The sequence below is a fragment of the Vicia villosa genome, linkage group LG1 (genome assembly GCF_029867415.1).
Source record: "Vicia villosa cultivar HV-30 ecotype Madison, WI linkage group LG1, Vvil1.0, whole genome shotgun sequence".
Classification (NCBI taxonomy): Eukaryota; Viridiplantae; Streptophyta; class Magnoliopsida; order Fabales; family Fabaceae; genus Vicia; species Vicia villosa.
In genome coordinates, this window is record NC_081180.1 from 85076724 (window position 1) to 85145539 (window position 68816).

The following is a 68816-nucleotide window of genomic DNA, read 5'->3' on the forward strand; positions in this document are numbered from 1 at the left end:
TGATTTGCGGTTGTTAGCACTTGTTTGTGAATCACTTTAAGATTCTTTTGTATCCTCAATTGATTATAGATTTATAGTGGATGTATTTCTTTTGTCTGGACGACTCATAGTTTTTATTTACATATTGAGGGATTTTTCACATTAAAAATATCGGTGTTCTTTTGTGCATTTATTTTGCCGTCTTATATTTATTGTTGATCATCAAAGTTTCTACAAGTGTGGAAAATTTCATATCCGCTGCGTATTGGTCTGATATTGTATCTTAGTTTTCCATCAACTTCCTCCTTTGTTAATCTTCTGTTGTCATAACATATAAAACGACTAGACAAAAATATATTTAAGAACTTAAGAAAAGACTATAAAATGTATCTTAAAGTTCACAAATACTGAATAATTTTTAGAGATTTGATAATAATATCAAGTTATTACAAACCAACATTTTCTAGTTATAAGAAAAGCTTTCAACAAATATATAATAGAACAGTAGTGCTATATGGTACGAAATGTTATTCCCGTAAAAGACACGACGAAACTTTTTCTTTGCAAACTCAATGTTGATGAGCCTTTTAAAATTGTTTAAGAAATGAAGAACAACCATAGAATATGATTTAAATAAAAAAATCTACATAAATTCTATTGCATATGATGCATGTTAGTTCCACATGTTAGTTCCACATGTTCCTCACCATTTCATATATCCTATCATCTTAGCAAGGAAAATCACTATATTATTAAAAGAGTGGGATAATGCACAACAATCGAAAAAAATATCATCAGATGCCAAAAATAAAAGGATTAATTACTATTCGTCTCAATTCGTGCTATAAACCTCTCGTAACATTTAGCATTATTCATAATAGAAATGATACACGAATAGAAGGGGACACAATACTGCAACTTGGTTACAACATGTATATCGGAATACACAATACTTATAATATATAATACTCTAATGCATCTTCATTCAGTGTCCTCTTTCCGCTTCACTATTTAGACAATCAAAAGTCTCTTCAAATTCATCTATTAGTGATTTATTGTACAAATAAGTAGAGTTGTCAATTAAGGGGGTTAGGGCGTAACTTTTAAGGCCCCCAAAATATATGGGCCTAAAATTATAAAAATAGACAATTTTTTTATTCACTCTCTTTGAGTGAGAATCTCTGCTAAAAATTCTATAATATTCTTAACCTCGGAGATGCATCTCCAAAGTTATTATTTTTTTTTCAGAATTTGGAGATACATCTCCGAAAACACCTATTTTTGAATGTTTTCGAAAGTGCATCTCCGAAAATACCTATTTTCACATTATCCATTATTTCGGAGATGCATCTCTGAAATATGCTCTGAGTTTTTCTTTTTATTCAAATCAATGATTAATCTGATATTTTAAATTAATCTTCAAAATAGAATCGAATAAATACGAATAAAATATAAGGGTTAATGAACTTTTTGGTCCCTCTAAATATTGCAAATTTCGTTTTTAGTCCCTCCAAAAATTTTCTTTAAGAAATCGTCCCTTCAAATTTTTTTGTCTAAACTATTGGTCCCTAACGTCAAATTTGCTAGAGATTAGCTACGACTTTAGCCATCGATTAGCTACGAAATTTGACGTTAGGGACCAATAGTTCGGAAGAAAAATTTCGAGGGGACGATTTCTAGAAGGAAAATTTGAGAGGGACTAAAAACGAAATTTGAGATATTTAAAGGGACGAAAAAGTTTATTAACCCAAAATATAACACCTAAATATGAATAAAATAGCAATATTATAAATACGAAAATAGTTGTACGGGTAAGTGCTAAGTGTCAATATAATACAACCCGAATACAAAAATATCAGGAATAAAATATAAATATGCAATTGGTACTCGACCCCGTCCTCGTGTCGATGCTAACTGTGAGGCCCCTCGCGTCGAGCCGATGTGGTATGGGTCTCCCTACCCTGTCTAAGTCGTGCGGGGTTTCCTAACATTATCCTGAAAAAATTGAAACCGGTAAGTAGGAGAAACTATCAAGAAAATAAAAAACAATTCTGCGAACTTCATTTTTGCCGAAAACCCACATCTTGCCCTAAATGCTTCAAAATCAATTTTTTCTATCTAAACACACTCAATGATATATAATAACTTAAACCTACTACATTATGCTAATTTTTAACACCTCTAATATAATTTTCAATCCTAGAGTTGAAGGTTGTTAAACTTACAGATTTGAAGCTTTGTTGATGGTGCCTTTGAAGTAGCCTTTGATTGTTGGAGAGTAAATGGTTGTTGTTTTGAAGTAGCATTTGATTTGTGTGTTGTTGTTTTAAAGTTTTTGTGTTTTAGGGTAAAATGAAAAAGGGGAAGCTATTTTGTTTAAACTGCAAAACGCATGTGTTTTCATAGATGCATCTCCGAAATCAACTTTTCGAAAATGCATCTCCGAAATCACTTTTTTTTTTAAATAAAAAAAATGATTTCGGAGATGCATCTCCAAATTTCCCTTTTTTGCTGACTTCGGATATACACTTCTGAAATATAGGGGAATTTTAGAAATTTCGCGCGAGTTTCTTAGAAGGTTGGGGATTTGATAAAGAAACGGTCTAAAAGCCCCAAAATGAGTAGGTCTCAAAAACTAAGAGCCCTTTGAATTCAAGTAGAGGTTTAAGGCCATCAATTTTTCCACAAAGTTTTTTATTTTATTTTTTAAAGAAAAAATCATTTTATTTTCGAAATAACAATTCTTCTTATTATTTTTGGAAAAAAACTAATTTATTTGATTTTTAAAAAATCGATTTTTTTCGAAAAAAACAACTTTTTTAATTTTGAAAAAAATCAAATTTTTTTAGTTTCATGAAAATGGACTTTTCTTATTTTTGAAAAACTCCACTTTTTTTTTTTTGACAAAAATCGAGATTTTTATTATCGAAAAAGTTAATTTATTTGATTTCGAAAAAATAACTTTTTTATTTTTGATAAAAAATTTCATGAAAAAATGACTTTTCTTATTTTTGAAAAAATCAAATTTTTTTGACAAAAATCAACATTTTTATTTTGGAAAAAAAACCGACTTTTCATTTTTCACGAAAAAAATTGATTTATTTTTTTGAAAAAATTGATTTTCTTTTACTTTTCGATAAAAAATTGACTCTTTTTTGGAAAAGAAACGATTTTTTTAAAAAAAACAAACTTTTCTTTTATTTTAAAAAAAAATGAGTATTTTTTTTTAAAATCGAAGTTTTTTATTTTTTGGATAAAAATATATATTTTTATAAAAAATTTAACCTTTCTTATTTTTGGAAAAGTTGAATTTTTTTAATTTTTGAAGGAAAATGATTTTTTTTTTTAAATTTTCGGTAAATTGATTTTGTGCCCTTTACTTAGGCTCCCTAAAAACCAAAAATATGAAGGGGCTTAAAAATAGATAATTTATTTATGGACTCCGCAATCTTTTTGGACATCCGCGGCAAAAATACCAAAATGCTTCTATATTTCGGAAATATATTTTCGAAATCACTTTATTTTTTTGAACAAAAACAAAAAAAAAGTATTATCGAAGATGCTTTTCTGAAATATCTTTTTTTTTTTGGAGAAAGGGTGTTTCGGAGATGCATATCGGTCTTGGAATGTTTTTGATATGTATATCCGAAAAAATTCAATAATTATTAAAAAAAATTAAAATCATGGTGATTCAATACAATTAATAGTATAATTAATTGTACTAATTAAAATATATTATTAAATATTTATCATTATAATCAAGATATAATAATAATATTAGCCTAATAAATATTTAAATTAACACTTTATTTACTATTTTTTTTATGATACATAAAAAAATTATTTAAAAAATTAATGTAATTTGAAATTTATATTAAAATAAGAATAAAATAGTAAATAATTTTGTTCTTACTTGATTTGTTTTATTTTAAATTTTTATTTAATAATTATTAACATATTTGTTTTTATATAATTATAATTATATTGTATTAGTTATAATTTTAGTAATTGTTAATATGAAATTTATCAAAAAATGATTAAATTTTTATGATTTTTTTTAATTTATAATTGAAATTAGAAAAGAAATATCAACCGTATAATTATCATTATTACTATTCATAACTTATAAATTATATCAATTATATGATATCTGATTTAATCAATATATTAAAATTTTTAATTTTTTGGGATTTTGATCGTATCCGAATTAATCAAAATTCCATTTTTTTTGTGTTTTCGGAGATGCATTTTCGATTTAACCAAAATTCCAATTTTTTCGAAAATGTATCTCCGATAGGTATTTTCAGATTTCCAGCAGAGATTTTCCCCGCTAGGGGGTCCGTAAAGAAATTCTCTAAAAATATTATTTTGTACGGGATTTACAAAAAGAAGACCATATAGAAGGCCTAAATGTTATGGCTTTGTCATTTAGGGTTATTTTTACACCTCTACAAATGAGATATTGTTTCAACGGTGGATAGAACAAGTAACATCCTATTGGTCCCATAGTTGTGGCGATTTTTGCACACCTTCAATGCATATCTCTACATATTTATGGATAAGGTACACAATAAATTTGTTTAGCATTTCGTTAAAGGTTGATCACAAGGATGATAATGCTTATCCACCTTAATATCCATAATTTTATATTGTGGATGAACCTTTGTATCCGTATTTTTTGTTGAGTCAAATCATTCACAATAAAAAAGTGGAATCTTCTTGTTCAAACAAAAATAATCTAGTTGATAGATATGTTTGATTATGCAATAAAAATCATCTTTTCCTCTTTTAGCAAAATCTTTCACATGCACACCACTATTGACTGTTTTTTATTTTAACTTTTCTCTATTCTTCGGTATGAAACTTGTACCTGTTGACAAATTATATGTTCCAAGATATTGCCATTGATAAAGGATATTGAGATAAGGAAATCATGTCTTTGTTGGTAACTTTATTTGTCTTCTCATTTACATATTTCTTCGGTTATATGGAAAACTCTGTATGTAGTTGTCTAGATGAATCTTCTATATTATTTATAGAGTGGCTCTCTAAGAATATGCTTCAATCAACCAAACATTTCATGAGTAAATATTTATCATGATATACTTGAGATGATTTCTTATTCCACCCTATATTTTTCTAGTGCAACACGCGAAATTCCAAAAATACTCTTTATTAGGAAGATCCTAAAGTCCTATATTGGTTGGGGATAGAGCATTGAAAGAGTATATATAGAAGGACACTCCTCACCTAATCAACCGGTTTTGTAAGGATGAGTTTGGTCAAACTCTAATATGGTATCAGAGCTTATCGACCGGACCATGGGCCGTCCACCGTTAATATCCACGCACCTTCTCCCTATTTTACGGTAAAATTTATTCTGGAAATGCACTTCTGGTATAAATCGGAAATATATTTTCGGTTCTTAATCATGCTTCATTTAATGGTTCTCTAACATTATCATTTTCATTGTATGCTTACATGGATATTTGTTGATATTTAGGGATAGTAAGTTGACTCGCTTACTTCATGATTCACTTGGAGGTAGAACCAAGACGTGCGTTATAGCTACAGTATCCCCTGTTGTTCATTGCTTAGAAGAAACTTTGAGCACATTGGATTATGCGCACAGGCAGTGGCGGAGCCAGAAATTTTATGCAGCCTGGGCTAAAAAATTTAACTGCACGTTACATGTGACAATATATAAATAGTCATAAAGTGTCTATCACCAAGCTCTTCCATAATCACCTTGGTAACTTCATGTGCACAACACGTTGCAAACTCCTTTTGAATGTCACTGGGAGTCATTGTGCAATTTTTTGGACCACGATCAAAAGCATCTCTCACTTTTTCATCATTAGATTTTACCCAATCCACAATTTCTCTAAAATTTTCCTTGTTTAGAGAAGTAGAGCTTTCATCATGGCCACGGAAAGCAATGCCTTGTGTTATGAGATATCTAGTACAATCTAAAGAACAAGTTAAACGGATCTTATACAATCCTTCTAATTCCCTAGTTGCTCTAGCAAAGATACTTGTCACACTTTGTCTTTGATTATTATAATCGTCATAGTGCTTCATACATGAGTTGTGCTTACTATCATGACTACCAATATGATCTTTAAAGCCTTTAGATACATGCTTCCAATCTTTAAATCCGTCTTTGTTGAAGACTTCGTAACCAAAGTGTTCGGCCCTCCCGGGCGCCATAAAGAGAAAGCAATAGAAACAATAAATTGCATCCTTCGATTCACTGTATTCAATCCATGTATAATTCCTATACTATACTAAGAAAATAAATAAACAATTTGTAACACACAAATTGACGAGACTGAATAATAAAATAAAATAAATAAATGGTAACAACAAAGTTAAAAGAGAATTCTAAAAAAAATAAATATCAAATATATAATAAGAAAAAAAATTAAACTATTTTAGATTTAAAAAAACATTAAACTATTTTATTATAATATATAATATGTCAAGTAATTTATATTAACATTGCAGTATAGTACCAGGGCGGTTCTATGTCAAGAAATTGGCAATGACTTAACCATATGAAAACGAAATTGAATCTATATTGTAAATTTCAATTGTGGTACAGTACTACAGCGTATAGAACTACAAATAGGTACTACTAGTCTACTACTAACTATATGAATTAACCTATATAATATATATAAATAATTAATTGGGTTGGGCCTACCTAGACTATTAGATATTTATCTGTTTTAATTTTCACACCCTTATTTTTATTAATTTTGCCCTTGATTTCGTTTAAAAATCGACTATTAAATTGGGGGAAATACAAAAAAATTAGGGGTTGAACCCGGGCGCGTGCCCGGGCTCGCTGGGCTATAGAACCGCCCCTGCACACAGGGCTAAAAAACATTAAAAATAAGCTAGAGATTTGTTGTTGATTAAGCAACTTTTAGTACTAAACCCCCCAATATATTTTTTGTTGAAATAAAAATACTCTTTCAGTAATATATTTGATAACTTTTATATACAAATATATTTAATATCAGTTATATACAATTTAGTAAGAACATGTATGACTGAATAACTGTAAAAAAATTGAAATTAGAAACCAGATGGGCTGAGTTTGTTTCTCTAAATGGTTAATTATTGGATGAATTATATTTATTTCTGCTCCAAAATCCCCAAAAGATTAGTTTTTCCAATGAATTACATTCAATTGTGTTGGGACAAAGGGAGTGCTTCAAGAGCCATTATGTTTACAAGAGACTGGTTATTAACAAGCTAGCTGTGAAATCAAGATTCTCAATGAAAGAACTTTGTTTTGATGAAGACAAATCACAAATGACAAGAAGGCAAAGATGATAATCAAGCTAAGACATCATGTTTAAAGACACGATAATTCAAGCATTTGGCAATTTTCAAAAGGTATAATAACAATTTTCACCAAATACTTAAGTCTTAGATGCTCAAAGATCAAACCATAAATTTCATAGCATACTCATTCTAAAATCACAAATCTCTTAAGCAAAAATTGCATTTTCGCTATGTGCAAATCGATTTACACTTACTGTAAATCGATTGCTTGCTGAGTGTTTTCAATATCAGCTTATGTTTTTGGGTGTGCAATCGATTTGCAGTGAAGATTTTTTTGATTTTTTTTACTGCTAGAGGTTGTGCGATCGATTTGCAAAAAGGTGAAATCGATTTCTTACTGAACGTTTTTGAAAAACATTATCTTTTCATAGCACCTACTCACACACCTTTTCATTAATACCTTTCCTTTAATCTTGGCAATGGTTCATGATTAATATACAGAAACTTATGATATTTCAAATGGGTGTTATGAACATCTATATAAACTTCATATTTCAAATTCATTCCTCACCTCTTCCATCAAAAACTCTTAGAAATTTTCAGAAATTCACATTGTCATTCTTCAATCTTATCCAAGATATTTTCTGCACACTTTCTTATTATTCAAACCAGAAAATACTTGAGCAATCTATTACTTTAAGTACTTGTGAATTATTGTTATTGGAATGGAAGATCAATTTAATTGATTCATCACTCAAAGTGATATTTATTCCTACAAACTTTCATCTCTATCATTTGATTAAACTTTTTTGTATAAGTTGTTGACTTGTCATTCAAGATTGTTGGAAACTGTTGGAACATTATGTATATATTCCAATATAGGGAGATGAATTGAAAAAGTTCCTAAGTCAAGTCCCACATTGTGTGGTAGTTGAAAAAACTCCTTAGTCCCACATTGCTTAGATTAGAAATCTTGGCTAGTTTACTTCATTATATAAGGAAGTCATTTGTTTCATTCCAAAACACACCAAAAACTTATTTTGAGTTTTTCCTTCCTCACTCTCATAACTCTGCGTCTTTCGAATTGTCGAAGCGCCAACTTCTCCCCCTTTCTTTCTACTCGTTGAATTTTCCGAGTACTTTCTTGAATTCTCCTTAGAGAATAATGTTAATTTCTCCTTATTTGAGTTGAGAAATTATCAAGTATAATTTTTTCTTGGATTCTCTTTAGAGAATCATTGAAATTTCTCTTGGTTTGAGGAATTACTACCACTGGTCGTTATACCAGATACTAAGATGGTATGTATACCATATTTGAATGGTCCTAGTACCATCTGAAGGTGTATTTCTAGACCGATTATCTACCGTGAAAGTAGTAATCGTATAGTATAGAACTGGGCTGTTTTATCTTGGAGACGTCGTGGTTATTAAGAGCTGCTTTGCATAATTTTGGCAGTACCGTGAAACGTCTTAAAGAAAGCGTACCGATCCGCGACTCGACCCAGTAATTTCTTTGGTTGCAAAATTGTTAAAATCGTGATCCAACAATTTTAAGACGTTTTGAATTGCCATGGCTACTGAAGAAATTATTGGTACTTATGCGGATACTTTCTTTGACAAAACCGTCCATGTTTGAGAGATGTCACTTCAAATGTTGGCAAGAAATGATGATTTTCTTCTTAATGTTGAAAAAGATAGCTAACATTTTGACCGAGGACATTTTGTTGCTCCTTTTGGATCAACCGAACAAACTAACGGTAAGAAATCTGAGGATCAAAAGGAACATGTAATAGTGTTGAAGCTGAATCTGCTGCACAGATTAAAGCGGACAATTTACAGCTTAGGAAAGAAATCACCTTATAGAAAGAATGATTATAACATTCTGAATGGAATCACAAATGATCTGTATGACTATTACAGTAACTATGATACTTCAAAATATGTTTAAGAGGCTCTGAAAAACAAGTATGACATTGAAGAAGCTGGAGAACAGAAGAATGATTTTAACTGCTACGTGAAGTATCCGATGGTAGTTGAAAGGTCCGTAGAAACTCAAAGTCACAAACTTCAAAAGATTGCTCATGAGATCATCACTAAAGGTATGTACTTATATATACAATTCGAATTTCTTTTATTTTTGACAAACTGCCCCTAGTTTGAAAGTTTTTATGAATTATGCTTTGTTAGAAAATAAAATAATTTTTATTTAGAGACTGATTATTCTCATTAAAGAAGAATATCAGAGACATGATTAAATAGAAAAGTCTTGGTTGTTTTAAACAACAAAAATAAATTCGGTGTGGCTCTAAAGCCATATGGCAAATCATTATAGAATTAGCACTGCAATATTGTGAACCGAATTAAGAATGGGAACCTCTTTTATGGCCCCAATTGCTCCAACTAGACAACAACCACCACCTCAAAGAAATGACGTTATTTTCCTTTTGTTTCAACTGTGGAAAACTAAGTCATATGGCTAAGAGATGTAGCATGTAATGCTTGAACTTGGTATAGCCCGTAATGCACGAGTTAACCTGGCTAATGGAAAATTTATTCATATGATCATTGAAATCAACATGGTTGATGGATCTGATGGTTGGTGGATAAACACAGGCGTCTCTCGTCGTGTTTCCTATGATCGTGTTACGTTTAAAACATACACGAATACTAAAGATAAGAAAGTGTTGTTGGAAGATGTCCACACCACTAATGTTGTCGATATTGGAGAAGTGGAACAAGGTCCACCTGTGAAAAGACTTCAATCTTGAAAGATGTCATGTATGGTCCCGAGATTATAAAGAATCATGTTTATGTTTCTTCTTCTTCTAAATAAAGCAAGATTTAGTCAGTTTATTGGGGTAGTTTTGTACACCATCATTAGAAAGAATGATATTTTTGTGAATGAAATTGATAAGTTTTTAAAATTTGTAAAGAATTTGAAAATAATTCAATAAGAATTTGTAGTGATAGGTAATATGTATGATTCTAGTTTATTTAATAATTTTTATAAACATGGAACTGTACATGAAACGACTGCTCCATATTCCCCGGAAATAAATGGTAAAGCAGAAAGAAAGAATAGAACTTTTACTGAACTTGTTGTTGCAATTATGATGAATTCTGGTGCTGCACCTCACTAGTCGGGGGAAATTTTATTGACTGTTTGTTATGTCCTGAATAGAGTTCCCAAGTCAAAGAGTAATATATCTCCTTATGATATATTAAAGAAAAGACAACCAATCTTGTCTTATTTGAGAACTTGGGGATGTCGGGCTTATGCCAGAAATCCAGATCCGAAACGAGTTAAACTCGCTAGTAGAGCATATGAATATGTATTCATTAGATATGCAGTAAACAGTAAGGCATATATGTTTTATGACCTAAATGCAAAAGAGGTCATAGAATCAAATGATGTTGATTTCTATGAATACGAATTTCCCTTAAAATTGAGAAATAGTGGGGGCACTCAATCAAGTCACATTCTTGTGATAAGAAGCACAGAAAGCAACAAAAATGTAGAAATAGAACTTCGAAGAAGTAAAAGAGTAAGAGTCTCTAAAGACTATTGGCCTAATTATGCGACCTATAATGTAGAAGAAGATCCAATAAATCTTCAAGAAGCACTGTCATCTTTGGATGCAGACTTATGGCAAGAAGCTATTAATGATGAGATAGATTCTCTGGAGTCTAACAAGACCTGTCACCTAGTAGACTTGCCTCCTGGATGCAAACCAATCGGTTGTAAATGGATTTTGAAAAAGAAACTAAAACCTGATGTAACTATTGATAAATACAAGGCTCATCTTGTAGCCAAGGATTTTAGACAAAGAGAAAATGTAGATTTCTTTGACACCTACTCTCCAGTCACTAGAATTACATCCATTAGGGTACTTATCTCAATTGCTCCTATTTATAATTTGATAGTACACCAAATGGATGTAAAAACTTTTTTAAATGGTGACTTAGAAGAAGAAATCTATATGGAACAACCGAAAGGTTTTGTGATCCATGGACAAGAAAACAGGGTCTGTAAGTTAGATAAGCCCTTGTATGGATTAAAACAAGCTCCTAAGCAATGACATGAAAAGTTTGATAACTTAATAATATCAAATGGGTACAAAGTGAATGAAAGTGACAAATGCGTTTATTACAAATCTGAGAATCGCATTTGCACTATCATATGTCTATACGTAGACGATCTACTCATATTTGGATCAAACATTCACGCCGTTAATGTTATGAAATCATTGTGGTGCAACAACTTTGATATGAAAGATCTCGAAGAAGCAAGTGTGATTCTTGGTATCATGATCACGAGATCCGAGCAAGGAATTTCTTTGAATCAATCACACTATGTGGAGAGGATCTTAAAGAAATATAAATACTTTGATTGTAAACTTGCATGCACACCTTATGATCCAAGTGTGAAATTGTTTAAGAACACTTGTGAAAGTGTAAGACAAACAAAGTATACGAGCATCATTGGCAGTCTTAAGTATGCCACTGATTGTACTAGACCCGACATTGCATATATCGTAGAATTGATATGCAGATTTACGAGTAGACCGAGTAACAAGCAATGTCAAGCTATTGAGCGAGTCATGAGGTACCTTAAAAGGACCATAGATATCAGCCTACTTTATCAGAGATTTCCTGTTGTACTTGAAGGATACCGTGATGCATATTGGAATACTTTGTTAGGTAATTCCAAAGCTACTAGTGGCTATGTATTCAACATAGTTGGAGGAGCTGTATCTTGGAAATCAAAGAAACAGACTATCCTGGCTCAGTCCATGATGGAGTCTGAAATGATAACATTAGCAAATGCTAGTGAAGAAGTAAGTTGGTTAAGATGCTTGCTAGCTGAGATTCCCTTATGGGAAAAACCTATGCCAGTTGTGTTGATCCACTGCGATAGTACCGCGACTATTGCAAAAATTGAGAATCGTTATTATAATGGTAAAAGACGTCAAATAAGAAGAAAGCACAATGCCTTTAGAGATTGTATCTCTAAAGGAGCTGTAAGAGTGGATCATGTACGCACTGATGAAAACTTAGCAGATCCTTTGACGAAAGGATTAACTAGAGAGAAAGTCCATAATACATCTAAAAAGATGGGACTAATGCCTACACAGAAATGAGTTGCTCATGATGGTAACCCGACCTAAATGACTGGAGATCCCAAGAAATAGGTTCAATGGGTAATAACAAGTTGTGAGTAATATGAGACGATCATGCTAGAGTAAATAAAAGAAGCGTGAATCCTGAAGTAATAAGAGGATGAGATAATAGAAACTCTTAATGAGATCTATAATTTGTATGAGGGAGTACCTAGGCTACAGGAGTACTCTTGATAGACTCACCTATGTGATTGTGGAACTGAGGCCGGTTCCAATGGAATTTCGAGGCAGAATTCCTAGAGCCTTCACTAAACCGGGATACACGTGCAGGGCCATTAAAAGCATAGTCTGTTAAGAATACACCTTAAGAAAAGGTTGTGTACGAGTTTGATGTCTGAGATAGAGTTCAAGACAATTGTGTCACTCTTGTTGAATCGGAATCCTACTTGCTACGCAAAGGTTCAAGTCGTAGACACCTCTGCTTATGCACAATCTTAGAAACATCTGACGTTATTTCTGAAACACTTTTTTAAATTCAAGTGGGGGATTGTTGGAACATTATGTATATATTCCAATATAGGGAGATGAATTGAAAAAGTTCCTAAGTCAAGTCCCACATTGTGTGGTAGTTGAAAAAACTCGTTAGTCCCACATTGCTTAGATTAGAAATCTTGGCTAGTTTACTTCATTATATAAGGAAGTCATTTGTTTCATTCCAAAACACACCAAAAACTTATTTTGAGTTTTTCCTTCCTCACTCTCATAACTCTGCGTCTTTCGAATTGTCGAAGCGCTAACTTCTCCACCTTTCTTTCTACTCGTTGAATTTTTCGAGTACTTTCTTGAATTCTCCTTAGAGAATAATGTTAATTTCTCCTTGTTTAAGTTAAGAAATTATCAAGTATAATTTTTTCTTGGATTCTCTTTAGAGAATTATTGAAATTTCTCTTGGTTTGAGGAATTACTACGACTGGTCGTTATACCAGATACTAAGATGGTATGTATACCATATTTGAATGGTCCTAGTACCATCTGAAGGTGTATTTCTAGACCGATTATCTACCGTGCAAGTAGTAATCGTATAGTATAGAACTGGGTTGTTTTATCCTGGAGGCGTCGTGGTTATTAAGAGCTGCTTTGCATAATTTTGGCAGTACCGTGAAACGTCTTAAAGAAAGCGTACTGATCCGCGACTCGACCCAGTAATTTCTTTGGTGGCAAAATTGTTAAAATCTTGATCCAACAGAAACAAGGGTTGCTTGATTAAATGAAGAAGTCTACGTCAAACAACCCCCGGGCTTTGAAGAATTCAAGAATCCCTCACATGTATTCAAGTTGAAAAAAGCTCCACGTGGCTTAAAGCAAGCACCAAGAGCATGGTATGATCGTCTTAGAAACTTTTTATGTGAAAAACGTTTTGAAAAAGGTAAAGTTGACAAGACTTTGTTTATAAAGAAAATTAAAAATCATACGTTATTAGTTCAAGTCTATGTTGACGACATCATATTCAGTTCAACAAACAAATAATTATGAGAAGAATTCTCATCAATAATGCAAGGAGAATTTGAGATGTCTATGATAGGTAAGATGAATTATTTTCTTGGATTACAACTCAAGCAATTAAAGGACGGCATCTTCATCAACCAATCCAAGTATTGTAAAGAAATGTTGAAAATATTTGACATGGATAATTGTAAAACAATGTCTACACCAATGGGATCCGGAACTTTTATTGATCAAGATGAATCCGGTGTCTCTATTGATATTACAAAATATCGAGGTATAATTGGTTCACTATTATATTTGACGCCAAGCCGTCCTGGCATAATGTTTAGTGTTTTTTGTGTGCCCATTTTTAAGCAAATCCCAAGGAATCTCATCTCAAGGCGGTAAAAAGGATCATGAAGTATCTCAAAGGAACAACTAATGTCGGCTTATGGTATCGAAAAGGTAGTAGTTGCAATTTAATTGGTTATTGTGACGCGGCTTATGCAGGTTGTAAAACTGATAGAAAAATCACGAGTGGTACTTGTCACATCCTTGGAAACGCATTAGTGTCATGGGCTTGCAAGAAACAAGCATGTGTTGCTCTCAGCATGACCGAGCAGAATACATAGCAACCGATAGTTGTTGTGCACAAATACTTTGGCTCAAGAAACAACTACGGGACTACGAACTCGATTTAGGATGCATTCCTCTACGTTGTGACAACACAAGTGCAATCAATATTACGACAAAATCCGGTCATGCATTCAAGAATCAAACACATTGACATACAACGTCATTTTCTTCATGATCATGTACTTCAAAGAGATGTCGAAGTCACATTCGTCGATACTCATAATCAACTCGCGGATATATTCACGAAACCATTGGCACGAGATTCTTTTTTCAAGATTCGGAGAGAATTTGGTATCTTAGACGAACATGATGTATGATAAAATCTATCGACTCGTCATCAAATCAATTTCATTATTTAAGGTGCATGCTATCAACTTTTTCAAATTTAATCTTCACAATTTCATTTTGTGAAGCTTCTATGTATATTACATATGCAAAATTATCTTATTATGCTTATAAAACATGATTGAACAATGTTTGTGTTATATGTTTTTCATGTTTTTCTATGCTACAATCGATTGGCCATATATGCAAATCGATTTTATTCTGAAGCAGTAGGTTCTAACTTAAGTTTTTATGCTTTTTTATTTGATGTAAATCGATTGCACCCTTGATGCAAATCGATTGGTTGCTGATTGTTTTTAATTTTACTCTTTCTGTCTTAATGTAAATCGATTGCACTATTTATGCAAATCGATGGGTTGTTGTTTGTTTATTAAATCCGCGCTTTCTGTTTGAATGCAAATCAATTGCACCTGCTGTGCAAATCGATTGCTGCGAATTGCTTTTATGATACTTTAATGTTGGTCAGATTTTTTATCTTTATTCCACCTACCCTTCCACCTATCTTTGACCATTTTTATTACCCACTCATAACTCTACACTTCCCAATCTTATCTTATTCAAATATCTCTTTTCCAAATCAATTATAATACCATTATTCTTCAAAACCTAACACTAAACCTTATCAAAAATTCATCTTCTCTCTCTCTCTCTCTCTCTCTCTCTCTCTCTCTCAACCAAACCCTAATCCGAAAATCAGTTTCATCCATGGCTTCAAGGCAAAAGAGAAAAGTTTCAGACCAAAGCAAAGGCAAGGGCAAAGCTTCTTCATCATCTTTGGGGAATCCTCTACTCAAATATCTCACTATTGAACAAGAGGAAAGGTTCACCAAGTTCTTTTCAAGAAAGATTGTTCAAACTCCAAAGTATGGTATTCTCTCTTCTTTTCCTCAAGAATGCTTCTCTTTTCAAAATACTTTGGTCTCTTGTGGTTTGGAAACTGTCATATCTTCACCCCCCCTCTTAGGCGCAATTTGTACTTACAATAGCTTCAATTTAACATTTTATTTTATAATAAGATGAGGAAGATGTGCAGTTGTTTTTAATATTATTGTCATATGGTTCATTGTCATGCCTATATCATTGTTTTTCACCTACTTTTATATTCTTTTTGTTTTAGATCAAACAAAAAAAATGATGAAATCAACACTTATCTAAGATCTTTATGGTGAAATTAAACGCCTTAAGAATTATTGTGAATCTTTAGATTTCTTACCACAATACCGTATTAGTGATCAAATTTTTGACTTTACTAGAAGTGTATTTCCAGTATATATCGGAAGTGCATTTCCAGTTTTACGTAAGTGTAATTTAAAAAAGTGTGCCTTGGAAATATATTTCCAGTTTTTCAAGTGTATTTTTAGAAATGCATAGGATATTTCTTTACACTATCGGGTGGAATAAGAAATAGCCTATACATTAAGATAGTGATTGATGTATTATGATGGATACTTATTCAAGATATGGTTTAACCTTATCATAAATTATCAAGACATATACATGTGAAAACTTCCATTCCTTATCTAATAAATAATGTTTTCAAGACTTCCCACTTGGTCGACCACCACTATGTTGGATGGAAAACGTTGGTAGGATGTCATCATTGTTTGAATGAGTTTTTTACTAATATTTGTGGTTGGAAAAAAATCTAATGAGTTGAAATAATGAGAACAAGAGTAAGTTTTCTCACAATGTATATAATTGGTGCATATGGAACCTTCAACTCTAGTCTTATTTGTCACTGCTTTCATGCTGCAAAAAATACCCGAGTGCATCACACACTTGAAATATAACAGAGTCACCACAAAAGTTTTTATTTTAAGGGAAACATTGATAGAATCCTTAAAGAACAAAACATGGTATCCCAACCACTTTAGATTTCGGGAGTCGGTTATGCACCCCTTACATTTGTTGTACTCAATGGGAACCTCCTAATAGTATAGGGTTAAATGTTTTCTTAGGTTTGTTTGCTTGATTTATTTATTTTATTTATTTACAAAGAAAATGGAAAATGAATATTTTTTATTATTGATCTCGTCAGGGTTTCAAAATCACGTGCCTACGTAGCCCCAAGTGAAATGGAGAATTCAGAGTTCCGTCATTCAGCTAAAAATGTTTGTGGGTTGGTTGGTTTTAATTTATGAAATTGATTTCGACGAACGCAGGGGGAGGTTGATTTGATGCACAGGGGCGTGCAAGATAATTTGAGTGTGTTTGAGTTGATTTTAAGGTGTTTTAATTTTAGTGACCGAACGATGCGACGTATACCAATCAATAGTCACTCAAGGAAAGTGTGTATGTACATCCACCCCTTCCAATTATTTGCAAAAATGTTGAATTAGTTTGATTCGTGAAATTTTGATAGTGTGAAACACGAAGTCTTCGCACGTTTGTGGTGGAGGAAAAATAAATAATGGAAGACCCCAATTTTTTCCTTTAAGAAAAAAATGGTAGTGAAATTGAGAAATGTATGAAGGAATAAGTTTACTGAGGACATGAGGGATATGCACCCATCTAGAGGCTAGAATTGTATCGTCAATTTTGTTTTTTGATGAACATTGAAAGATTAACAAAGCAAACTTTCGAAAGTAAAATAATTGAGAGACTTTCTGAGTATTAACAAAATAAGCCCTCAATAGAAAACTGGAAGCTTCTCTGGGTATTAAGAGAGTAAGCTTTATAAAGGAAAACACAAAGAGGTCCCCTGAGTATTAACGGAGCGCACTCAAGAATTGGAAGTTTCCTTGAGGATTAACAGAGAAAACTTCCTACAGACAAGACATTGAGAGGTCTTAGGAGGATTAACAGAGCTTACTCTTGAAAATGAAAGCTTTCTTGAGGATTAATAGGCCGAACTTCCAAAAGATGAAACCTTTGAGAGGTCCTCTGAGGATTAACAGAGCGAAATCTCGAAAGAGATGAAAGTTTTCCCGAGGATTAACAGAGAAAACATCTAATAGAGTGAACTCCTAAAATAGATGGGAGTTTCCCTGAGGATTAACAGGGAAAATTTTCAAAAGGAAAATCTTTGAAAGGCTCTTTAAGGTTTAATAGAGCAACTTGGAATGTTTTTAGACCATGACCCGGGTGAGGGTCGGTGTTGTGATATACCATGTCCCGGGTGAGGGATACATGTTTTTTATAGACCATGTCCCGGGTGAAGAATATGTGTTTTTGATAGACCATGTTCTGGGTGAGGGTTGATGTTATGATAGACCATGTACCGGGTGAGGAATAAGTGTTTTTGATATACCATGTCTTGGGATAGGGATAAGTGTTTTTGATAGACCATATCCCGAGTGAGGGACATGTGATGCTTAGATTAAGGAGCATTGCTCGGGTGAGGGTTGATGCTTAGATTAAGGAGCATGACCCGGGTAAGGGTTGATGCTTAAATCATGACCCCAGTGAGGGATGATACTTAGATCGAAACAAAAGAGACCATGATCGACGCGAGGGTCGATACTTATATCACAATAAAAGAGATTGTCACCGGCACTAGGGCCGATACTTAGGTCGAAACAAAAGAGACCGTGATCAACACGAGGGCCGATACTTAGATCTGGGAGACATATTGATTTGTTATTGATATGAAAGGTCGATACCTACTCATGAGTTAGCATGAATCTTTTATGACGACCATCTACTAGATAAGATACCCTGAAGACTCATTGGGGAGCGAGCTTTGTTGGGGAAAACTTTGGAAAGGGCTTTGTGGGGAAAATACTTACTAGGGGAACCAATATGCATTCCTGCTTGAGGAATTGCAACGGTTTAGATGGGGATTAATTTGAACTTCCATGGGCGGTCAAAAAATCCCGACTTATGCTATGTATGCATGTTTTGGGCAGATGCATGATATGTTCTACGTCTATGCAACTGTTAATGCATGGTATGTTTTGGGTCAATGCATTCATCAATGCATGCTATGTGATATGCGTGAATTGATGTGTGTGATGCATGTAGTGGGCTAATGGATTATTCGATTGCCAAGTGAGAACTGGACTTTGATGGTTTGAAATTCCAATGAAAATTGTTTAACTTAAAAATGCCAAAGATATCAACTTATCATAAAATTGTTTAGCTTCTTCATTGGGAAACTCTTCCTCCAAAATTTCCTCATTCCCGTGAGAGAAACCTCCATGAGGCCTAAAAGCATCATACATCATTTGATTCTTTGTCTTAAATTAGTTGTCATTACGCACATGCTCACTACTATTTTAACCAACCCGTGTATCAACATTGAACTCCACTTCTCCATGTTCAATCCAAATCAAATAGTCTTGTTGAAATACATCTCGATACATGTGAATTCTAAAATTAGTTTATGTACTTATCTTGAAACACTTGTATTTTATGCACAAGCGCCTTATCCCTCCCTCCCACTTACAAATGGGTTATTTCAAAATGCTCTTCACCAAGTCTTTAACCTTAAGAACAAACTCTTCTTTCAATGAGTGCCTACTTGAAAATGCTCTATTGTACATTCAAGTACGGTCCAATGCAACCCCACCTACAGTTGTACAAAGACTCTGGTTGTGAATAGGAATTAGTTTAAATATAATTATTTAGTGTAATTACCAATATAGCCCTGTAACCTTTATATATACGAGAAATAATAATGAGAAAAGTATCAAGCCAAGAATTGTTGACATGGTATCAGTAGGTTTTCGATCAAACCTGTGAGTTTTAGGTTAATCTTGGCTTTATTCAGCGACACCCCACTGGGTTGCTCTTGAAATCGTCTCGGTAGATCTCGTTTCTCGGTAATTGAAATCATCTCGGTTCTCGGTAATCTCTTCCAAGATTGCGATTCTAATCTCGGGTGCTTACAAATCGTGTTTGCTTTGATCGTGTTATCGTATCGGTGTCGGCAAGTATTCTGAATTAGGGTTTTGACTCGGTGTCGGCAAGTATTCTTAATTAGGGTTTTGACTCGGTGTCGGCAAGTATTCTGAATTAGGGTTTTGACTTCGTGTCGGCGAGTATCCTGAATTGGGGTGTTTATTTGGTGTCGGCAAGTATTTTCTTCAGTGTTCCGTTGGTGTTTCTTGTTTCACGTTAACAAAATTGTTCTTCAGTCATCTCTGATATTATGGCTTTCGAAGAAGAGATAGATCATATTTGTGTTCGTTTTACCGGAAAGAATTATCTTGTTTGGGAATTTCAGTTTCGGATGTATGTCAAAGGGAAAGGATTATGGAGTCACTTGGATGATGTCTCTTTGGCACCGTTGGAGACAACTGACTTAGATGCATGGGAAATAGAAGATGCTCAGATTATCACTTGGATTCTCGGTACTATTGATCCTCACATGATTAATAATTTGCGATCTTTTTCCACTGCCCAAGAAATGTGGAACTACTTGAAGCGTATCTATAACCTAGACAACGCGGCCAAACGTTTTCAGTTGGAGCTAGACATTGCCAATTACAAACAAGGCAATCTGTCTGTTCAAGAATATTATTCTGGTTTTTTGAATTTGTGGACAGAACACTCTGCGATTATACATGTTGATGTTCCCAAGAGTTCTCTCGCGGATGTCCAAGAGGTCTACAATACTAGTAGGCGAGATCAATTTCTCATGAAGCTTCGTGCAGAATTTGAGGTTGCCAGAGGTGCTTTGCTGAATAGGAATCCTGTTCCTTCTTTAGATACATGTGTTGGTGAACTTCTCAGAGAGGAACAACGTCTTGCTACTCAAGGATCCATGTCTCACGATGTTGTCATTTCTGAGTCTGCTATGTTTGCATATGCTCCTCAGAGTAGAGGTAAAGGTCGTGATATTCGACATGTCCAATGTTTCTCTTGCAAACAATTTGGACATTTTGCTCAGAGTTGCAGTAAGAAGTTTTGTAACTATTGCAAGCAGTGGGGCCATATTATCTCTGATTGTCCCACTCGTCCTCCACGATCAGCACAACGTTCGGTGCAAGCATTTCCTGCTAGTACAAGCTCTGCAGTTGGTCCTTCCATCACCAATCCATCTAATGGTGGTGCTCTCCAACCTGAAATAATCCAACAGATGGTACTTTCCGCTCTTTCAACATTGGGAATTCAGGGTAAGTCTTCGAATGTTTCCTGCCCGTGGTTTCTTGATTCTGGTGCATCCAATCACATGACAGCCTCTTCTGAATACTTGCACAATTTACATTCTTACCATGGTAATCAGAAAATTCAAATTGCGGATGGTAATGCTCTCTCTATCACGAATGTTGGTGACCTCAACTCTGATTTTCGGGATGTGTTTGTAGCACCTGGACTTGCTTCCAATTTATTATCTGCTGGTCAATTGGTTGATAATAATTGTAATGTAAATTTTTCTCGTGATGGTTGCCTTGTGCAGGAACAGGTGTCGGGGAAGGTGGTTGCGAAGGGGCCTAAAGTGGGAAGACTGTTTCCACTTCAGTTTATTTCTAGTCATTTATCTCTTGTTTGTAATAATGTCTTGAATTCTTATGAGGATTGGCATAGAAAATTGGGTCATCCTAACTCTGCTGTTTTATCTCATTTATTTAAAAATGGTTTATTGGGAAATAAAAATGTTGTTTCTAATGCCTCTCTTTCATGTTCTGTTTGCAAATTAGCTAAAAGTAAAACACTTCCTTTTCCGTCTGGTGCTTATCGGGCTTCCTCTTGTTTTGAAATGATTCATAGTGATGTATGGGGTATGTCTCCTGTAGTTTCTCATGCTCGCTATAAATATTTTGTCACATTTATTGATGATTATAGTCGTTTTACTTGGATATATTTTCTTCGGTCTAAATCTGAAGTGTTTTCTATGTTTAAGAAATTTCTGACATATGTTGAAACTCAATTTCATGAAAATGTTAAAATTTTTCGCTCCGATTCTGGTGGTGAGTACATGTCTCGTGAGTTTCAAGAATTTCTTCAACAAAAAGGCATTTTGTCTCAACGATCTTGTCCCAATACCCCCCAACAAAATGGGATGGCAGAACGTAAGAATCGTCATTTGCTTGATGTGACCCGCACTTTACTTCTTCAAGCTTCTGTACCACCCCAATTTTGGGTGGAGGCTCTTTCCACAGCTGTCTTCTTGATCAATCGTCTTCCTTCTACGGTTATTGATCTCGATTCTCCTTTTTTTCGTCTTTTTAAAATTCAGCCTAATTATAATGATTTACATACTTTTGGATGTGTTTGTTTTGTTCACTTACCTCCATTTGAAAGGCATAAGCTTGGAGCGCAGACTGTTCAATGTGCGTTTATGGGGTATAGTCACTCTCATAAGGGATTTGTGTGTTATGATGTCACTAACCATCGTTTTCGTATTTCTAGGAATGTGACATTTTTTGATAATCAGTTTATGTTTCCATGTGTTTCTCCTGTCATGAATGATATTGTTACTCTTCCTAAGTTTTCTATTATGCCTCAATCTATAGAACGCTATAAACCAGGTCATGTATATGTCAGAAAACACAAACAGCAGGTTCCCACACCCCTTCCCGACGCTGAACCGCCACCTGATCCTGTAACGGTTGAACCACGACGTTCTGGTCGAATATCTCGAGCACCAGATAGATATTCACCAGACAGGTATGATTCCTCACATACTTCTCTGACTGCCACACTCTCTAGCATATCTATTCCTACTTGCTATTCACAGGCTGTTAAAGATGTACGTTGGATAAAAGCAATGAATGAGGAACTTCAAGCTCTTCAAGAGAATTTCACATGGGATATTGTCTCTTGTCCTCCTGATGTTAAACCCATTGGCTGCAAATGGGTGTATTCTGTGAAATTGAATTCTGATGGGTCCCTCAACCGTTTCAAGGCTCGCTTGGTTGCCTTAGGAAACAAGCAGGAATATGGAATTGATTATGATGAGACATTTGCACCGGTTGCCAAAATGACATCTGTTCGTACGGTACTCTCTATAGCTGCTTCTAACGGGTGGGTTCTTCATCAATTAGATGTGAAAAATGCTTTTCTTCATGGTGACCTGGCGGAAGATATTTATATGACTCCTCCTCAAGGTTTATTTCCGTCATCTAAGGGTGTGTGCAAGCTCAAACGCTCCTTATATGGTTTGAAACAAGCGCCTAGAGCATGGTATGAAAAATTTCGCTCCACTCTACTTGGGTTTTCCTTTACTCAGAGTCAGTACGATTCTTCTCTATTTATTCATAGAACATCTACTGGAATTGTCCTACTTCTTCTGTATGTTGATGATATGATAATTACTGGTTCTGATCATGCTTCCATTCAAAGCCTTAAACAGCAGTTACAAGCAGCGTTTCATATGAAAGATCTTGGTAATTTGCATGATTTTCTTGGTCTTGAGGTTCATTCTACATCCAAGGGCATATTCCTCCATCAACACAAGTATGCCACAGATTTAATTTCTATGGCTGGTCTGCAATCGGCTAATCCAGTGGATACTCCTCTTGAGGTTAATGTTAAATATCATCGTGATGATGGTGATCTGTTGCATGATCCCTTATTGTATCGTCAACTCGTGGGTAGCCTTAATTACTTGACTATTACTCGCCCTGACATATCATTTGCTGTTCAACAAGTAAGTCAATTCATGCACTCTCCTCGCCACCTTCACTTGGCAGCAGTTCGTCGTATAATTCGTTACTTGAAGGGAAGCTCTCATCGTGGTTTATTCTTTCCTACTGGAGTTCCTCCTAAATTGAGTGCTTATAGTGATGCCGATTGGGCAGGGTGCCCTGATACTCGACGATCTGTCACTGGTTGGTGCATGTTTCTTGGCTCTTCATTGATCTCATGGAAAAGTAAGAAACAAGCGAGAGTCTCTAAATCTTCTACTGAATCTGAGTATCGTGCCATGTCTGCTGCTTGTTCTGAAATAATTTGGCTTCGTGGTCTTTTGGCTGAACTTGGATTTCCTCAAATAGAGCCAACTTCACTTTATGCTGACAATACAAGTGCCATCCAAATTGTTGCGAATCCTGTTTTTCATGAACGCACCAAACATATTGAAGTTGATTGTCACTCAATCCGTGACGCTTATGATGACAGAATAATATCACTTCCTCATGTCCGTACTCAGTTGCAGATTGCAGATATTCTTACCAAGGCTGTTCCGCGTCCACGTCATCAGTTTCTTGTTAGCAAATTGATGCTCATTGACATACAGCATCAATTTGAGGGGGGATGTGAATAGGAATTAGTTTAAATATAATTATTTAGTGTAATTACCAATATAGCCCTGTAACCTTTATATATACGAGAAATAATAATGAGAAAAGTATCAAGCCAAGAATTGTTGACACTGGTAATCTACTATCTAATCCAATAACATATAGAAGATTAATTAGGAGACTTTTGTACTAGCCACACTCTAGGCCAGAGATATCTTATACTATAAGAAAACTTAGCCAATTATAAGTGCACCAATTGATGAACATATGTTAGCAGGCTTGCATGTTTTGAAGTAACTCAAAAATAGCCTTGGTAATGGGTTGTTCTTCAATTCATCATCAGCATTGACACTTAAAGGATTCTCTCATTCTGATTGGGTAGTGTGTCACGATACTAGAAGATCTACAACTAGTTTGTGCTTCTTCCTTAAAACCTCTTTAATTAGTTGGAAAAGCAAGAATCTGTCTGTGGTTACCTGATCATTATCAGAGGCTGAGTATAAAGCTCTAGCTTAGGCCACATGTGAGGGCTAATGGATCTTATACCTATTGCAAAGACTTTCATATCAAGCATCCTTCTCCTTTTATGATTTATTGGTCAATAAGACAGCTCTTCATATAGCTGCAAATCCAATTTTCCATGAGAGAACTAAACGAATAGAAATGGATTTCCATGTGTTGAGATATAAGGTTCAAGCAGGTGTACTTCATTTGCTTCATGTTGCATCAAAAGATCAAGTGGCTGGCATAATGACCAAGTCACTGCATGTAGATCCATTCAATAACCTTTAAAGCAAACTAGGAATGATGAATATATTATCTAGCTTGAGGGGGGCGTTAAGCATAAAGATTAGAAATATTTGGTACACTTACTTACTTAGCAAGCTAGCTTAACCATTGATATGATCATTAGCTTAGCTTCACAATAGCTAACTTACAATAGGTTTTATAAGTTGTTGAGAGTTGGTTAGTGATGATAACTAACTTTAGATGATATAAGTATGGTGAGTTTGATCATTCTATAGAAGATTTATTGTAACTCTTTTCTCATTATGCAATGAAAGCTATTTTTTTTTCAATATGGTGTTCTTGCTTTAGCTTTCACACTACAAAACAATCTCTCCTAAAACATGTTAATTACACCATAACATTGATCACACCTTTTGTTGTTTATAACAAGCACTGTAAACCCTCTTAATTGAGTTCAATTAACTACAAGCATATCATATCATTGTTACCTAGAAACTAGTTGATATATCAAGATGGTCAGTGTATCTGAAAACTACACAAGTAACCAAGTAACCAACATATCTTTAATGTTTCACAAACAAATTACATAGAAATTAAATGGAAAAAATCACATTTCAAATAACTCTTGAAAACATTGACTACTACGAAGGAGAGGACAATAATCTAGAGCTGCTTTCAAAGAATGATGAAGAATACCTAAATTGAAGATCCACAAAGGAGAATATTGCAACTCACGTGCAACGAAACAAGAGTTGGGATCAAGGGCTGAAATAATAAGAAAAGTTATTCTCAGCACCAAATTCATAATGATCAAGTGAAAATCATAGATTAATCACATGAAAGAACAATAAAAATATTCTTAACACAAAGTATACAATGCAGTAACACTCAATGCATGCTAATTGCATACACATCAAATGCACGTCAGTTGACTAACATGAACAACATTATGAAAAACTGACTTAAATACAAATTGAAGCATCTTCAAATCATATTGAACCAATATCTTGAGATAAGTAATAATAGAACACATTAAAGATGCTTTTGATTTATAACATAAGTGTCACCAAGCTTCCTAGATGAGCGTATAGGACATATTCCTTCAAGATGGAAAGGAATTTTCATGGAGGGACATGATTTCAAGAAATCTAATTGCAACAGGTCATCACTCATTCTTTCTCAAATTTAAAATAAATGCAAATTGATGATATTATATGCTACATTTAAATTTTCTTCAAAAAATTACAGAAAAGTGATCGATAGGTGCAAGATACTATAATACACAAGATACATCAAATACCAACAAGACTCATATTGAAGGAGCAAAAGGTTCACCCAGAGATTAAATTGGACATGGTACTCAAAATTTCCCAAATTGAAATTGAACAAAACTAGGTTATGAGTGGTTTCGAATGAACAAGTAGGAAAATCATAAGCCAGACCAAATTAACAATCTAGGTTCAGATTTGTCACACAGCAAACTTAAACTATGCATAAGAATGAAATATGGTTTGATTCAACTATAAAAATAAAAAATCAAAACCAAGTGATGTAATACAATTAACAAGTTAAAACTCAAAATTGTATTAGCTACATTATCAAATTTTTTTTTAAGCAAGAGATATATTAATATGAGAACCCAAGCTCTCCAAACTTGTTAAAAAAAGCTCGAAAGAAGTTTCGAGAGAAAAAATTACACATCAATTGATACCTATGATTAGTAAAACAAAAGATTTTTGTTGAACCCGTAGAAGTCACAATTGAGATGGTTAATTATTTCGATAAAAGTCCATCTCCAAACCAAAATTTTAGTCTCCCAAACAATATCCGAAATATTCCACGTGTCTCTTCTAAATACAATACCGTTTCTAACCGTCCAAAGAATCCATGAACCACACATCATGGAAAGGACCATGAACTTTATTCGTTTTCAAACTGTGTCAAACTATGTCATGTGTTAATCTATATCTCCTTTCCTGAGATAAATGGTTAAAATTCAAAAGAGGATAACTACATTAATATTAAAAATATTCACACAAAAAAATTCAAGCATTTAAACCTCACAAACAATAAGAAAATAGCTGTGTATATAGACAAAGTATCTCAAATAAATGCTGATAGATGCTACATAGTTTTAGGTTTTGATAAACAAATGGAGTGAAAAAGTGTGCTCTCTTGTTCACTTTGACAAAATACTTCACAAATATTAAGTTTATCAAACATTGGGACACATTAATATCACCCCAACTTAAATCAAATATAGGGTTTTAATAATTTAGTGACAAAAAACGGTCGATCATTTCAATAAAAAACCAAGAGTGCTCACTCTAAACTCTTAATACTTAAAGGTGACTTTAAACTTGCTTGGAAACAACAATTAATTGGAAATGAGCAGCAGCTTCTTGCCTCAACTAAGTCAGTTGAGAGTCCTTGAAAACCTACATTCACAAAAACTATTAGTAAATCATAATATATGATCATGTCTAACAAATTACATTAATAAATCAACATAGACATATACTAACAGGAACTACAAAAAAGTTGCAACAATAATTCAACACATGCATACACAAGCAATACAATTGTTCAGGAGCATCGTAATAATAATAACAAATAAATTGAAAATTTTAGAGCCAACAACAAAAGAAATATGAATTTCTCAATCCATGTGGAAGGCAAAAAGAGAAAGTAGTCAAAGACGGATTGAAGATAATTTTTATACATAGTTACATATAACTAGTTATAATTTTTATTTAAATAAGTTTGTGATAAAAAATAAAATAACGTTAATATATTAATTGCATTTTATATAATTAAAAAAATAACGTTAATATATAATTTAATAAAAAATAATTTAATAATGTTAATATATTAATTGTGTTTTAAATAATTTTGTTATATAAAATTACAAATTTATTAACTATTAGTATTATTTCATATTCAAATAAATTTATAAAATAAATAATTTATGAAATAGCAGTAAACAAATAAATATTTTAAATAATTGCAATAAACAAATAAATAATATATGAAATAATGCATATGTAAAAATATCAATAAGCAAATAAAATATTATAATATAGTTTATTACATATAGAATGCAATATATAATCTATACTTTCAGTTCAAAAACTAAACAACAAAAGTTGTTTGGTCTAGTAGTAGCGCCTTTGTTCTTTAATGTAGAGGACATGAGTTCAAAAAATTTTAGAACAATTGAATTCATTTTGGGTTTTGGTTGAACTTGGTTCAAGGATAGATTTTTTTTAACTCGTTACATTGTTTACACATAATATTAATAAATTAATTTGTTTGCAAACTACTTTCCTTATCTAAAATATAACATTGTTTTATCAGAAAAAATTTAATTTTCCTGAAGATTGAGATTTTAGATATTCAAATCATATAATTTTGGAGAAGGGATAATATTGGGTGCAGAATATTTTCAATTGCTTTTGTTTGTATTTATTTTTGAAATAAAACAAAAAAAGTGTTAGATAAATAAATGATTTTTGCTCAAATAATTATGAAAATACACAAATTATTTTCTGCACTTTCAATCTATCATAGAGAATTTTTTCAACATTCTTTAACTTGAAGCTAGAAATTATTTCCTGCACTTGTAATCTATCGTAGAGAAAATTTTCAACCTTCTTTAACTGAGCGTTGTTCGAAGAATACAACAACAATAACATCAACACCATTATGTGAGATAGATTGCAATGACAGAAAAATGTTTTGTTCAAGGATAGAAGAACATTGAAATTTTTTTCTCTCTTGCAATATATCCCAAAGAATGATACATACGAGTTTAGGGTAGCTACATATAAGTAGGGATTAGCCTAAAATCTTTTTAACGAGTGCTTTTATAGAAATATTAGATTATTTTATTCCTCGGTAATTACAAAAACTAAAAGGATAGATCATTAAATTTACATTTATAAAGAAATAAAAATATAAGTTGCCATAGATGGGATATGAAGCGTGTCTTGAGTTATTTTTTTCTGTTAAATTAAAAATCGAGAAAATATATTATTTTTATTATTTTAAAAAAAATTATGGCGCCTGCCTGGACGTTACATATTCTCTCCCAACATATATTTAGTGTCATGTTTTTGAACATGAGTTGAAGTTCAGCCCATTTCGAGTACTACAGATGAGTTTATCTGGAGTTTATGTCTAGGTGGGACTTTTATTGTCAAATCTCTCTATGCAGGCCTAAGAGTGTGTTTGGATGTAGCATTTTAATGAGGGAAAGTAATGTTTTGAGGGAATTTGAAATGATTTGACCAAAATCCATTGTTTGGATACAAAAATAAAGAATTGTTAAAATGATGGAAATTTATGGAGTATTTCATCTAAGTTAAATTTAATCATTTTGAAATGACACCAAAAACCAAAGAATTTGAAATTCCTCTCATGTTCCATAGAATGTATTTGTTATTATTATTTCTTAAAATTTTATAAATTGGTCCTCATATTTTTCAAAATTATAAAATTGACCCCAAAATTTTTTAGAAAATTGCAAATTGGTCTTTAATAATTTTTAAATTTTACAATTTGGTCCTTCAAATTTTTAAAAATTACAAATTAGTCCCTACTTTTCATTTTTTAATTTGGTCCAAAAAATTTAAATTTTCTACAAAGTGACACCAAAAATCTAAGAATGAATTATTTTAATACTCCATCCAAACAAAACAATTTAAAAATGAATGGATTTGAATTGAATCATTTGAATTACTTTGAATTTTAAATTACTTTAAAATTTCTAATTACCTCATCCAAACACACTCTAAGGAAATTAGAAGAAGAGGAAGACATGGAGTTTGAATCAAAAAGAGTAGTCAGTAGAATGTGGAGGTCAGAGGTGCCTTCCAAGTTCAATATTTTCGGGTGGAGAATGATGTTAGACAGAATTCCAACTAGAAAAAGCATCACTCATACATGAGAAGGAGTGTGCATGGTGTTTTGAGGAAGAGGAATCTCTGCTTCATTTGTTTTTTCAGTGGAGGATTGTTGTGAAGGTGTGGGAACATATATTCAATGGTTGGATATGGAAATCTCTGCTCTTCAAGACAAAGTGAGGAAGTCAAAGGTATGGGTCACTTGGCTTGCATTGTGTGGTGTAATTGGATCATGAGGAACAATATAATGTTCAACAACATAATTAGTGCAGTTGATGACATTATGGCAAACATCACAATTTTATGTTGGTTTTGGTTAGCCATAGGAGGGAAGGGTAGATTGTGTGAAACATTCTATGATTGGTGCAAATGTCTAATAGACTTTTTTAATGTAAAATAATGCATTTGTATCGGGTTTGAGTTTGAGTACTCCACTATATTTTTCTTATTAGAAAATTTGATGATAATTCTTATAGTAAAGTAAAAATAATAATAATTTTTTATAAAAGTGACAATTAGCTAGATTTATTGCATTTAGAAAAAAAAAACATATTTTCATGTAAGCATTTAGAAACTAGAAAAGAAATGACACAAAAATTATTTTATCATATATTTTAAAAAAGTTATGACATTGAATTGTGCAATGTTTTATATAATAAATACAAAAAATTATTAAATTTTAAAATGATTTTCACACTTTTCCCGCACATTAGATTTTTAAAATATTTTCACTCTTTTACCACGCATTATAGTTAATAAGATCACGTGATCAAAATAATAATTTAACTATTTTAATAAAAGAAAAAAATAAGTTGCGATACTTATATTACCGTTGGCCATTATTTTGTTATTTAAAATTAAATGATTTGAATATATTTTTTAGAAAATTCTTAAGAGCAAGTATTTTCTATTTCCAGACTTTTTCATTTTATAATCTAAAATCATTATTTTAAAGTTTTAATATTTAATATTTAATATTTGTTGTATTGGTAACCATGAGAATATTCATTCTTGGAATATTCTACTGCTCGTTTGTTTTGAATTGTAGAAACTTTAGGTTTTATTCTTTAGGCGGAGTATCCTTTATTCTCTCTTTTCTAATTCCATTGTCTATTGAAAAAAAAATGTGAGAACAATTTAACTTGTACCATTCTAAAGAATATATTGAACTTTGGATAATTTTTTTATTGTTGTATAATGACAGTAATATAAACATATTTATTACAAGTTTCTGAGTTTTCAAAGTACAGTATATTCAATAGGTGCTAAATAAGGTAAGATATATAAAAATGGTAAAAAATATTTCCTTTTTTTCATTGAATTCTCTACGATATAAACATTGTAAAAAGATATTTGATGTGAATCTCTCAATACAATAAATATTTTAATGAAACGAAAAGGTAGAACGTTTGAAAAAGAACCGGTTCAATTGAAAATTTATTCTTTCGAATTTTGGCTATAAAATGACCTCTTCATACTTAATTATAATGTGTCATATCTAAGTTTGAAATTTCAAACACATTCATCACTTTCTTTTCTCTTCTTTTCTTTTGAGTTTTAACCATGTCAACTGAAAAGAAAACTTGTGGTCGCAAAAAGATTGAGATGAAAAAGATGAGCAAAGAAAGCAACCTGCAAGTAACTTTCTCGAAGCGTCGTAGTGGAGTCTTCAAGAAAGCCAGTGAGCTTTCCACACTTTGTGGTGCAGATGTTGCTCTCGTTGTATTCTCACCTGGAGAGAAGGTGTTTTCCTTTGGTCACCCACATGTTGATATAGTCATAGATCGTTATCTATCACGAGTTCCACCATAAAACAATGACACCATGCAATTTATTGAGGCTCAACGTAGTGCCAATGTGCGTGAGCTCAATAATCAATTAACTCAAATCAACAATACGTTGGACATTAAGAAGACGCGTGGATGTGAATTGAGCCATTTGCGCAAGGCAACTAAAGCTAAATTTTGGTGGGCTTGTCCCATTGATGGGATGGATATGGCTCAAATTAAATTATTCAAAAAGACTTTGGAAGATCTTAGAAAACTTGTTGCACAACAGGCTGATAGACTTGTAATTCCAGTTGCACCTACCCAAACTATTCAATTTTTTGTTTGAAATAATTCCAACACACATGTGTCTCACTGTCATACCCCAATTTTTGACCAAAGATACCACCTCATATCATAGCATATGCATCATTTGCATCTCTAACAAATTGCATAGCTTGTGTTTGCTACTTGTGACTCAGCAGGATTTAATCAGGAAATCACTCATCAGTACAAGTAACAATCAATTAGGGTTTTGTTCTCCCTTCATCTCAAATGAATCATCTTCATCAACAATCAACATTTGGTCCTCAGAGATTCATTTCAACAAGCTCAAAGGCTCTGAACCAACCAGATTAGGGTTTTGACTGAAGATAGCATACTCTTGACTTTTGCTCAGGATTTGACCCAATGACTTGGGACAAGACCTCAAGACCCCAAGTACATCATTTTGACCTAATCCATTAGCTCAAGACATCTCCTACACAAAGATTGATCAGACAAATCCTCAGATCAGGGTTTTGAACTATCAGGGACTGAAATCAGGGATCACATTTGGGAAACCCTAAAAATCCCCAGGAAGTCAATCAAAGGTTTCAATCATTTTCAAATAATCCCTATGACAACATCCAATGGAAATTGTATCTCAATTCAAGATCCACAGTCACCATTTGGTCCTCAAAGATTCACTTCAATAAGCTCAAAGGCTTTGAATCGACCAAACTAGGATTCTTCATTCATTCACGTATTCTTTGCAAGATAATTTCGTGTCCATGGAGGTTTTCAAATAAAGTGCGCCATTTCCATTTGTGTAATTCAAGAGTTTTGTTTGAAATCTATTTCAAGATTTTGGCCTATGGATTCGTCGTGGTGAAGAAAATTGTTTCTTATGGATTATTTGGAAGATGATACAAATTTGGAACAATTCATGAAAATTGCAAGAAATATCTTTTAGTCTATTTGTTGAAAGATTATTTCAAGAATTAAAAGTTCATTGGTGCAAGAACATTCTTCACATTACTTCAAGAACTACCATGGATCATTTGAATTTGCCAAAATTCAAAGTTCATTCAAAGAATATCCAATATTCATGGTTCATACAATTTCATTCAAGTTCTAAGAGAAATTCAAACATTACAAGTGGAGTTTCTTTACATGAACAAGTTCCAAATTTCAAATGAGTTACAATAGAGACTTTGTCCAAATTCAAGATTACATTATTTCAAGTCTAATTCAAGGTTCAAAGATATTACAACTTTCAAATTCTATTCACTTTCAAGAATACAAGTTCATACAATTTTAAAGTGGAATAAATTTGGATTACAAAGAATAAAAGAAAATGCAATGCTTTCTTGAATTCTTCAATCTTCAAAGTCTTCATTCTTCAAATTCAAGCTTCTTCATGCTTTCTTCAAAGTTCTCATGCAACATGAAAAAAAAGAAACAAAAAGAGGGGTGAAATTAGCAAAAGTCAAAGAAAGCCAAAGAGAGATTTTTATGTCATAAAATTATACAACTTAGAGATATCATAAAATGACATAAAAATTTACACACATGGCTTATATCATGAAAAATATCTTTGCATAAGAATATTCTTATTCTTATTTTTTATTCTTGCAATGATGAAGAATATATTCTTTTTCTTATCTTGCAATGATTGAAACTTGCCAATCAAGATTACCAATTGCCAAACACACCCTTAACTTTTCCTATAAATAGAAGGCCTCACTTCATTGCAAAACACACCAAAGCTACTATACTACTAGCTTTCTCACTTCTCTCTTTTCATAATTTTCAAAAAGTTCCATAGTTACAAAGGAGGGGAGAAGGCAGCCAATGTTCTGTAACTTCTAAGTTACAAAATACAAAAGAAGGAGGAAGAGGGAAGGCCTTCATACCTTGCTTGCTAGCAGCCTTCAACGATGGCTCCCATCTTCGAGCCTCCATAGATGAATCTTCAACATCTTCGCCGCAGGTAAGCCTCTTTTCTTTCACTCTCCATATTTCCATTAACCGTTGATTGTACCTGCAGCAGTTCAAAATTCAGCAACACATCAACAAACCTACAATAGTTGCTGCGACATCAACAACAATTTGCACAGCAACGATTCACAGTTAAAATCCAGCATAGCAACAACAACAGTTGGGAGAGCATCAACACCAACAATTCAAAGACTCAGCATCAACAACAACAATCCAGAAGTGGTTCAGCAACATCAATTTACAAAGAAAATTCAGAATTTGCATCAGTAACAACAACAATTTGCAAAGCAGCGGTTCAGACATTCAGAACAAAAATTCAGCAATAGCAAACAAATTGCAACAGTTGCAAGATCAAAACAGTAGCAACAAACTAACTCGCAGAATTTCAGAAGCAATCAAGCACATACCTCAACATCAAAACCGGCAAAAGTCTCCTTGCCGTAGGTAAGTCAATCCAACTCTTACTCTCAAAAATATCGTTGCTGTTATGAACATAGTTCCTGTTAGAACAAATTTTCCAGAAACATAAGGAATAGCATGAGTTGTTGTTGCTATACTGTTAAACAAAATTGAAAACGAAATTAAAAACACATACCTAGAATTTTGCTTCTGATTTCTCCTCCATGGACGCCGTAAAACCGAGAGAGCAGAGAGAACTCGCGGGTGCGATTGAGAGAGGAAGTCGCTGTAAGTTGTTGTTGTTCACCACCGATAGAGAGATGAGAGCGAAACCGAGAGCAACTCTGAAGAGTTGTTGTTGTGCCATCAATTTCCATGGAAGAGAGAAAGGCCGAGGTTTGTTGTTGTCGTGAAGAAGAAGAGTCACGGGCAAGAGAAATCGCGAGAGAGAGCTGAGAAATTGGTTGATGTTCTCGTTTTGTTTTTCTGTTCAGAAGCGTAAAAAGTGAGAAAAGGATTGGAAAGAGGCGCTGCCTCATGTGTTGGTTTAGGGTTCCAATCAAAACCCAGCAGCTTGTGGTAAGTAACATGGGCGGATCCGGGTTCCTCATGAACCGACCCGGTCCGATCCATTTTTTTTTATTATTTGTTCAGCTTTTGTCACTTTGGGCCTGCACCTCCAATCCGACTTTGGTACCTCCTGGCCCAATCTTCTCTTTTTCTTATTCCTATTTTAATTTCCTTTTAGTTTCTTTTTTTCATAGAAAAAACTAAATATTTTTAAGTTAATATAGGATTTAGTTTTATTTTCTAATCCTTATTAAAAATGACAAAAAATATGTTTTTTAAGATTAAAAGTTTTCTTTTAATATTTTCATATGTTTATAAGTGTGTTTTTTTTATTCTTATTAAAACAACAAAAAATATATTAGATGCATATTTAAGTTTGTGTTTCTAATTATTTTATCTTTTCATGAAAAAAACACAAAAAAATATCTTTTCTTAGATAAATTTCATTTGAATTTGATATTTTCATATTATTGTTGTATAGTTAATCATTTAAACTTTTTATTTGATTACTGTTGCACATCACTTGAATTTTCTAACTTCATCCGAGACTTCGAGATTATTTCTCTGTTGTTCTCTGTTTGTTTGGTCTTCCATTTGCTGTAGAACTCCATAAACAATTATTGGATGATCATGGAATTGCTGAAAGCTGTGAGCTTATCCGACGTTCTTTTCTACTGGTGAGGATGCTTAACATCTGTTTAAACCCTAATTTATTCCAAGCATATCACTTGAAGATCACGATAACACCTCAAACTCAGAAATCCAATTTTCTCATTCTTCGAGGTAAGCCTAAAACCCAATCAACTGTTTTCACAACAGTAATCAATTCACTTTCAAATCATCCATTGTTTTTCAAAACAGTGGGGCCTCTCGAATATTAGAGAGTATAAGACCCACTCTTTTTTCTTTTATACAGTTTTTCTTTGTACAGAAAACTCTTTCAAAACAAACTTTCAAACGGTTTTTCAAACCTCGCGTCTGTAAATAAAACAATCAACCATGTTTTATAAAAAATACCATGGGCCTCCATGTAGGTATAAGTCCCAAGCCCCTTTTGTACATACCCATTCCAGTACATGAAATTAGGTATTTCATTGTACGCCTTTTGTACATATCTCAATCAATTTGTTTTTAACCTTGAATAACAAACCAAAAATGAAGGTTTCTTTAAATCTTCCCAAAAATACCATGGGCCTCCATGTAGGTATAAGTCCCAAGCCCCTTTGTAAATACCTGTTTACATAGCTTTGAATAAACTCAAGTGGACTTCTCCCCAAGTATAAGTCCCGAGCCCTGTGTATACAAATGGATCATGCTTACAGGTATATTTCCTTCATAAACTCCATTATATACACACACTTTGTCATATATGTATAACTGTTCATATTTGTTCATGTACTTGTTCATATTTGTTCGTACTTGTTCATACTTGTGATTGTGTTATATGCTTATTCAACTTAGTACAACACTAGGTTCCCCATAGCCTCCTATTGGGCTTCGTGCAAAGAATCTCCACTAGTTTAGGTTAGGACATAGAGTATGGTTTCCCGGTGAAATCGCTCTAAGAGCTCAAACCAACTATACCATGCCTCCCCTTGGGCTTTGTACAAACGAGTGACCCTCCCATAGCCTCCTCTTGGGCTTACAATGCAAGGACCCTGGATTGTCCCTCCCATAGCCTCCTCTTGGGCTTACAATGCAAGGACCCTCGGATAGCCTCCTCTTGGGCTTCGTACAAGGACCCACAGGCTTCTTATAAGCATCCCCAATATCCAAATCAAATACCTTAGGAGATTAGACATTTATCATCTCTATGATAGGAGTATCTCTTCTATATCATCACAAACAATCAATCAATCAAACTTTTTTGCCACAAGGCTGGCTAATCAATCAAACTTCCTTTTGCCACAAGGCTGGCTAATCAATCAAACTGTTTTACCACCGTACTGGATGATTAATCAAAGTTTTTGTCACAAGGATGACTTCATTGAAACTTTTGCCACAAGGCTGGCTGATTAATCAAAGTTTTTGTCACAAGGCTGACTTCATTGAAACTTTTGCCACAAGGCTGGTTAAACAAACAAAAAGAACTTTATCATTCTAAGCACCCTAAGTGGCATGGCCCCGGGCTTATAATGAAAAGATTTTCAAACAAAAATCAAACAGATGTATGTGATGATATAGATTAGATACATCTAGCATTTAGACGACATTTGTCTATTTTCCTTTGCTTCCACTAGCATAAGTGGGAACTACGATTGCTCTGACTTTCTCAACATCCCTTTGAGAATACGTAGGCACAAGGTCGATCCTTGGCGAGCAAAACAAAACAAAAAAAACCATTCAAACCTTAGCACCCGTAGACCCCGAGCTACAGATGCTCTGATTCCCTCTAGGGGATATGTATGCAGAGGATCGCGATGATCTTTGCGAGCATAATCAAACAAACACCTTAGGTCCCATCTCTTTTCTCACAACAGAACCTCTCAACAATATGGAATGAAAAACAAAGCAAAGAAACCTATAGAGTACTATAGATACGTTGGGTGCTAATACCTTCCCTTCGTATAACCAACCCTCTTACCCAAGATCTCTCCCCCCACTTTTAGGTTATTGCAGCTTTTTTCCTTTTCCTCCTTTGGAAATAATAAAAAGTTTGGTCGGAACAAAAGAAAAATCATTTTTTTGAGCACTCGAGCCCAAAGAAGGCATCAGGTGTCTCATCCCACAAAAAAGAGGAACAAAACGATTTTTCGCCCGCGACAGAAAAATGGCGACTTCACTGGGGACCATCTTTTTATTGTTTCCAAAGGAAGGGTTATTTCTATTTATTTTATTTTTCATTTCATTTTTTGTTATATGTGTGGTTCTGGTTCTGTTACTTGTGTGGTTCTGTTACAAGTGATACATTATGGACAAATCCTAACCCGGATTAAGTACACATAAGAATTAGGTGGAGGGTATAGTCATGTGCAGGCGCACGTGAGAATCCTTCCGCTCAGTGGAGGTTCCTTGTTTGTAATATATGTTTAGCGAGTTAATTGCGAAGACATTATTGCTTTCATTGAACTGTAGAAGCTGAGTTGGCTGTAGAACCCCAACCCATCCTGGCCTTATTAGGTTGTGGTGCAGAAACTATTCAGGTGAAGACTTGGATTAGTTGTCATGCGGAGAACCACACTCATACGAGTTTTTCTTGAGAATATTGCTGGCTCATGAGTTTAATTGTGGAAAGCCGGTAATATCCGAAAGAAAAATGTAGACTCTGACGTATCAGTAGAACATGTTGTACAGGTGATTAACTAGAACTATCCCATATTTGGTTCTCTGACCTCATGCTCGTGACGCTGGACCTTTGAACTTGTGTGTACCATGTTTGTGTTACCATGTTTGTGTTGCCATGTTTACAGTACCATGTTTGCGTTACCATGTTCGCTTTACCATGTTTGAATATGTGGCATCCATGCATCCATGCATTCATACATCCATAAAAAATAAAAAAAATCTTTTTCCATAAAAACATGATTTTTTCCAAACAATTAGAGAATTTTCTTTGCAAACATTATAGGATTAAGTTATGGAGTGGGTAAAAAGGCATACCAAGAGGTACGGTTTCAAAGAGCCTAATGTGGAAAGACTGAAAGAGTTAGCGTCTTTTGTACAAGATCCTTCTGATTTTAGGAAAAGCCATGGAAAGCTTTTGCCTATCTTGAACACTCATGTTGATGAAGGACTTCTCAAAACTCTGGTTCAGTTTTATGATCCCGTCTACCGGTGTTTTACCTTTCCAGACTATCAGTTGGTACCAACCTTGGAAGAATATGCCAATCTTTTGGGTATTCCTGTGTCTGACAAAATACCTTTCAATGGTTTGGAAGCCATTCCTAAGTCACCAGTCATTGCAACAGGTACCCACTTGAAGAAATCTGAAATAGAGAGTAATTGGACTACCAAAGGAAACCTTCCAGGTTTGCCTTCACAGTTTCTAATAAAGAGAGCCTTTGATTTCATCGAGACTGGTAGCATGATAGCTTTTGAAGCTGTACTAGCCTTACTCATCTATGGGTTGGTTCTGTTTCCCAATATCGACGACTTTGTTGATATCAATGCCATAAAGGTCTTTTTGAATGGAAATCCCGTTCCGACTCTGCTTGGTGACATGTATTTCTCTGTCCATCATAGGAATCACCAAGGTGGTGGAATTATTGTATGTTGTGCACCTCTGTTGTTTAAATGGATTGTTTCACACTTACCTAAGTCTCCCATTTTCACGGAAAACCGGGAAGGTTTACGTTGGTCTCAAAGACTTATGTCTCTTACTAATAATGATATTCAGTGGTATACCTTGGCTCGCTGCGGTACAGAAACCATTGAAAGTTGTGGAGAATTCGCCAACGTACCCCTCATTGGTACACAAGGAGGAATTAACTACAATCCGGTCCTAGCCCGACGACAACTCGGGTATGCAAATTCAACTAAACCCATTGGCCCTACAGTGGAAAGCTACTTCTATCAGGAAGGAAATGATCCTCAAGGGTTGAAGACAAAAATGGTGAAAGCCTGGTACGACATCCGATGGAAAGAAAAAGGTGAGATAAAGAACTGTATTGCTACGAACGCCTATACCTGTTGGGTGAAGAAAAGAGCAAGGGAGTTTCAAATGCCTTATGATTATGAAAAACCCATGTTCCCTGTGGTACCTCAACGACCCAACATTCCCGCTATGGAGGAATACCAAGACACTTTGACCAAGATGAGGATAGAAAAAGACGCTTGGGAAGAAAAGTTTCGAAGAACTGATGTGGAAAATAGAAAGTTGAAGAAACGAGTGAAAGAACACGAAGAAACTCTCTATTATCAGGATGGATGGCTCATGAACAAAGATGAGAAGATCCGTCGGAAAGATGCCGCAATCAGAAGATACATCAAAGAAAGCAAGAAAAATCTTGAAGGCTCAACAAGCAACGCTCCGATACCTGACAATTGGAAGAATGTGGTTGACAAGCTGAGAGCTGAAAAGGCCGAGTTGAAAGCTCGCTATGGGAAAGAAATCATGAAGCTCAAGCTGCACAATGCATTTGGTTCTTCGTCTGATGAAGATGTTTAGGATTTGTTTAGATTTTCATGTATCATTTGATTCTGTAAGGAGCTACGCTCCAATGTTGTAACATTTCCCATTATTTCAATAAAAGAATTGTTTGTGTTCAAATATTTGCAAGGAAATAATCTTTAAAATGTTTGGAAAAATCATAAATTTTCTTTTTGCATACATCATTCTGCATATCGAGTCTGTTATATAGAGTCTCATCTTTTGGATCTTTCTCCATTTGATCGTCAAGCTGTCGCGTCTCAAAGTTTCTCGACCGCGCTCGCAATCAGATCACAGATACAATACTCGTTCAAGCAGAAGAAGAGTAATGGAACACTCTGAACAAGAGAATATTGAGCTTCGTGGTACAGTGACCACTCTTCAGGAAAAGTTGGAAAGTCTCACTACTCTGGTTGACTCCTTAATGGCCGCACAGAATCATCCGCCGCCACCCAACAGTCAAGCAACAGTGACTTCTGAAGTCACTACTCCAGTTTCTACAGTTGCATTCGGTATTCCATCTTTCTCTATGCCAGAAGGTTGGGGCCCGCCTTTCAGCTTTGGTACAGGTTTCCGCCATAATTTCTCTGGGGTTCAAACAGCTACAACTGAAGCACCTGCTGCACAAGGTTCGGCATTTATTCCACATTCAGGGGTAACTTTTTCCCAAATCACTATGGCACTTTCTCAACCCACTATGACAGTTCCGACCCCTACGGTTCACACTGTTCCTTATGATGGCAATGAGATTTATCATGATCAAGGTGATAGCACAAATCAGCGAAGTCTTGTGGGAGATCTCCAAGAACAGTTCAACAAGATTCAATTGGAAGTCAAGGCTATTCGTGGGAAAGATTTGTTTGGAAAGAATGCCCAGGAGCTATGTTTGGTTCCCAGTGTACAAATACCTGCTAAATTCAAGGTCCCTGACTTTGAGAAGTACAAAGGTAGTTCTTGTCCACAAAGCCATCTTGTGATGTATGCCAGAAAGATGTCTACTTATGCAGATAATCATCAGTTGCTTATCCATTACTTTCAAGACAGTTTGACCGGTGCCGCACTGAAGTGGTACACAGGCTTGGATAGCACTAATATTCGAACATTCAATGACCTAGGTGAGGCCTTTGTCCGACAATACAAGTATAACTCGGATATGGCTCCGGACAGAGATCAACTTCGATCCATGGCTCAGAAAGATCATGAAGCTTTCAAAGAATATGCCCAACGATGGAGAGAAACTGCTGCTCAGATTAATCCACCGTTAAAAGAGAAAGAGATGACAAAGATCTTTTTGAATACTCTCAGTCCGTTTTATTATGAACGCATGATTGCTAGTGCTCCAAGTGATTTCACCGAAATAGTAAACATGGGGATGCGTCTAGAAGAAGGAGTCCGAACAGGACGTTTAACTAAAGAAGGTGGATCTTCGAGTGGAACCAAAAAGTTCGGAAGTGGTTTCCCAAAGAAGAAAGAACAAAGTGTTGACATGGTATCCCAAGGGAGGCCAAGAGGAAATGTCAGTCGTCAACAACAGGTTTCTGCTATTGCGCCAGTCGTTAATACAACACCGAATCCGGGATTCACTCCTCAGTTTCAGCAACAACAGCCTCGACAACAGGCTCAGCAGTTAAACAATAATCAGAATCGAGTACAAAGAGCTCCACAGTTTGATCCGATTCCAATGACCTATACAGAATTGTACCCTGCTTTGATTGAAAGAGGTCTTGTTCAAACTAAAGCACCACCACCAGTACCTGAGAAACTCCCATGGTGGTACAAAGCTGAGGTCTCATGCCCTTATCATCAAGGAGCACCTGGCCATGATCTTGAGCATTGCATAGCTTTGAAATATGAAGTTCAGAGGTTGGTTAGATCTAATCTCCTCTCTTTCAGAAATTTGAATCCTAATGTGCAAGCAAATCCGCTGCCCAATCATGGAGGACATGTTGTAAACATGGTGTATGGATGTCCTGGTCCGTACCGAGTCTATAATATCAATTTCTCAAGAGCCGATTTGGTACAAATGCACGCCACTCTCTGTCGAGGGCCGAGTTTTCGCCAGCATCAATATGGTTCCTGTAGAATATGTTGTGTGGATCCTCACGGGTGTTCGATTGTGAGAAGAGATCTCCAAGTTCTGCTAGATAATGGTACTATTGAGATCTACAGAAATAGGGATGAAAATGAAGTTAACATGATAGGATGTTATCCGCATGAGCTTTTAGTCTCAGATATCAACTCGGAGATGCCTAAAGTTAACGTCATCATTCCTCATTTCAACATGCCTGAGCGCATAGAAGTTACTTACAACAAGCCAAAGGTTCCTATTGCTCCTTTGATCATTTGTCTACCTGGACCTGTTCCTTATGACTCTGACAAGGCAGTTCCATACAACTACAATGCAACAATGATAAAGGATGGGCAAGAAGTTCCTTTACCTACTCTTTCATCTGTCGTGAACATCGCTGATGTGAATCGAGTAACAAGAAGTGGACGTGTGTATACTCCACTACCTTCAAAGCAGCCTGTTGCTCCTGCAACCGGGCAAAATCCTGTCAATACACCAGTGGGGAATCCTGAGGAAACTCCTGTCAGTAATACAAACACTGATGTTAGCCAATCCAGTGGAACCAATGTGAATTCTGACTTTGATGAAATTTTGAAGCTTATCAAAAGAAGTGAATACAAGATTGTGGATCAGCTTATGCAGACTCCTTCAAAGATCTCAATACTTTCATTGCTGTTGAATTCAGAAGCCCACAGGGAAGCCCTGATGAAGGTCTTAGATCAAGCTTTTGTAGATCATGATGTGACTATTGATCACTTTGATGGGATAATAGCCAACATAACTGCTTGCAACAATTTAAGCTTCTGTGATGAAGAACTCCCCAAGGAGGGTAAAAATCACAATCTTGCTTTGCACATTTCTATGAACTGTCAGTCAGACTCTTTGTCCAATGTGTTGGTAGACACCGGATCTTCCTTGAATGTGATGCCAAAGACGACTCTTGCTCGCTTGTCTTACCAAGGAATGCCTATGAAGTTCAGTGGTGTAGTTGTCAAAGCATTTGATGGATCGCGAAAGTCTGTTATCGGCGAAGTCAACCTTCCCATGACAATTGGTCCACATACATTTCAAATCACTTTCCAGGTCATGGACATTCAAGTTGCTTATAGCTGTCTGTTAGGACGATCATGGATCCATGAAGCAGGGGCAGTAACTTCTACGCTCCATCAAAAGTTAAAATTTGTAACAAATGGAAAATTGGTAACGATAAGTGGAGAACAAGCCTTGATGGTGAGCCATTTATCCAATTTCTCTTTCATAAGTGCTGATGATGTGGAAGGAACTCAGTTCCAAGGTCTCTCTTTAGAAGACGAATCTTCCAAGAAGAAAGCATCAATCTCTTCTTACAAAGAGGCGGTAAAAGTAGTGAAAGATGGAACTACCACTGGCTGGGGGCAAGTTGTGATCCCGACCAAGAATGAAACCAGAGCAGGTCTCGGATGTTCACCAACATTCTCAAACTGCACCAAGAAGGATGAAACCTTTCGACCGATCAAAGAAACATTCATCAGTGGAGGATTCCTTAACCCAATTCCTCAAGAGGTTAATGTCCTTATCGAAGAATGCATCGAAGAAGGTCTACCTGATCCTGAAGAAGAATGGAAATGTTATCTCAATGACTCGGGATACATATCTCAGGAAGAACCATATCCTCCTTCAGAGAAAACAAGTGCTAAAGAAATTCCGCCTATTCCTGCAGAAATCTGGGACACCTTGGGACAACCAAGTGGAAAATTTGATTATATGGTGAAATACACTGCACCTGAAAGTTACAAGATTGCGACTGAGGACATCCAACCAACTGGATGGGGAGATTCCTTTGAATGCAATAGTCAACCAGGAGAGGCTTATCAGCCCTGTCAATTTTCTCAGCAGCCTGAAATTACTGACTTCAATGCATCTGCCAAGGTTTATAATCCTGAAGGTGGTTATTATCACATAAATGCCATTTTTGAAGATGAAGGGGAAGATGGTCCCGCAACTGACTCAGAAAGTGTCGCTGACAATGAGTCTCTTCATCCTGAAGACTGGGAAATACATCCTGAAAATTCTGAAGATTGTGACTCATCATATGCTCTTCAAGAAGTAGAAGAAGACCGTTTCAATTCTACAAAGAACAAGGTTGACAAACCAGGACCTTCAAATCCTGCTCGACCAGCGGTCAATGTCAATACTGAAGATAATTCTGAGGAGAATTTTCCTGAATACATAATACACAGAGGAGTTCGTTGTTACTGGAAAGCTGTCGACATTCCGAATGTTGTTCGCCGCTCAAAGTAATCACCTCGCTGTTATTTTGACCTCCTGCCTTGCCCAAAGCAGAGAGATGTTTTATAGGGCTTTGCTTTTAAATGTTCCGCCCAAATAACTTTGTGTATAGGGCTTTGTTTTAAAAGTTTCCCTCTTTGTCCTGCCCAAGGCAAATGAGTTTGTGTTTAGGGCTTTGTTTCAAAAATGAATCATAAATAAAGCGTCATTTTGAATTCCCTACACTATGTGTTTTATTTTTTGCTTTTTTTTCTGGAAATGGTAATCCTAAAAAACCAAAAAAAAACTTTTTCAAAAAAAAAAAAAAATCTGCATACACTCCTGCATTCATAAATTTTCTGAAATAAATATAAATCACATGTGCAGATTTACTATTGGTAAACCCATTGAATGCAATAACCCTATGCCCTCTCCCAACTTTGAGTTTCCTGTGTTCGAAGCCGAAGAAGAGGAAGAAGAGGAGATCCCGGACGAGATCTCTCGATTACTTAAGCACGAGGAAAGAGCCATTCTGCCTCACAAAGAGCCTTTAGAAAAGATCAACTTGGGTTCTGAAGAAGACAAAAAAGAAGTGACCATTGGATCGCTGCTTGATACTGATATCAAGAGTAAGTTGACGGACCTTCTCAAAGAATACGTTGACGTGTTTGCCTGGTCCTACCAAGACATGCCTGGGTTGGATACCAATATTGTTCAGCATTTCTTACCATTGAAGCCAGAATGTCCGCCAGTTAAGCAGAAATTGCGAAGGACTCACCCTGATATGGCTAACAAGATCAAAGTGGAAGTTCAAAAACAACTCGATGCAGGTTTTCTTGTCACCTCAGAGTATCCTCAATGGTTGGCCAACATAGTGCCAGTTCCGAAGAAAGATGGAAAAGTCAGAATGTGTGTTGACTACCGTGACTTGAACAAGGCCAGTCCAAAAGATGACTTTCCATTACCACATATTGACATGCTGGTTGATAACACTGCTAAGTTCAACGTCTTTTCCTTCATGGACGGGTTCTCCGGTTATAATCAGATCAAGATGGCTCCCGAAGACATGGAGAAGACATCTTTCATCACCCCATGGGGTACATTTTGCTACAAAGTGATGCCATTTGGATTAAAGAATGCCGGCGCAACTTACCAAAGGGCAATGACTACTCTCTTTCATGACATGATGCATAAAGAAATTGAAGTTTATGTGGACGACATGATAGCCAAGTCCAGCACAGAAGAAGAACATATTGAATACCTTTTGAAGTTGTTTCAACGATTAAGGAAATATCAGCTTCGCTTGAATCCTAACAAATGTACTTTTGGGGTTAGATCTGGAAAACTCTTGGGTTTCATTGTCAGCCAAAGAGGTATTGAAGTAGATCCCGACAAAGTCAGAGCTATTCAAGAGATGCCTGCACCAAAAACTGAAAAGCAAGTAAGAGGATTTCTCGGACGATTGAACTATATCTCCAGATTTATCTCTCAGATGACTGCTACTTGTGGGCCAATTTTCAAGCTTCTCCGCAAAGATCAAGGGGTTGTATGGACTGAAGATTGCCAGAAAGCGTTTGACAGTATCAAGGAATACCTGTTAGAACCACCAATATTGATTCCTCCAGTTGAAGGAAGACCATTAATCATGTACCTTACTGTGTTGGAAGAATCCATGGGCTGTATGCTTGGACAACAAGATGAAACTGGTAAGAAGGAGCATGCCATCTATTACTTAAGTAAGAAATTCACAGATTGTGAGTCTCGTTACTCCATGCTCGAAAAAACATGTTGTGCTTTGGCTTGGGCTTCAAAACGTCTCCGCCAATACATGATCAACAATACTACTTGGTTAATCTCCAAGATGGATCCGATCAAGTATGTCTTTGAAAAGCCTGCCTTAACCGGAAGGATTGCCCGGTGGCAAATGCTGTTATCCGAATATGACATTGAATACCGTGCTCAAAAAGCGGTCAAAGGAAGCATTCTCGCCGATCATTTGGCGCATCAACCAATTAATGAATATCAATCTCTCAAGTTTGACTTTCCTGATGAAGATGTCTTGTACTTGAAGATGAAAGATTGTGACGAACCATTACCTGAAGAAGGTCCTGAGTCTGGATCAAGATGGGGCCTAATTTTTGATGGAGCAGTAAACGCTTTTGGCAATGGAATTGGGGCAATCATCATCACTCCCAAGGGTACCCATATCCCGTTTTCCGCCAGACTGCTATTTGATTGTACCAACAACATCGCAGAATATGAAGCTTGTATCATGGGTCTCGAAGAAGCCATTGACTTAAGGATCAAGATCCTCGACATATATGGAGATTCAGCCCTCGTGATCAACCAAATCAAAGACAAATGGGAAACTTACCACCCTGGCTTGATTCCTTACAGAGATTATGCAAGACGTCTGTTGACTTTCTTCAACAAGGTTGAATTGCATCATATACCTCGAGATCAGAATCGAATGGCAGACGCCTTGGCTACTCTATCTTCCATGTTCAAAGTCAATCACTGGAATGATATGCCTACAGTCAGAATTACACGCCTTGAAAGGCCCGCCTATGTGTTTGCAACTGAAGCAGTCATCGATGATAAACCGTGGTTCCACGACATCAAACGCTTCCTTCAAACTCAAGAGTACCCGCTTGGGGCATCAAACAAAGATAAGAAAACTCTAAGGAGACTTTCTGGCAGTTTCTTCCTGAACGGAGATGTGCTATACAAAAGAAATTTCGACATGGTTTTGCTTAGATGCGTGGACAGACACGAAGCAGACATGTTAATGCATGAAGTGCATGAAGGGTCCTTTGGAACTCATTCAAATGGGCATGCAATGTCCAAAAAGATCTTAAGAGCAGGATACTATTGGTTGACAATGGAATCTGATTGTTACAAACACGTGAAGAGATGTCACAAGTGCCAGATCTACGCAGATAAGATCCATGTGCCACCGACTCTACTCAACGTTCTATCATCTCCATGGCCTTTCTCCATGTGGGGTATCGATATGATTGGAATGATCGAACCGAAAGCTTCAAATGGTCATCGTTTCATCTTAGTGGCAATTGATTACTTCACCAAATGGGTCGAAGCAGCATCTTATGCCAATGTTACAAGACAAGTGGTTGTGAGGTTCATCAAGAACAACATCATTTGCCGATATGGTGTTCCCAGCAAGATCATTACTGACAATGGTTCAAACTTGAACAACAAAATGATGAAAGAATTGTGTGAGGAATTCAAGATTGAGCATCATAACTCTTCTCCTTACAGACCAAAAATGAATGGCGCCGTTGAAGCTGCCAACAAGAACATTAAGAAGATCGTCCAGAAAATGGTAGTCACTTACAAAGACTGGCATGAAATGCTGCCATTCGCTTTACATGGGTACCGTACTTCAGTGCGTACTTCAACAGGGGCAACTCCCTTTTCTCTAGTATACGGCATGGAAGCTGTGCTCCCCGTAGAAGTTGAAATCCCATCAATAAGAGTCCTCATGGAGACTAAGTTATCAGAGGCTGAATGGTGTCAAAACAGATACGATCAGTTGAACTTAATCGAAGAAAAACGTATGACTGCTCTATGCCATGGACAGTTATACCAAGCAAGGATGAAACAAGCTTTCAACAAAAAGGTTCGACCTCGTGAATTTCAAGAAGGCGACCTCGTGCTTAAAAAGATCTTGTCTTTTCAACCAGATTCTAGGGGCAAATGGTCTCCAAATTACGAAGGCCCGTATGTTGTCAAAAGAACATTTTCTGGCGGCGCCATGACTCTTGCAACCATGGATGGTGATGAACTCCCACATCCTGTGAATGCTGATGCAGTCAAGAAATACTTTGTCTAAAAAACACAAAAGAACAGCTCGGTAAGTCGAAAACCCGCAAAGGGCGACTTAGGCAAAAATGAGCGTCTCGGTGGACTGAAAACCCGAAAGGGCGGTCCAGGCAAAAATTAGAGACAATAAAAAAAATATATATAAAAATATCCTGGTAGATTGAAAACCTGAAAGGGCAATCTAGGCAAAAATTAGGGATTCATGACAAAGTAACTGCATCAGTCCATACTTCGTCACCTGAGGAGTCTTTTTTCATCAAAGGATCTTCAAACAAATCATCGCCAAATCTGAAGCGACAAGCACAGTTGTAACTCAAAGTTGTTAGAGGGAATAGTGGTTATTGCTTTCAATGTAGCCTTTTCCGCATAATTACCATTTCCAACTTTTGTAAATACTCCATGGAATCACGCCTTTAGCTGATTACCATCCTATTAAATAAATTTGAGCCTTGTGCCCATTTGTTTGCAATCTTTAATTTTTTTTTCAGCTTGCAAAATGACGCTTTAATTGTGTTATTCACTTTTGAAAAAAAGAAAAAAAGTTTTAAATGAATTTACTTCCCTTTTTTCAAAATAAAAGCGAAATTTTCCTTTGAGTTGTGAGCAACGGAAGGAACATCAGCAGTCGTCTCCATAGGATGAACAAAAGGATTCTCCCGGAAAAATTGTTGAGACAACGGTATTCTGGTCCCAGAAAAGAATTCCTGAAGCAATTATCCCTCGAGGTAAAGAAGCTCTTCTATCCCCAGTGAAGAAGCTCTCCTATCCTCAGTGACGAAGATTTTCCATCTCCAGTGAAGAAGTTCTTCCATCTCAATAAGAAAAGATGCTTATCTTCCCTAGAGAAGTTTAAAGCACACAACATCATTCATCACCTATGTTATCTACACCGTGTTGAAGAACATTTGCCAAGTATCTGGTTGTATTGCGACGTCGGTCCTTCTCCAGTATATACTTCTTTGTCTGTCAGTATCGTCAACATGCATGCTACATTCATGACATTCATCATTCATACATATTTGCATCATTTATGCATTCTTGCATTTTTTTGTCTGCATAAAATCACTTGTTTAGGATATATCTATCCTCAAAAAAAAAAAAAAAAAAAAGAAAAGAAAGAAAAGAAACAAAAAAATGGGCGTGTCATCTCTCCAAGTAGGTTGTCACCCATAAGCAGAAAGAACATCTTCTTTCTCCAGTTCCCCACTGAGATCATTCCTCGTGGAAGAAGGTTGCTTTAGTTTTCTCCTCTCAAAACAAAGGAGAGAATCCCTAGTTGAGTTCATTCCTCATTGGGTACAAAGTCTTGTTTGACTGTTTCTTTCCAATTCATTCTTGGTTAGAACCCTATCTTTACCAGAAATTCAAATCCCGATTCCCCAAATAGAGTCGTGAAAAAAACAGACAATAAGCAATAGCCTCATCATCCGAGCAGCTTATGTCTCTTCCAAAAGACTTTTCCTCTCAAGGAAATCAATCATGAAGACCATTTGACGATCAGGGCTTTATTACTGTTCACAAGGCTGAATAACCAGTAATTTCCCTAACAAAGTCTCCAGAATCATTTTATCACTTGGCTGATAATTGATCATGTCTTCAGAACCACTATCACGAGGCTGGTAGTCGGTAACCTTTTGTTCTGGTTATATTATTTTACATGTCTATCCCAATGCTGATAGTCGACAATACTAACCGAACCTTTGAAACTCTTTTTACCTTGTCAAGTCTATCCCCGTGCTGATAGTCGGTAATACAGTTTCATACCTTTCACCTTCGCATTATTAAACAAGTCTATCCCCATGCTGATAGTCGATAATGTTGATAGGTAAGCTTTTCTTACAAAGCTATCATTCCCCGGTGAAGCATACACTTGCCTTCCCGAAAAGACAAAACGGATTCTCTTCCTAAAACGGATTGAGACATCCTTCCCGATCTCTTTTCCCCAGCGGAGTCAGTTTTGATATTCCCTCGGTAAAGATATCCTTGCATCATTCGCAATTTTGGTATCTTAGGTCCAAAATTCGCGTCTTCTGATATTTAAGTCTCTTCCACCCTATCAAAACGAAGATTTTCAATCTTCATGTCTCAGGTTGAAGAAACTTAAATAGGGGCATCTGTCATACCCCAATTTTTGACCAAAGATACCACCTCATATCATAGCATATGCATCATTTGCATCTCTAACAAATTGCATAGCTTGTGTTTGCTACTTGTGACTCAGCAGGATTTAATCAGGAAATCACTCATCAGTACAAGTAACAATCAATTAGGGTTTTGTTCTCCCTTCATCTCAAATGAATCATCTTCATCAACAATCAACATTTGGTCCTCAGAGATTCATTTCAACAAGCTCAAAGGCTCTGAACCAACCAGATTAGGGTTTTGACTGAAGATAGCATACTCTTGACTTTTGCTCAGGATTTGACCCAATGACTTGGGACAAGACCTCAAGACCCCAAGTACATCATTTTGACCTAATCCATTAGCTCAAGACATCTCCTACACAAAGATTGATCAGACAAATCCTCAGATCAGGGTTTTGAACTATCAGGGACTGAAATCAGGGATCACATTTGGGAAACCCTAAAAATCCCCAGGAAGTCAATCAAAGGTTTCAATCATTTTCAAATAATCCCTATGACAACATCCAATGGAAATTGTATCTCAATTCAAGATCCACAGTCACCATTTGGTCCTCAAAGATTCACTTCAATAAGCTCAAAGGCTTTGAATCGACCAAACTAGGATTCTTCATTCATTCACGTATTCTTTGCAAGATAATTTCGTGTCCATGGAGGTTTTCAAATAAAGTGCGCCATTTCCATTTGTGTAATTCAAGAGTTTTGTTTGAAATCTATTTCAAGATTTTGGCCTATGGATTCGTCGTGGTGAAGAAAATTGTTTCTTATGGATTATTTGGAAGATGATACAAATTTGGAACAATTCATGAAAATTGCAAGAAATATCTTTTAGTCTATTTGTTGAAAGATTATTTCAAGAATTAAAAGTTCATTGGTGCAAGAACATTCTTCACATTACTTCAAGAACTACCATGGATCATTTGAATTTGCCAAAATTCAAAGTTCATTCAAAGAATATCCAATATTCATGGTTCATACAATTTCATTCAAGTTCTAAGAGAAATTCAAACATTACAAGTGGAGTTTCTTTACATGAACAAGTTCCAAATTTCAAATGAGTTACAATAGAGACTTTGTCCAAATTCAAGATTACATTATTTCAAGTCTAATTCAAGGTTCAAAGATATTACAACTTTCAAATTCTATTCACTTTCAAGAATACAAGTTCATACAATTTTAAAGTGGAATAAATTTGGATTACAAAGAATAAAAGAAAATGCAATGCTTTCTTGAATTCTTCAATCTTCAAAGTCTTCATTCTTCAAATTCAAGCTTCTTCATGCTTTCTTCAAAGTTCTCATGCAACATGAAAAAAAAGAAACAAAAAGAGGGGTGAAATTAGCAAAAGTCAAAGAAAGCCAAAGAGAGATTTTTATGTCATAAAATTATACAACTTAGAGATATCATAAAATGACATAAAAATTTACACACATGGCTTATATCATGAAAAATATCTTTGCATAAGAATATTCTTATTCTTATTTTTTATTCTTGCAATGATGAAGAATATATTCTTTTTCTTATCTTGCAATGATTGAAACTTGCCAATCAAGATTACCAATTGCCAAACACACCCTTAACTTTTCCTATAAATAGAAGGCCTCACTTCATTGCAAAACACACCAAAGCTACTATACTACTAGCTTTCTCACTTCTCTCTTTTCATAATTTTCAAAAAGTTCCATAGTTACAAAGGAGGGGAGAAGGCAGCCAATGTTCTGTAACTTCTAAGTTACAAAATACAAAAGAAGGAGGAAGAGGGAAGGCCTTCATACCTTGCTTGCTAGCAGCCTTCAACGATGGCTCCCATCTTCGAGCCTCCATAGATGAATCTTCAACATCTTCGCCGCAGGTAAGCCTCTTTTCTTTCACTCTCCATATTTCCATTAACCGTTGATTGTACCTGCAGCAGTTCAAAATTCAGCAACACATCAACAAACCTACAATAGTTGCTGCGACATCAACAACAATTTGCACAGCAACGATTCACAGTTAAAATCCAGCATAGCAACAACAACAGTTGGGACAGCATCAACACCAACAATTCAAAGACTCAGCATCAACAACAACAATCCAGAAGTGGTTCAGCAACATCAATTTACAAAGAAAATTCAGAATTTGCATCAGTAACAACAACAATTCGCAAAGCAGCGGTTCAGACATTCAGAACAAAAATTCAGCAATAGCAAACAAATTGCAACAGTTGCAAGATCAAAACAGTAGCAACAAACTAACTCGCAGAATTTCAGAAGCAATCAAGCACATACCTCAACATCAAAACCGGCAAAAGTCTCCTTGCCGTAGGTAAGTCAATCCAACTCTTACTCTCAAAAATATCGTTGCTGTTATGAACATAGTTCCTGTTAGAACAAATTTTCCAGAAACATAAGGAATAGCATGAGTTGTTGTTGCTATACTGTTAAACAAAATTGAAAACGAAATTAAAAACACATACCTAGAATTTTGCTTCTGATTTCTCCTCCATGGACGCCGTAAAACCGAGAGAGCAGAGAGAACTCGCGGGTGCGATTGAGAGAGGAAGTCGCTGTAAGTTGTTGTTGTTCACCACCGATAGAGAGATGAGAGCGAAACCGAGAGCAACTCTGAAGAGTTGTTGTTGTGCCATCAATTTCCATGGAAGAGAGAAAGGCCGAGGTTTGTTGTTGTCGTGAAGAAGAAGAGTCACGGGCAAGAGAAATCGCGAGAGAGAGCTGAGAAATTGGTTGATGTTCTCCTTTTGTTTTTCTGTTCAGAAGCGTAAAAAGTGAGAAAAGGATTGGAAAGAGGCGCTGCCTCATGTGTTGGTTTAGGGTTCCAATCAAAACCCAACAGCCTGTGGTAAGTAACATGGGCGGATCCGGGTTCCTCATGAACCGACCCGGTCCGATCCATTTTTTTTATTATTTGTTCAGCTTTTGTCACTTTGGGCCTGCACCTCCAATCCGACTTTGGTACCTCCTGGCCCAATCTTCTCTTTTTCTTATTCCTATTTTAATTTCCTTTTAGTTTCTTTTTTTCATAGAAAAAACTAAATATTTTTAAGTTAATATAGGATTTAGTTTTATTTTCTAATCCTTATTAAAAATGACAAAAAATATGTTTTTTAAGATTAAAAGTTTTCTTTTAATATTTTCATATGTTTATAAGTGTGTTTTTTTTATTCTTATTAAAACAACAAAAAATATATTAGATGCATATTTAAGTTTGTGTTTCTAATTATTTTATCTTTTCATGAAAAAAACACAAAAAAATATCTTTTCTTAGATAAATTTCATTTGAATTTGATATTTTCATATTATTGTTGTATAGTTAATCATTTAAACTTTTTATTTGATTACTGTTGCACATCACTTGAATTTTCTAACTTCATCCGAGACTTCGAGATTATTTCTCTGTTGTTCTCTGTTTGTTTGGTCTTCCATTTGCTGTAGAACTCCATAAACAATTACTGGATGATCATGGAATTGCTGAAAGCTGTGAGCTTATCCGACGTTCTTTTCTACTGGTGAGGATGCTTAACATCTGTTTAAACCCTAATTTATTCCAAGCATATCACTTGAAGATCACGATAACACCTCAAACTCAGAAATCCAATTTTCTCATTCTTCGAGGTAAGCCTAAAACTCAATCAACTGTTTTCACAACAGTAATCAATTCACTTTCAAATCATCCATTGTTTTTCAAAACAGTGGGGCCTCTCGAATATTAGAGAGTATAAGACCCACTCTTTTTTCTTTTATACAGTTTTTCTTTGTACAGAAAACTCTTTCAAAACAAACTTTCAAACGGTTTTTCAAACCTCGCGTCTGTAAATAAAACAATCAACCATGTTTTATAAAAAATACCATGGGCCTCCATGTAGGTATAAGTCCCAAGCCCCTTTTGTACATACCCATTCCAGTACATGAAATTAGGTATTTCATTGTACGCCTTTTGTACATATCTCAATCAATTTGTTTTTAACCTTGAATAACAAACCAAAAATGAAGGTTTCTTTAAATCTTCCCAAAAATACCATGGGCCTCCATGTAGGTATAAGTCCCAAGCCCCTTTGTAAATACCTGTTTACATAGCTTTGAATAAACTCAAGTGGACTTCTCCCCAAGTATAAGTCCCGAGCCCTGTGTATACAAATGGATCATGCTTACAGGTATATTTCCTTCATAAACTCCATTATATACACACACTTTGTCATATATGTATAACTGTTCATATTTGTTCATGTACTTGTTCATATTTGTTCGTACTTGTTCATACTTGTGATTGTGTTATATGCTTATTCAACTTAGTACAACACTAGGTTCCCCATAGCCTCCTATTGGGCTTCGTGCAAAGAATCTCCACTAGTTTAGGTTAGGACATAGAGTATGGTTTCCCGGTGAAATCGCTCTAAGAGCTCAAACCAACTATACCATGCCTCCCCTTGGGCTTTGTACAAACGAGTGACCCTCCCATAGCCTCCTCTTGGGCTTACAATGCAAGGACCCTGGATTGTCCCTCCCATAGCCTCCTCTTGGGCTTACAATGCAAGGACCCTCGGATAGCCTCCTCTTGGGCTTCGTACAAGGACCCACAGGCTTCTTATAAGCATCCCCAATATCCAAATCAAATACCTTAGGAGATTAGACATTTATCATCTCTATGATAGGAGTATCTCTTCTATATCATCACAAACAATCAATCAATCAAACTTTTTTGCCACAAGGCTGGCTAATCAATCAAACTTCCTTTTGCCACAAGGCTGGCTAATCAATCAAACTGTTTTACCACCGTACTGGATGATTAATCAAAGTTTTTGTCACAAGGCTGACTTCATTGAAACTTTTGCCACAAGGCTGGCTGATTAATCAAAGTTTTTGTCACAAGGCTGACTTCATTGAAACTTTTGCCACAAGGCTGGTTAAACAAACAAAAACATCTTTATCATTCTAAGCACCCTAAGTGGCATGGCCCCGGGCTTATAATGAAAAGATTTTCAAACAAAAATCAAACAGATGTATGTGATGATATAGATTAGATACATCTAGCATTTAGACGACATTTGTCTATTTTCCTTTGCTTCCACTAGCATAAGTGGGAACTACGATTGCTCTGACTTTCTCAACATCCCTTTGAGAATACGTAGGCACAAGGTCGATCCTTGGCGAGCAAAACAAAACAAAAAAAACCATTCAAACCTTAGCACCCGTAGACCCCGAGCTACAGATGCTCTGATTCCCTCTAGGGGATATGTATGCAGAGGATCGCGATGATCTTTGCGAGCATAATCAAACAAACACCTTAGGTCCCACCTCTTTTCTCACAACAGAACCTCTCAACAATATGGAATGAAAAACAAAGCAAAGAAACCTATAGAGTACTATAGATACGTTGGGTGCTAATACCTTCCCTTCGTATAACCAACCCTCTTACCCAAGATCTCTCCCCCCACTTTTAGGTTATTGCAGCTTTTTTCCTTTTCCTCCTTTGGAAATAATAAAAAGTTTGGTCGGAACAAAAGAAAAATCATTTTTTTTGAGCACTCGAGCCCAAAGAAGGCATCAGGTGTCTCATCCCACAAAAAAGAGGAACAAAACGATTTTTCGCCCGCGACACTCACCATCAAGGAAATCTTCAACAAACTCGAATGTTTCAACCTCAATATTTTCAGAACTCTATGTTACAATCTCATTTGTTTGGCTTCAACAATATGGGAGGGTAGGTGGATATGAACCCTTCGAATTTTTTTTAATTCGATGGCTTAGATCCGCCTTAAGATGCCCTTATTAATGTTTATTTTTTCATGTTGTTTTAATCTATTTCAATTAGAGCACACTGGCTTAACTAGTTTCATTTATGAGATTTGGTTAGGGGGTATCTCAAGGTTATTTAAATCTTTATTTTCATGTTTTATGATATATTGTTATAATAAAGGGCATCTTATTTATTTATATTTTAATATCTCTTCAAAATTTTATTAAACTTTTGAAGTCCAACAATTTTTTTGTATTTGCGTTGTTCATCGTTTTTCAGTAATCATTTGAGTTATAGAATTTTAATCGAAGGTAAAAAAAAGTCGGCGAGAAGATAACAATGAAGATTTGTGTTAAATTCGTAAAATACTTCACAAAATGAAAATTTCTTTGTAAAATTGTTATGAGATAAGTACTGTTTATGATCTTAATTGTACAAAGTGTATCTCTCTTAATCTAAATTTTTATTCACAAAAAAGGAACATTCACACCACAAACATGTTCCATTTAATAATTTAGACAAGCAGACATAAACATGTACCATTTAATAGTTTGGATGATAAAAGATTATCTATCATTCCTTTCCCATTGTAGGATTGAACTTTAAACCTCCAACCTCTCATGATCTCGCAGTTACAAATTATTTACTTTCTCTGGCCATTCACATTCACAACTGCTTACAGCACTAATGACCTCATATAATACTTCTGCCTTCCAAGCCCCTTCTGCCTTCCAAGCCCTCCACCTTCCACGTTCCAAAACACTTTTATCATTACTATATATAACCATCATACTTTCACAGTATCTATCATGTTCATCAAACCTAATCGTGGAAAATTTTGGTTTATACTATTTTTGCAATTACAGCCATTCCCACGACTATTCATGTTGAAAATTTTGGTTTATACTAATTTTGCAATTACAGCCATTCCCACGACTATTCATGGACAAACCAGAATTTAACATTTTTTTCTTTCTTTTCTTGATAGAAAATATCTTTCATGTTATTTGCAGGTTGAATTTGTAGTGTATCATTCTGAAGTACTAATTGGAGTTTCATGTTATTTGCTGGTTGAATTTGTAATGTATCATTCTGAAGTACCAATTGGCGTCACTCCATAGTATATGGTTCATTTTTTACATGGGTTGTTTCCAATTCCTATTTTCTATTTTTTAGTAACAATTTAAATATTGTCCTAATATGTGTTTTGGATTTTTTTCTGGTGCAGAGTGTAGAAAACATCGTCTATACGATTCGTTTGAAATAAATATTCTTCTTTGACTGTCCCGAAAGTTTGAGCTGTAGAAGTAGAAATCAAGTTGGCTGGTGTCAATATACAATGGAGAATCTGCTTGAAATTACTGGGTTATGCTTGCGCAAGTTTTGTCAAAAATGTAGATATTATACTATGTAAACAACATGATATTTTATATTAATTCATAGAATGATCTTTAATTTTTTATATTTTAAGTGCAAATATTAATAAATAAATCTTAATTGATTGATTTTATGTTTAAGTGATATTTATATTAAATCTTAGTAATTATAGAAATTGTAGATATTATAATATGTAAATAAGATAATATTTTATATTAATTCATAGAACTAAAGAATATTTTAGTTAGATCAAATTAAGAAATTAAGGTTATCAATATATACAAAGTTAGTTTTATAAAATATTATTGATATTTATTTATTATAAGGTCGAACAAAACAAAAAATAAAGATAAAATATTATAAATTAAAAATGTATACATAATTTTGAAATTTATAAGAAAATAGAATCAGAGAGTAAAGAAAAAAACATTATATTTGTTTAAGTAAATAAAGAGTTTTGAAATGAAAAGACATAAATCATTTACCTATAAAAAAATTAAATATCATAATCATTTTACTTGATTGCAACTTTAATTTTTGATTTAATCTGATTGCAACTTTTGATTTATTATTTTTAATTTTTTGATTTAATGTGATTACAATTTTTAACTTCTTATCCATAATAATCCAAGCATTATGGTCGATTTGAACGTGATTTTAAAGAATGGTTTGTTGAAATAATGAAACAGCACACCTATTTTTTTGATATTGAAATAATTGGTATATTATTGCAAATTTTAATAAATAAATTTCATTGATTAATTGATTTTATCTTTGAGTGATATTTATATTAAATCTTAGTAGCTATAAAAATTATAGATATTATAATATATAAATAACATAATATTGAATATTAATTCATATAACTAAAGAATATTTTAGTTAGGTAAAATTAAAAAAATTAAGTTTATCTATCTATCTATATATATATATATAATTTATAAAGTTAGTTTTATAAAATATTATTGATATTTATTTATTTTAAGGTCGAACAAAATAAATAAATATAGAATATAAAAAAATATTACAAATTCAAAACATATACATAATTTTGAAATGTATAAGAAAATAGAATCAAAGAATAAAGAAAAAAAAAATATATTTTTTTAGGTAAATAAAGAGTTTAGAATGAAAAGACATAAATCATTTACTTATAAAAAAATTTAAATATCATAATTATCTTTACTAATCATTGATCGATTGATTGCAACTTTTAATTTATGATTTAATGCATGTGATTGCAACTTTTGATTTCTTATTCTTTTAGTACTTACCATACGTATATTTAAATTATTAGATTTAAGAAAATATTGTAATTTTATATCTTACAAAATTATATTGTTTTTACAATATTGTATGATTTACCTAAAAATAATATAATTTTGAGTAAATATTGTACTTTTGTATGATTTACCTAAAATTATCTAACTTTGTAAGATATAAAAGCATATCAATTAAAATCAGTACGTTGGGAATATTTTAATTGATATAGAATCAATACATTAAAATCATATCAATTACTTACCAATATCTTAATTGGTTTAAAATAAATACGTTACAAATATATTTAGTACTCCAATTATATTGATGTTGTATCACCAAAAATTGAGTGAATCATATTATCATTAAAAATTAATAAATATAATTTATCTCACTTGATTTCCTTCAAAATTATTTAATAGAAACTTTCCAAAATAATGAATTTATCAACATAATTTTGAAACCAAATTTCATATGGTTAGAAGATTTTTAACCTCTCATTTAACAAAAGGATAAATATTATTAGATACATATTTTAATAAAATGTTTTAGGCATATCATTGCTTTTATATATTGTATGAAGTTTTTTGATAAAAAATTCATAGATATTATTATAAAAATAAAGTATATTTTCAAAATATTTAAAATACAACATGTGTCATCGTCATTCTCTGTATAGAAAAACTAACTACTATTTTCTATTTTCACTTTAATAAGATTTCTTACTAATACTACTAAATTATTTAAAATATAAATATGAAAGTTATATATATATATATATATATATATATATATATATATATATATATATATATATATATATATATATATATAAATGAAATTTTTTAGAGATTATTAAATAAAATAAATATATTAGATCTATTGACTTTTTTTAAAAAAAATATTTAAAAATAACTATGGGTGTTAATAAGCATAAGTAATCGAATGAAACATAAGTATTGTATGAATAAATAGTAATAGAATGAAACATAAGTAATGTATGAATAAGTAGTAATAGAATGAAACATAAGTAATATATGAGTAAATAATATTAAAATTGTATGATATTTTTTATTAATCATACAATTTGTTTGTCATTTATAAAATTTAAAATTTAATTGAACAAGTTCATCAATAATCAATATATATATATATATTTATCTATATATAATATAATATAATTGAAATATTACCATTAAAACTTTAATGGGTCAATTCAATCCAAATACAAAATAATATATTACGGATACACACGGGTAATTATATGGTACGCACATATGGTAATGATATTAACACATTTAATTAAATGTAATAACGAGAATAAGTTTACAATTGATTTAACCTAAATAGTTTTATAAATAATTCCAAAACAAAAATATTTATATATAGGAATAATTAACTATTGATTCAAATATTTTATATATGGAATAATATATTTGATTTGTAAATTGAGTTTAATCAATTATATTAAATATTTATTATTAATTGTATTATATAATTTGATAGAATATTTCTTCATTATAATTTGTCAATTTAAGATTTTTGTTATTATAAAAAAATTTAATTATCATCAAATATTTTTAAACAATGTTAAAATTAATTTATTTTTGTTTCAAAAATATCATCAAAATATTGAATATTAATAGAAACATGAAGTTACTGATAAAAAAATTGAATATTAACGGGAACATGTAGTTATTAATCAAAATATTAAATATTAATAGAATTATTTTTAATATTAATGGGTACATGAAGTTACTAATCAAAATATTGAATATTAAAGATAATATTAAATTACTGATCAAAATATTAAATGTATTGAATATTAACGGAAACATGAAGTTACTGATAAAAAATGGCATGTTAACGAGAGCATAAAGTTACTGATCAAAATATTGAATATTAACGAGAACACGAAGTTATTGATCAAACTATTGAATATTAACGGGAAAACAAAGTTATTGATCAAACTATATTGAATATTAACGGGAACATGAAGTTATTAATCAAAATATTGAATATTAACGAGAACATGAAGTTAGTAATCAAAATATTGAATATTAACGTGAGTATTAAATTATAGAGCAAAGTATATAATATTAACAGGAACATGGAGTTAATGCTAAAAATATTGAATAATAACGGAAACATGGCGTTATTAATCAAACTATTAAATATTAACAGGAACAAATTTGAAACATTAACAGAAACACGAAGTTAGTGATCAAAATAATGAATATTAATGGGAACTTGAAGTTATTGATCAAAATATTGAATTTTAACGGGAACATGAAGTTACTGAACAAAATATTGAATATCAATGAGAACACGAAGTTACTGATCAAAATATTAAATATTAAGGGGAACATGAAGTTACTGGTCAAAATATTGAATATTAATGGGAAATGAAGTTTATTGATCAAAATATTGAATATTAGTGGGAACACGGAGTTACTGATCAAAATATTGAATATTAACGGGAGCACGGAGTTATTGATTAAAATATTATATATTAACGGGAGCACAAAGTTAATGATCAAAATTTTGAATATTATCGAAAACATTAAGTTACTATCCAAATTTTAAAAATTAACAGGAACAAATTTTGAATATTAACGGGAACACAAAGTTACTAATCAAAATAATAAATGTTGACGGGAACACGGAGTTATTGACAAAATATTGAATATTAACAGGAACATTAAGTTACTGATAATTTTTTTGAATATTAACGGAAACGAATTTGGAATATTAACGGGAACACGAACTTATTGATCAAAATACTGAATATTAACGGGAACAAGGAGTTACTGATCAAAATAATGAATATTAACAAGAACATGAAGTTACTGATCAAAATTTTGAAAATTAACGGGAAGAAATTTGAAATATTAACGGGAATACGAAGTTACTTATCAAAATAATGAATATTAATGGGAACATGAAGTAACTGGTCAAAGTATTTTTCTATTAATTATGCATTTTGAATGAATCATTATTATAAATGGAGTTTGTAGTGGTTTCTCATTGGCCTACAAGACAGAGCTGATCCTGAGAGTGTGCTCCTCTCAAGGTTTCAAGTTCGAAACCCGTTAGATACAAATTGCTTATTAAAAAAAAAAACAAGACAGAGCTGATAGTTTGAGATTGGGCTGATAGTTTGTAGTTATAACTGAGCCAAAATAATTAATTTTCTCCTTAGCTAGCAAAAAAATAATCGATTCTCCTTAGCTGATAGTTTGAGATTGGGCTAATAGTTATCACTAATTGAATTATATAATTTGATTGAATATTTCTTCATTATAATTCGTGAATTTGCGATTTTAAAACTTTTCCTTCATTATAATTTGTTAAATAAAATATTACTATTTTTATAACTTTTTCAATTTTACCCAAAACTTAATCTTTTACTAATATCTTTTATTTTTCTAAATCACAATGCGCGAAAACGACGGGTACCCGTGCGAACGCACGGGTAAGACACTAGTTGACATATGATATCCTAAATTCTTTCCGTCTATACCAATAAAAGTAAAAACGTGTCATCTGGGTTTTTTTTAATGGACTTTTCATGCACTACTTGTGTTAATTTGTTAGCTCCTTATATATTTTGTACTACTTCTCTTCTATTTATATAATTATTTGTCTTTAAGAAAATAATAATAAATGGTCGTGAAGAGTAATGAAAATAAGCTGGGTTAATTAAATTTTATAAAATTGAAGCCGTCAAAAACCTCAGAGCATGTAGTATATTCTATTATAGATTAAATTTTAGGCTATGTTTGAATATAGAAAAATAAACGGAGCAGAATGAAGCAGAATGAAACGAAATAAAATAAAAATGTCATTATATTATTTGAATATTTCATGATGGAATAAAGAGATTTTGTTATTCCGTCTAAATTATAGGGTATAAAGAATGATGAAATTGGATGAAATGCATTCCATCCGATTCCGCTTCATTTCATCAGTTTTTAATCAATCCAAACAGTGGAACATAAGTTTATATCATTCGGTTATATTCTATTTAACTCCCTTCCATCAATCCTAACATACCCTTAAGAATGAGTCGGGTCGTTTTAGTACTTTTGTATGACCTTCTATCTTATTTAAATATCATTTTTATAATTAAATTATTCAAATAAATAGTCTAATATATATTAAATAAATTAATGAACTACCAAACTAACAAGATTAAATTCCATTTTTTATATTTATTGTGAAATATTCAAGAATTTGGTTTTATATAATATTCTTTTCAACTTTATTGATAGTATTAAATTTAAATATCAAAAAATTTATATAAATAAGTAGACAAATTATTTCAAAAATGAATACATGTGTAATAATCATAATAATACATATAATTTATTCATATTTATCAAAATAGGTTCCTTCAGTCAAAAGTCAAAACTCAAGGCTGACACACTACATATTCACCAAAAATTTTAAAATTATATGTGAGTGGATTTTCTCAATTATAAAGTGTTTAATTTTTTTTTTAATCAATGTTGGACTTCTTCCTCATACTTGATTCTCAACAATTATATTTAATTTTTAAATTTGAAATCTTCTCTATTTCAAATATTTGTCGTAGGTTTATTAGCGATAATATGTGTCACTTTGTTTCCTTCTCTTTTCGTGTGAGAGAACTTAGTTTCTCTAAAACCCCTTCGTCTCTTTGCTATCGATCTCCACACAACTCCTCAATTGGTTCCGGGTTTTACATCATTGTTTGAACAATCGATAATGGTTTCGTTGTTAACTTTAAACTCTATCTTCACAAAGCAATATTCCTTTGCAAATTGCAACATCCATTGCTTTGAGCAAGGCCATCACTTCTGCCATTAGAAGATCTTCACTACCTTTGATTATCTGAGAGCTAATCGCCAGATCTTCGATATTCCACATGTTAGGGTTTTAGGTCTCTACTATCTCGTTTTCTTTAATGTTTTGATTTCTTCTGCTACTATTGATGTTTAGCGTATTTTAGAAGTTGAGATGATGATTGATGGGATCCTTCTTATTAGCCTTCTAGGGATCATAATTATTCTCCAAGTTTTTCTCAAGAATTCTGAGGTTTGATTCTATAGGTTGAATCTTCGTGGAGCTATTGTTCTGAGATTCTCTTTGAGATTTTTTGAGTCTTGCTCCCTGCATTATTTTGTTCATATGAAACATATTTTGTCATGTCTTGATCCACTGTTAAGACTCCCAACACCATGATTATCAGTCTAAAATGTGAATTTTTTCCAGATATTGTTGATATCTATCTGTTATACTATCTGCTGGTGGTTGTTATTATCCTTGTGATATGAGCTTTTGTTGTTAATTTTGTTGTTAAGAAACTAATTTTGTGATTTATTTTGACAATTGATGCTCTAGTTTTAATAAATTCATCTTTTTAATAAATTTATTATGACACTTGATAGTTTTTGAAGGTATTGAGTTTGATTTTCAGAAATCAAATTCTTAACATGCTCTAAAGGAAGAACATATAAATGTTCTCAGGAGAAGCCAAATTTAATATATAAATAACAACAATATAAATTGGTTTATAACCAACCAATTCTTCTTCACTTAGTTTTTTATTCGACATTATATATCTCCCTTAAATCTAATATTTTCAAAAGACTTCAGTCTTTTAAGTTCTATCTAAAAGTGTTCTTTAGTTTGGAATACAAATTTATATTTCTCAAATTTTTCAACAATTAAAGATTATTTAAATAATAACTGAATTGATTCTAATAATAATTAAATTTAAAAGACAATTTGAATCCATTTTGTAAATAAATAAAAACCATAAATAAAAACGAGTATTCATTCTAAATCTTAAAAAGTGTCTTTACTGAAATGCTAAAGTAATTCGGACAAAAAAAATCTGACAAAAAAGTTGGGTAATTATGTTGATGACCGTACACGAAAAGCTTTGGTAAGTTATTCAATTTTTATTATATTTTTTTATATTTAATGGCAATTTTGTGATGTGATTTTCACGTGGCAACTAAAAATGTTTTGGCGTGATTTTCACGTGGCAACTAAAAAAGTTGCAGCGTAATTTTCATGTGGCAACTCTGATGTTGTGGCATAAAAATCACATGACAACTAATTTTCATTTTATTATTTAATATAGTTTAATTTAAGTTAAATACTTAATTTTTTTTTTGTGTAGGAGGATTATCAATTATTGCTTGTAACATTTTTGGTCAATAATCCCAAATATACTCTTAGAGAAGGAGAGCCGCTTCATTCAGATGTTGATTTTTATATTTGGAGTGAAGTCGTTGGCGGAAAAAGCCTAATGGATGTTTTTTTGGTGGTGGAAATTTGGCGGGAAGCTTGAGAAGTGGGGATAGAACTTTATTTTCAAAGAGTTAGAGATGGGGAAGGATCGTTATGTCCAACACAATTGACACGCAAGTAATGGAAACAATAAGACAATTGGCTCTAACTGAGACGAGACGTGAGTCAGCGCAACGTGAGGCGGCGCTAAAAGCCCAAATGGATGAGCCAGCACAACGTGAGGCGGCGCTAAAAGCGCAAACAACAAATAGAGACAATGGCGAAGAGGCAAGCAGAGATGGAGCAGCAAATGCGATTATTTATGCAATTCTAACAAAGAAGTGGTAGTCAACCATTTGGTGGAAACGTAGGAGTGGTTGGAAATGAGCGAGAGAATGATGATGAAGATATGAACCTTGAGAATTTTCCCAATCCAGATGACCCTTAGGATTAATTTTATTTTTATTTAAATTTGAAATTGTGTAGGATAATTTAATTTTATGTAACATTTTGTTTATTATATTATAAATTCAATAAATTTTAGTATTTTGTTTATTATATATTTAGCATTTTGTTTATTATTATTATTTCAATTAAATAAATATTTTTATTAATATTTATTAATTTTGAATCAAAAATATTAATAATAAAATCTTTTTTATAATAATAATAATTTTTTTTTTTTAAAAAAAAAAACTAACGTTTGTGACGTGTTATACATGTCACTAATTTGTGACATGTGTATCACGTCGCTACTATCTTAAATTAATTAGAAAGTTTGTGAAATGATTACCACGTCGCTAACTTATGTCATGTTTATCACGTCACAAAACTTCTCCGTGTTCTGTGCCTTTCCGCTTTTTCCTGGCGTTGTCTGTTCCAACTGAAAAAGTTTGTTGGTGTCTGTGCATCACGTTGCGACGTGATTTCCATGTCACTATTTAGTGACGTGAGAATCATGACACAACAAAGTTTCCACGCTCTCCCAAACGACATATATGTTCACGTCGCTAATTTTGTGTTGTGACGTGATATTCCATTTTGTGGCATGGGAATCACGTCGCTACAGAGCTTATTTTTTATAGTGTTTTCAATTCAAATACTATAGGGTACTTAAGAATATTTGTTTAAAAGCTAAACCTTGTTTTTTGGTTATATCTAAGCCTTTGATATTTTACAATAATTTCTTTAATTATTATTGGAGAAATTTGGACTTTAAGCATTTTATTTTTAAATTTGACAAGTTATCACTTGTCAAACCTTTGAGTCGGATTATAGGAGGCATGCCATATGTTATTTCAATGACTCCTCTTCTATATTTCCTTTGACAAAAACATATCATTTCTTATGTTTCTCCATATTGGGAAAGCGAGAGTGTCATGGGCGGTGTCATCCTTCTTACAGGCGATGTGATTCCCTCGCCTTTTATGAGCACTTCAAAAGTATGTCATTACACACTCTCTCATACACGAGGGATTGACAAAGGGGAGTTTAAGTGAGGAGACCATAAGCTTAAATCTGTCTGAAGAGACTCTAAGTCGAGTCCCTCGTGCAAGACTTCAATTGAGTCTCTTAGGCAAAAAAACGTAGGTAAGTTTATCGGTCAGACTTTGGGTGAGTTCCTTAGGAGAGACGTTAGTCTGGACCTTTCCTGATGAGAATTTAAAATCTCTTATGCAAGGTGTTAGACGAGCCTGTTTACGGAGACTCTACGTCCCTTAAGCAAGATCATACATTGAGTTTGCATGATGAGACTTAAAGTCTCTTAGGCGAGATTATATATTGAGCCTGCCTGATGAGACTATAAGTTCCTCAAAAAACGCATTGAGTTTCTCAGGAAAAAGTTTGATTAAGACCCTCAAGAAAGCCTTATAAGTTAAGTCTCTCAGATCAGACTTTGATAGAATCCCTTCATTACTAGAAAAACAGTATTTCGCCTCGGCCGTTTTTCAACGCTAAGGGCTAAAAAATCGACGTTGCAGTTAGAAAAGTGTAATGATAGGAAAAGTGTGTGATGCATGTAGTGGGCTAATGGATTATTCGATTGCCAAGTGAGAACTGGACTTTGATGGTTTGAAATTCCAATGAAAATTGTTTAACTTAAAAATGCCAAAGATATCAACTTATCATAAAATTGTTTAGCTTCTTCATTGGGAAACTCTTCCTCCAAAATTTCCTCATTCCCGTGAGAGAAACCTCCATGAGGCCTAAAAGCATCATACATCATTTGATTCTTTGTCTTAAATTAGTTGTCATTACGCACATGCTCACTACTATTTTAACCAACCCGTGTATCAACATTGAGCTCCACTTCTCCATGTTCAATCCAAATCAAATAGTCTTGTTGAAATACATCTCGATACATGTGAATTCTAAAATTAGTTTATGTACTTATCTTGAAACACTTGTATTTTATGCACAAGCGCCTTATCCCTCCCTCCCACTTACAAATGGGTTATTTCAAAACGCTCTTCACCAAGTCTTTAACCTTAAGAACAAACTCTTCTTTCAATGAGTGCCTACTTGAACATGCTCTATTGTACATTCAAGTACGGTCCAATGCAACCCCACCTACAGTTGTACAAAGACTCTGGTAATCTACTATCTAATCCAACAACATATAGAAGATTAATTAGGAGACTTTTGTACTAGCCACACTCTAGGCCAGAGATATCTTATACTATAAGAAAACTTAGCCAATTATAAGTGCACCAATTGATGAACATATGTTAGCAGGCTTGCATGTTTTGAAGTAACTCAAAAATAGCCTTGGTAATGGGTTGTTCTTCAATTCATCATCAGCATTGACACTTAAAGGATTCTCTCATTCTGATTGGGTAGTGTGTCACGATACTAGAAGATCTACAACTAGTTTGTGCTTCTTCCTTAAAACCTCTTTAATTAGTTGGAAAAGCAAGAATCTGTCTGTGGTTACCTGATCATTATCAGAGGCTGAGTATAAAGCTCTAGCTTAGGCCACATGTGAGGGCTAATGGATCTTATACCTATTGCAAAGACTTTCATATCAAGCATCCTTCTCCTTTTATGATTTATTGGTCAATAAGACAGCTCTTCATATAGCTGCAAATCCAGTTTTCCATGAGAGAACTAAACAAATAGAAATGGATTTCCATGTGTTGAGATATAAGGTTCAAGCAGGTGTACTTCATTTGCTTCATGTTGCATCAAAAGATCAAGTGGCTGGCATAATGACCAAGTCACTGCATGTAGATCCATTCAATAACCTTTTAAGCAAACTAGGAATGATGAATATATTATCTAGCTTGAGGGGGGCGTTAAGCATAAAGATTAGAAATATTTGGTACACTTACTTACTTAGCAAGCTAGCTTAACCATTGATATGATCTTTAGCTTAGCTTCACAATAGCTAACTTACAATAGGTTTTATAAGTTGTTGAGAGTTGGTTAGTGATGATAACTAACTTTAGATGATATAAGTATGGTGAGTTTGATCATTGTATAGAAGATTTATTGTAACTCTTTTCTCATTATGCAATGAAAGCTATTTTTTTTTTCAATATGGTGTTCTTGCTTTAGCTTTCACACTATAAAACAATCTCTCCTAAAACATGTTAATTACACCATAACATTGATCACACCTTTTGTTGTTTATAACAAGCACTGTAAACCCTCTTAATTGAGTTCAATTAACTACAAGCATATCATATCATTGTTACCTAGAAACTAGTTGATATATCAAGATGGTCAGTGTATCTGAAAACTACACAAGTAACCAAGTAACCAACATATCTTTAATGTTTCACAAACAAATTACATAGAAATTAAATGGAAAAAATCACATTTCAAATAACTCTTGAAAACATTGACTACTACGAAGGAGAGGACAATAATCTAGAGCTGCTTTCAAAGAATGATGAAGAATACCTAAATTGAAGATCCACAAAGGAGAATATTGCAACTCACGTGCAACGAAACAAGAGTTGGGATCAAGGGCTGAAATAATAAGAAAAGTTATTCTCAGCACCAAATTCATAATGATCAAGTGAAAATCATAGATTAATCACATGAAAGAACAATAAAAATATTCTTAACACAAAGTATACAATGCAGTAACACTCAATGCATGCTAATTGCATACACATCAAATGCACGTC

At 33.9% G+C, this 68816-nt stretch overlaps 1 protein-coding gene and 1 pseudogene across 1 annotated transcript; one reads left to right on the plus strand and one right to left on the minus strand.

Annotated features, from left to right (window-relative positions):
- Positions 1–5547: 5547 nt before the first annotated feature.
- Positions 5548–6189, minus strand: LOC131648173 (uncharacterized). The gene is made up of 2 exons (XM_058917961.1): positions 5728–6189; positions 5548–5646 (listed from the first exon to the last, which is right to left on the minus strand). The coding sequence occupies exons 1-2, from the start codon at positions 6187–6189 to the stop codon at positions 5548–5550; spliced, it is 561 nt and encodes a 186-aa protein (XP_058773944.1).
- A 25017-nt stretch (positions 6190–31206) lies between these two features.
- LOC131611227 (agamous-like MADS-box protein AGL62) lies at positions 31207–55729 on the plus strand (annotated as a pseudogene).
- Positions 55730–68816: the final 13087 nt, after the last annotated feature.

Bases quoted from the DNA above. Each gene is read 5' to 3' on its own strand.
- LOC131648173 (XM_058917961.1), bottom strand. From the start codon at position 6,189: ATGGCGCCCGGGAGGGCCGAACACTTTGGTTACGAAGTCTTCAACAAA. The intron at 5,647-5,727 runs GTGATTATGGAA...TAAATTTTTTAG, and splicing joins GTGCACATGAAGTTACCAAG to CCCAGGCTGCATAAAATTTC.